Raw genomic sequence first — 72,089 nt, forward strand, 5'->3', positions numbered from 1 at the left:
AACTACAAAGCAGAGGCCCAAAAACAAGGGGCCAACAGCATCATGGCAACAGCAACAATGGGCCAAACACAAGCCCATCTCAACAATCAGCATGTTAATCCTTTTTTTACTCAGCTCCGCAATGTCATGTTGCAGAGTTTATATAATTTACACACAGAGAGTTAATTTACCCAACCAATATTCCTTTTGTTTCGAAGTAAGACATTCTCTATCCTAAAATAATCTAACATGTAGTAATATGTTTGGTGATGGATGGACAAGGTTTTGATTCTTATTAAAAGAAAATTTGACATTGCAAAAGGATGTGAATTAAATAATTGACTACAAGCTATCTAATTCTATTGCTGTGTCCTGTGAACAATTAGCTAGACTGATGAAAGTTATTTGATCATGCTTTACTATTAGGGTATATATAGAGTGGGGATCTGGGGCGGGGCCCCGCCGGTTTAAAACAGTCTCGGAGAAATTGTTTAAGAGATTTGGGTGGGGACGGATTTTATGGGAAAAAACCTCCATGGTTTCGGTGCGGGAGGCGGCGCCCGTTTAGGATTAATGTGTGATATTATTTTTTTTCGGAAATTTAATTAATGTGTAATGTAACCATTATAATTATATTTTTAATTTGAATTTTATGTTAAATTATAATTGATAATGCTTTTTGTGTGTATTGTATACTTGTAGTCTTATGTAATTGTGTTTGGAGAGGAAAAAAAAAGAAAAACATTTGGGAGTAAACGGGGCGGGGCGGGTGCTCGCGAGGTGCAAAAACATAAACGGGGTAAGGGACAGGGATAGGGTGGCAGGGCACCCTGTTTAGGCGGGTATTTTAAACTGGGGTTGGGGCGGGTTGGGGTACACCCGCCTAGAACCGCCCCCGTTGGCATACCTGGACTCCAGTATTTATTTCTTTTATGAGAAGTGTTAAGTACAATCATGACTGCACAATCTCAATCTAAGTTACATAAAGCGGGTGTAAGAGAAAGAGTGCGAAAAAGATAAAAAATAAGTAACATATAGTGAGAACGAGAACAAAAACGTGTGCGGAGTGCGAGAGCGGCACTCATTTAAAAGAATTATTTGACTTAGATCTCAACCGCTGAATATGTGGGTTTGACCATTGGCACCCTACCTTTTTAATTTGGCAACTAAAATGACTATTTTGCCCCTCATTTTGTACATCTTTTGTAATAAATCATATAGGTTTCATTAGGAAGATGAATGGTAATAAATACCAAAAAAATGTTTTTTTTTCTTATTTTGACAACTGTTCATGACTCAAAATCATAACTGTGCTTGTTTATGTTTCTGACATTTTCAAAGCAAAACATTGTTTCCAAATATGCTTCCAATTTTTTTTCAAAATACTCCTATAACAAAAATACTATTTCTATTTTAACTTAAAATAAATCCCAGTGCTATATTACAGGGTACACTAAGTCACCAAGTGCCCAAGAATATATATCTCTTCTTTATAAAAAAAATATTTTCTTTGCAAGAAAATGGATGCCCCCATTGATTACAAAGAAAGTGCTTAAAATTGTGTTAATCATGCCAAGTGCTAGTGGAAGAAACAAGAACTGTACGTGGTCATAAAAATAAAATAAAAAAATTGAGACACCCTTTTCCTGGCGTTAACAGAAATCATGTGGGACACATAAAGCCAATGAATCTTTTATAGCAAACATTAGCCATACAAATTTGAAACTATATAATATGACTTTGGTCCATGAACTTAAGGAACTACCAATCAGATATGGGCAGCAAAATTGACAATCAAGCCCCACTATCAACCCTTTTTTGGTGTTTCAATTTCATACAAATTGCCAAAAACTTTGAACCACAAAATCAAGTAGAACACAAATTTGAAAAATGCAACCAAAATCAAATTCATTATTTCCCCCATCTGTCAAGCCCACACACCCAAGACATGCTACCAAGTCCATTTTGTTCTTATGGCATTAATTTTGAATGGTTGAATTAGAAATTGACTTTTATTCATGAAATTTCATATTTATTAATGTCAATTGCACCAAAACAAGTTGAGAACAATGAATCAGCGCTTTGAAATGTTCATCTTTCTAAACGCAACATAAATAATAATAATAAAAATAAAAAAAATTCACTAACTATAAGCTCACTACCCAACCATGGCCTGCACCAAATCTTATGTTACCTTATGGTTTGATAAGTTGAAATTGAAACAAACCATGTGCACAAAGTAGACACTTGTTTCATTTGTTCCCTATAAAACAAAACTAACTCCTTGACTTCTGCTCCAATTATGCAAATCGTGTATGCAATGACTGTTTTTTAGTATTTGGTGTGCTTGCCGTTCTTCAACTCACTGGTTTTAATAATACTGTATCTTATCTATTATATATGGATGTCATTCTCAATAATAGATGTATATCTGGAACGGTTTTGGTGACGCCATGTGCAGAGAAAAGCTTATCTATATATATAACCCTAAATATGATACATATATATATATATATATGCTATATCTCATGTTGAAAATAGAAAATGGTCTCCGTATGACTGCATATATCGAGCCGTCCGAGACCTGCAATTGATGAGTCCACTATTAATATTTGGGTTGAATACGAAGAGTGGTGAGATTTGGACCACGGAAGCAAAGTTTGAAGTGTACGTCTAATGCCCACCTATCAATTCCAATTTCCTATGGAAAAATTGAGATTCTAAACTAATTTTTCAGGAGTTGAATTTTGATCCATTGTTGTGGGTTTGGATTTGGTCTTCATATGTGGGCTTTAATATCTTGAATGGCACGGTTCAATTTGACACAGACTGACTTCACTCATGACATGGATGTCATGCGTGTAGAAACGTGGATTGCACAACACATCACAAAAAACGTTAATAACAAAACCTCAAAACATAGTACTTTGACAACCCAAGCGCCCACTTGCCCCATGTGGCTGCGGTCACCTCGTGTCTCATGTTCTGGTCTGGTCTGGTCTCTTATTTCTTAGCTTAGAGATTAATCATCTCTGAGCTATTATATCTTATCCGTGTTTTTTTATATCTCCATATGTATGTTTTTTCTTCACGCATGCTATTTTTATTTGTTAACTACAAGCCGGTTTTACATTAAATATGAATATAATGAGATGGCTCTTCTTATTTGGTTTTACAACGAGGGAGAGACAAGGGAAACAATACGAATGGTCTAGTGGATAAAGGGTCGTTTGGCACTCATTTTTGTACATATAATTAGGCACGAGAGGTTCTACTATTGAATTACGTTCCTTTTTGCTTCTTGTCCTTTTCTTTTACTTTTTATTTTATTTTTCAGCTTACTGCGCTTCATATATAGAAGAAATAAAGTTAGATTGATTCAAATATTTTAAGTCGTCAATTTCAATAAAATACATGAACCAAGGTTTAAGTCATCCAGAAGCAAAGTGAGTCTGTTTGGTACTGTTTGTACCAAATTAAGAAGAATGGATACGGATACAAGATACAAATACTATATAATGTTCCTGAATTTTATTATTTTTTAATTTATGAAATTTTCTGATTTTCGAAAGTATTTTCGTCTTTTCTCGTTTTGAGAACCGAACACCTTGGGATGTGCCGGATGTGTCGAAAGCGATTTGGGACATTTCCAAGGATTCATAACTCTTGGAAATATATTGGTTGCTATTTTGACATTTCTCTGTTTTTCGGGCCGGAAGGTTCCGAGTGGGACTAGTTACTGGAATTGTTGTGCACGGGGTCGTGTCACGGGTCCATTACATATCATGCATAGTTATTTGTGCGTAATTTTATTGTTGTAAGCAAAATTATGTGATGGAAAAAAATTTAATAAAGTTATATATGCATATATATTGTTGTGGTGGGATATTTTTTATGGTGGGACCCACCAGCATTTTCCTCCTTTTTAAATGGTCAAGAGACCATTAGTTGGTCTCACTTTCTCTCTCTCCTTCTCCCCTTCCATTTCCTTTTTCTTTTTCTCCTCAAATTCAAGGCTTGATATTGCCTTGTTCGTCGGGAATTTTGCTAGTACCGCTTTGGGCAAAATTTTAGAGCTCGTCGAGGCCGTCGTTTCTATTTGAGCCAATCTTCATTTGGCCACCTTTGGGGATTTCGAAATTCTAGGGCTTGGGATGGAAATTTGGGGCTTCTGGTGGAATTGTCCTCTAATTGGGGTAGAGGTCCCTAATCCATGACTTTTTAGACTTTTTGTGAGTCAAATTTTCCATGATTTGTGATTTAGCATGTTAAATTTGTGTGATTTCCTCTAAAATGACTTAATTGTTGTATATGAACTATATGCCTATATGTATTAGATGATTTGTGTTATAAAGCATACTTATGTGATAATTTTTTTTATGACTATTATGCTCAATTTGTTAGGACTTGAATTATGGAAGCATGTTGATTTGTGAGTTCTAAAATCCTCTAATGCCATGGCTTGGAAAGCATGAGACATCCATGCATATCATTGGGTAGGAAATGGAAAATTTTAATTTAAATAAAAAGAAAATGGTTTTGGGGAAAAGTTTGATAAAAGATTTTGCAAAAACCCGGAAGCGTAAGAAGTGCTTAGTCGTCCGTGGTGTTAATGTATTCTAGAGGGAACTAGGGAGAGACTCCAGTACGGTTGAGTTACCTAGGCCCAAACGACACCATGGATATGCCATGTGATCGGGGAAAGAAAGCCAACCCTTCCATCGCGATGCCATAGAGGCGTTATGGGTTGGATTGCATTAACGGTTTGGAACGATGAAATGGAAATGTTTTGGAAACATGGAGTGACATTGCATTTCATTGCATTCTATAGCACGGCATAGATCATCCATGACTTGGACAATCGATATTGATATTGTGGTTGTTTTTCTCCCGGTATGGCATGATCCCATTTTCCTTACTCCTATTCCTTGTTGGGTTCACGAGGTTTCAAGAGTTGTGTCTTAGGCACCTCCTACTGAGCCATTATACTCATCCCTTTATTATTAACATTCTTCAGGGCTCAGGAAAGAAGTGGCGGATGACGGTCCACCATAATCTTAGTTCGAAGATTTGAAGTTCATTTTGCTATCTTTTTGTGCACTTGAAACCAATCTTTTGTAAAGCTTCATTTTGAAAATGTATCCATTTTGTATAGCATGGCCATGTACCATAAATATAATACTTGATTGTAGTTTGATGTAAATTCAGAACCATGTTGGCATATTGTAATGAATGGGAAATGACATTATATTTTGTAAATGATTATGGATGTCTTTAGCTATTTAATAATATGCATTGTTGCTGTGAATTCGGGATTGAATGATTATTAGGTTTGGCTTAGAAAGAACCTAAAATTTCTAGACTAACAGGCTGCACATAGCATCATCCCAGGGCTCATCAGCTGGCTGACAAGGCATGTCAGCCAACTGACAAGCCATTTCGTAGTATTCCAGTGAGTTGAGCTATGGAAAACCTTGTTTCGGCCGGCCGAACCTTACCATCGATTGACTGAAACTTCACTATCAATCGGTCGACACCCCATCTCAGCCGGCTGACAGTTCATTTTATAGAAGTCCAGAGAAGTTGCATTTTTAGCCATCGTTTCGGCCGGCTGATCATCAACATCAGCCGATCGAACCCCATTCCTCAGCCGACCGATAGGCTACTTTGGAAAAGTCCCGAGAGCATGCATTTTGGGAAATCGTTTCAACCGACTGACCCTGTGGATCAGCCGGCTGATTTTGCACTTTCAGCCAGCTAACGAGGGGGCCATCAGATTGCTGACCTTGCTATTGACCTATACTTTTGACTACTCCTTTTAAGCTATGCTTTAGAAAGACTTTGGACCCTTGAATGATCAGTGTATCCCCAGTGAGCATAGGAAATGACAGGATTACCCTTAGTTGACCTCGAATTCGGGTAAGGACCAGGTTAAACGGTTCGGGCCCACGGGTTCGGGTCGTTACATACTAGATATGTCAAATATCAAATAACATGATACGGGTAAAAATAAGATACGGTAATAAACAATAAAACATTATTTTTTTATAGATCTTAATTATAATTTTAATTTTTTATTAGTTTCCAAATGTAATCACTAAATAACATAGAAATTCGTTTCACATAACATAAAACAAATATCCCTAGTCATATATTTTGAACTTTTCTTAATAATTATACTATAATATTATTGTTGAAAAAGTTACATTTATAAGTTCAAAACTTATTAAAATGTGTTTTAAAAAATCTGAAAAGTATCGAATACGTGGTCAAAATATCTAAGAAGTATCGTATACATGTTAAAATTTAATGGTAAAGTACAATGACACCCCCTGAGGTTTGGTATAATGTAATACCCCTACTTTTAAAAGGATAGTCTAGGTATTTTCTTTTATGGTTTTTGTGCATTTTTAAATTCGTTACTTTAATTATATGTTTATTTGTTTAATTATTTTTTAATTGAATTATGTGATTATGTGGTATTTCATTAATTGTTTAATTTGTTTAAGTAACATTGTAGGTTTAAATCGATTTATTTGTTTATTTTTAATTAATGGTTTTATGGCATTTTTATTTGAATAGTTGCTTATTTGCTTAATTGTTTAATTATTTTTTTAATTGAATTATGTGTTTATGTGACATTTCATTAATTGTTTAAATTGTTTAATTTGTTTAAGTGACATTGTAAGTTTAAATCGATTTATTTGTTTATTTAAAATCTTGTGATTATGTGAACTTAAATTAAGTGTCAAATTAAATGTTAAGTTAAATTGATTTATTTCTTTTCCATTTCCTCACATGATTAGAATTTAGGTAAAGTAATTAGCCTATAAATATACTTGTTAAGTCTGCTTAGGGTTAAGAAAATCCTATTCACGTATACATAAAGTTCATGTATACAGAGAGGGATTTGAGAGAAAAACAGAGAGAACCAGTTAGGGTTTCGGCTGTAGATTCAAAGTCAAGCCAAGAAGGAAGGAAGGTGATTACTTGTGGGTTGAACCAAGAGTACAGAGGTGTTGAACGGCAGTCTAGGGATTTGTCGGAAACTTAGAGACGACGGTGAAAAGGTTTCAAACTGAAACCTAAAGGCAAGTTTTACATCTAACTCTCTCCCTTAGGCTTCGTGTTTTTTGCATGCCTATTCAATTTCAGGTGTAAATAAAACTTTAAATTAATCTGTTATTCATGTTGAATCTTGATTAAAACAGTGTGTTTGTTAAAGAAATTTTAATTGTTAAATCTTGAGTTTTCTTGCAAAACTATTAATTTTAATTAAGGTTACCAAAGCATAATGGATAAGAATATTATTTCTGGAAGACTCTGGGACCTAGTTCAGACGCTTAGGAACCATAGCAATGGAGGACAGAAGAATTGGAAGTCGCCGAAGAAAACGCATAGAAGGAAAACAGGAGGAGAGCCGGCTCCCTTTTGAAGGGAAGTGGCTTCCCACTCAAAGAGGCGACTCCCCACAAGGGGGAACTGTAATACCCCTAATTTCAAAAGGATAGTCCTGGTATTTTAATTTATTATTTTTATTGTTTAAATTGCATTTTTAATTGTTGAAGTGTATATGTGTTAATTTTATTGTTGACATTGTGGTTAGTTATTTAATTTTTCATTAGTGTGATTTAATTGATTAGCTAATTATTTTAATTTAATTGATTTAATTATTGAAGTGGTTTAATTTAGTTGTTTTACTTGAATTAATTTAATTGAATTTAATGGTTTAATTGTTTTAATTTAATTGTTTAATTGCCTTGATTTAATTAAATTTAATTATGTTTATATCGTGATTGTATGGGTGGTTGCGCACAGATAGTTATGCAATAGGTTTACAGTTCAAAGCCGACGTTAATTATAACCTAGGTTGTTCTATGGGCCAAGTAAATCAGATTAGGGTTTAATTGAGCCTAGGATTAGTGTGGCCTATAAATATTCACCTAAGGTTCAACCTAGGGTTTAAAACTTAAATACGTCTTTGGAAGCAGAGAGAGAATAGAGGAAGATTTACAATATTTGGTGTTCGCCGGAAATCTTAGAAGACGGCGTTGAAATTTTGCACAAAGATCTCAAAGGCAAGTTTTATCCTTACTCTCTCCCTTAGGCTTCGTGTTCTTTGCATACTTAATAGTTCCAGGATGAATTACATGTTTTAAAAATAAGAACATTATCTATTTCATGGTTCGAATTTTAATTGTGACAGTATGTGTTTTATACCTGCTAAATCGTATAAATTTGAAACTTTCTTGCATAGTTCTTTGTTTAAACCCATCTTAGCAATTTAATAAGGACTTAAACAAGGGTTGGTAATCTACTGGGACTCAGTTACAAGTTCTGGGAACCTAAGCAGTGAAGGACCGGAGGTGTAGACGATGCCAGAAAAGAGAACACAAGGCAAAGGAAGGAGAGAGCCAGCTCCTTTTGGTTTGGAGCCGGCTCTTCTTGGTTTGGAGGCGGCTCCAAGACCTTTGGAGCTGGCTCCAAGGCCAATGGAGGCGGCTCCATGTTTTTTTGGAGCCTGCTCCATGTTTGCTTCCTTCAGTTTTTACATACTGTGTTGTTTTTCTTTCAGTTTTTAGTGAGGAAGCTACTTGATCATTGAGTTTCTAAGTTCTTTGAGAGGATTAAATACTGTAATGGATGTTTAGAGGTTATCCAGAGTAAGACTAAAATCTCAAGGGATAAATTAATATAGATTTAGAACAAAGTATAAAGTGTTAAAACTGTATGGAAGTTGTATGTGTCTTGCAGTCCTGTATGAATTTTGGATACTTAACTTCCTTAATTATAATGGAAATCTATATTTTGTTAAAGATTAATTGATGATTAAGTTTTAATATTTAGTGTATCAATTTGTTGGACAGAAACTTATAAGTATGATAAAATACTTATATTTATTTTGCATGCCATGAAAATTCATTGAGACAAAATCTATTTAGGCTCTGTTAATTATGGATACTGGGAAGTAAATTTATAACTACAGACACAGCTTCACGGGTCAAGTATTAGTTCCTATGATGTGTTTATATGAGATGGTTTCTATGTAACGGTGTTATATAAGCATGTAAATATTATATTTATTATGTTTTTATGCTTATCATGGAATGGTTGAAATTGATATTTACATTGTCAATGCTCCATCAGTTGCTGGTTTTATTTAAGCATATTTGATAATGTATTCTAAAATACTTAGTATGGAATTGTTGATATTGTTATTTAATTGTCAATGCCTTATCAATTGTTGGTTGGATGGAATTGTATGCACCGGTATGGGACGGTGTCATACTAGGTTTGTAATAGCACAAGTTGCTAAAGTCCTACCTATTTTGGAATAAGGGTACGGGTTATTAAATAAAATCCTCCTTATATATATGAGTCAGTGCGGTTGAATACGCCGAACGACTTACTGGATTTCTTGTGGATGGTTAGGAACGGAATTTAAATATATTTTTATGTTACCGTGACATGAGCTTGAGTCTCATAGTCGACGGTTAGGGGGCATATATGCAGTTGGATATGTAGTTGGTTGTGAGGGTTGAGGTATACCCTATTTAGGTTTAGGTATTCATGCCCACTCAGGTGCGTTTTGTGTGATGCCTTCTATTCAGGTTGAGACCCTCTTCATAGTCTAACGAGAGTCCAGTAGTGTGGATATATTTACGTAGGGATTATTAGTTATTGTTGAACTATTTAGTATGTACATGCGTATTGAGTCTCTGCTTGGATTGTAGTAGGATAGAACTTGTTCGTGGGCCTGACCCACTCCTCTTTTTTAGGTGTACGTCAGTTCCATGCTTGAGCTTGTTCGTGCTAAGTAGAGACGATCTCCCACTCTATCGACGATGTAAGACTTCTTTCCAGATAATAGATTTGGATTTTATCTTCAGCTTTATTTTGATTTCAGTTTGGGATTTTTATTAGGGGTCCACTGGAGATGGATTCCCGAGTTGTTTAACTTATGGAGTTTTGGTTTATCAAATTTTAAGTATTTAAATTATTAAGGATTATCTTTTAGTTTTCTTTCAACTCTTAAATTTTAATTCTTATTTCATTTAGTAATCTGTGTTCGTTATAACATATTAATTGTTTGATATCCCTCGGGTTTGGGTCTGGGCCTGATCAACCCGAGTCTCGGATCCGAGGGGTATCACAGGAACCGGCTCTACCAAACTGGGAGGCGGCTCCCCTTAAGGGAGAGCCGGCTCCACTCAAAGGGGAGGCGGCGGCCCTTCCCCCTTTTTGTTAATTTTTGGCATATTTTTTATACTGGGTTTGGTTTTTGACCTTCCTGGTGTAATCAAGGGCTGTACATAGGAAATTAGATGATATCTAAGGTCTTCTAAAAGCTCCAGAGAGCATGATAATGGATAATAAACCACCTAGGGTTTATAGCTTGAGCAGTATAAAAATTCTTACATAATTTCGTATATTGTTATTAAATGTGGAGAATTTAAATTGCTTGAACTTATTTTAGAAATTTTCTGTGAATGGTTTTGTAGTTTAATCATGTTTCAGTGCTATCAAATAAGCATGTTAATTTATATATTTCAATTATGCTTATTAGGGAGTAATTGATGTTTGCATATATCATCTGTATTATCAATTATTGGATTATGTAGAGTAGTATCAAATAGGCATGTTAATTTACATAATTTTATTATGCTTATTCTGGATCAATTGATGCTTACATTTATTTTCTGTATTATCGATTGTTGGATTTACGGATTATATGCACCGGTATGGGACGGTGGCATACTAAGTATGGATTAGTTAAAAACGTTAAGTCTTCCCAACTCTGGATAAATGAATGGATTAACTATAAGGTTAAATCCTACGGATATGTCGTGTCAAGACAACGAACAGTTTAGCGGCACTACTTTGGTTTGGATGGATTTTAAATATAGAATTATGGTACCTTGATGTGAGCTTGAGTCTCAGAATCGACGGTTAGAGAGCGTATATGCATTGGGATGCATAGCTGGCTATGATGGTTGGAGGCGTACCCTGTTAGGTCTAGGTACTTATGCCCACTTCAGGTGTGTTTTGCATATTGCATACTAGTCAGGTTGAGACTGGCATGTAGTTCAGTGAAAGTCCTTTAGTGTGGATATATATATGTACGGACTATATAGTTATTGTTGAGTTGTTTAGAATGTACATGCGTATCGGGTCTCTATTTGGATTGTAATAGAGTAGAACTTGCTCGTGGGCCTGACCCACTCTTATTTTTTAGATGTTCGTCAGTTCCAAGTTTAAAGCTTGTTCGTACTGAGCAGAGACAGTCAATCATTCTTCCGACTACGTAGGATTTCTTTTCATGGTTTAGCTTTGGATTTTATTTCAGTTATTTACTGTTCAGTTTGGGATTATTAGGGGTCCACTAGATGGATTCCTGAGTTGTTTAATTATTAAGGTTTTGGATTATTGAATTTTAATTATTTAATTTTAAGGATTTATATTTTAGATTTCTTTCAGTTTTTATTATTTATTTCTTGTTATTGTTTTGTACTCCGTATTCATTTATATACTTAATTATCTGGTATCCCTCGGATCTGTGCTCGGACTTGATCACCCGTGACTCTAGAATCGAGGTGTATCACATATAAGAACATACATATATAAGTTACCTATTTTTGGACAATAACACCCCCTCAAGTTTGATAAAGTTGACAAAGACACCCTAACAATGGTGAATTGACTTTATTACGCTTTGAAACATTAAATTTTCAATTTAAACAATACAACCTTTTTTTATTAACTTAAATATTCTTGGATCAAATTGGTGTAAATGGGTTACTGGGTACAACCCACTGAGAAACCCAATTTTTCTCTCTCCTCATTTTCTTCTCTTTCCTCTCTCAAACCCTAGCCTAAACAAGCTGCCATTGTCTCTCCCTCAAAACCACCACCATCGCCACCAATAAAGTCATTTTTGTACACTTCTTATCGAATGAACCATCACCACCATCTCCATTCCCACAACCACCACCATGGTCTCCATCCCCAAAATCACCCACCATGATAGGACTTTTTGACATTTTTGAACGGCAGCCTCATGACGGCGGTGATGTGGGACGCTGGCTTTAAGACGGTGGTAAGAGCTCCGTTCGCCACTTCTCCAACTTCGACCGCAGCCCTTCCACGCTCTTGTCCAATCTCCACCCATCCAACACCAAGCTCCCATTGTCGTCCAGAGGGCACATCTCCCCCACCATCACCGGCGCCATCTCCAACGATGACAAACCCACTTCTGAATCTAACCAAATTGAACTAGGTTTCCCTGGGGCTCCGAATATGAGCTTCCCTTTCGGCTTTGACGTCTTTGAATGGTGGCTTAAAGACGGCGGCGGCTTCTTCACCACAATGAGGGCCCCGATCGGAGCTCCGTCCGCCACCTCTCCAACTTCGACCGCAACCCTTCCACGTTCTAGTCAAAGCTCCACCCATCCAACACCGAGCTCCCATTGTCGTCCAAACGGCACCTCTCCCTCGCCACCTCCGACGACGACGGACCCACTTTCGAATCCAACCAAATCAAATTTTGGATTTACATTATACATATACACATAGAAATATGCATATGTATATAAATAAATAGAGGTGTAATTAGTGCATAAGGGTAAAAAGTCATTTAAGAGTTTTGATATTTTATAATTTAAATTAATAAAATATTAAAGGGCAATCTAGAATTTTTATAATTTTTAAAGGGCTGTTTTGATTCAATTTTTGACGAGGAGGTGTCATTGTCTAAAAATAGGACCACTTGTATATGTCTGGCTTATGCCAAATCTCAGGGTGTCATTGTACTTTAAACAAATTTTAAAATATAATTTAAATTTATAAATATGTTTAAGAAGTATCTATCCGAAGATTACAGTACGAATCACACGATACGAGTACGTCAACTTTGTAGAAGTATTCATTTTCACTGTTCATGCAAATTTTAATGGCAAGATTAATTTCCGAGATTAAAGGAAGATAAAGACAGAATTGATTGAGGATTCAACTCGAATTACAATCAGTGCTGAGAATATAGAGGACTGCAAGAGATTCATGATTGATGCATCTCAAATGAATTGAATCTTAAATTAATTTTGACAGGAAATAATTATGAAAAGAAAATAATTTTTTCTTCACATTCCGACAACGTATTAAGTGGAAGAATTTCATTTTTTACATGGAAGTCCAATATTGACATAAATTGATGCACCAATCAATGTGAGTCAATGTTGATGCTTGAATCACAAGTGTTTTAGTTATATGTCTTTTAACCTTAACTTACATTTTTAAAACTTATAATCAAGAGTACAAGGGCAAGCCTTACCAAATATATGATAAAATTATTTTGATATATATGTCAAGTACGTCTTGACCATGTAGACAATAATCCCCAAACAATCAGCTGTTTAGACTTAAAGATATAGTTAATTAAATCATAGATTATAGATTGTATACGTATCAAGATTATATATACACACACATCATTTTAACTTACCACACACATATTATATGTTTATAGTTTGTGGTGGCGCATAACTTTCATATTCTTGTCAAATAACCAACAGAAAGCTTGTTTACTGGATAAAGAATGGTTTATTTATTGATATTTATTAATTCACGAAATCATGCACTTTCTAAAATAGATTAAATTTGTCAAACTTAGTTGCCTCGATCCATATTTTAGTCCTGAGATTACCTTCTATAGAGAAAGACTTCTAGAAGCATTCTCACGTGCAAACATCTATCGAACTTCCGGCTGCAAGCCCAACAGTTTGAGACTCCATTTCATAACGACTGCTGGTATCTGGCTCGAGGTTCATTGTTTTTGTCTATGTTATAAAAACATGATTCATCATATTTGTCAATTTATAATATTTTTTCAATGATACAACATTGTAACAAACTTTTATAAAGCCGTTAATTTAATCAATTTATATTTATATTTATATTTATCCGAATTCATTATACTACAAACAATACTACAATAGTAAATCTTGCATAAAAGGCGCATCCTTTTTTTCATTAAACACTAATTTATTTATTTTTGATAAAAAGAGACGTCTCAATTCAATAAGTGATATCAAACAAGTGATATCAGATCCTCCGAACATTGGTTCGGTTTGGGAGGCGGGAGGGACTATTGGCTCCACGGCCTGGTGTCCTTCCCTCATTGGTGTGGAATCGATTATGCAATTGTGATCACGGGGACGTCGCTCCAAGTATTTATATTTTGTGATTAAGAAACGCTTCTAGAAGCCCGTGGTTTGTTACATGACACAGGCACACACTTCACTTATGCACTAGGATGGCCCCACCACCCATGGTAAAAGATGAACTGTCATTGTCAGTTTCTTCTTTCTATACATATATATATATATATATATATATGGAGACTAAAATCATAAATTTCTCCCCTTATTTTTAAAAATATCATATAACCTTTTCAATTACCGAATAATTCTTTAACTTATAATAATACCCTAAATAGTATATTAATATTTTATGAAATTAAAATTTTAATGTGAGAATGGTAATTTTGTCATTACAAATTATAAGATTATTTTAATCAGTAAAATGATGCAATTGTTGTACGTAATTGCCACGTGACACAACCCCGTGATCCTGTTAGTTTTAGACGAAAATTTAACAAGAAAAGTGACCTAATAGATTTTTAAAATATATATAATATTTTCTTTCGTAGATACTTTTTGAAAATAAGAAAAAATTTTATGATTTTAGCCCTTATAATATATATGATACGATAATTGATACAACTAAGAAAAAAATATATGAGTGCACGTACTCCTCCGGAAGAGAAGAGGATCATACCTCAACTTTCTAGAAGCCCAATACTTGCAAACAACAATTAACTCTAACATAACAGATTTATTCAGAGTAATGACCCTCTAGTAGATAGAGTTCAATGAATCGAGACACTTTCGTTTTTATATGTTTTTGTTAATTATTAATTGTCAAGTATGTTGCATAATCAGATAGAATAAAAGTTATCAGTTATATTATTTTTTATATTTTTATAAAAAATCATTCTAATCTTTTAACAAATTTAAAATAAATTTCTGTGAGAAAATCAAAGTATAAACAAATATTATAAATTGTATAATTGTAATATAAATATTATTGTTAAATTTTAAAATAATAACGAAAAATGAATGAAACTAAATAATAAATAGAAAAATAGGGAGGAATTCAAAATCCAATTTTTTCTTACCACCGTATCCGATAGCCAAAGAAACAAATCTTCTAGAAGCAAAAAAATAAATAAAAAATTGGTGCCACGTCTGTAGTTAAACAGCTGGCATTGAACGGTATGTCGAAACAGCCAAAAGGCCAAAAAAGGCTGGCGCCCCTTTATTTTCTCCCTCTAAAAATTACTCTCCACAATCAAGATTCCCTCTGACCTCTATAAAACTACGCCCTTTCCTACCCCCCGCAAAACATCTCGCTTCAAATTTTCTCAACTCGTAAACACCTTCTTTTGATATTCACATCTTAAACACTCTCAATGATCGGAACCCTAACTCTCCCAACCGCAACATCCCTCCGATTCTCGGCGGGAAGACGCTTCTCTCTCGCCGGAACGGCTGGATCTCACCGGAAAATACATTTTACCCGCCGGAACACTTGTAAAGCTGCGATTCATGCATTCGCCGAAGCGGTAACGACGGTGGATGTGAGGAAATCGGCAAGCCTGTACGAGGTGCTTCGAGTCCGGCAAAATGCGTCGCCGACGGAGATAAAGACGGCGTACCGGAATCTGGCGAAGCTGTACCATCCGGATGCTTCGCATTCCGAATCGGACGGCCATGATTTCATCGAGATTCACAACGCGTACGAGACTCTGTCTGATCCGACGGCCAGGGCACTGTATGATTTGTCTTTGAGTGCCGCGTCGGGGCGGCGATCCTCTGGTTACTCCGCTATGAATCGGTCCGGGTTTTACCCGACCTGGAGATGGGAAACGGATCAGTGTTGGTAGAAATAATTGTAGATTTATATATATAACCCATGAATTTTCGGTGCTTTTTATTTTTTCCGGAAATGGTTAATGCCACATGTAATGATGTTTGTATACAATGTGGCAAGGTACATAAATGTAAATAACAAAAAAATTTCATGAGATATGCCCAATTTGGGAATTTTTATGTTTCCTATTAAGTTTAAAATCAGAAAAATTTACTATATATGAATGTTTGTCATGAAAGCCCTTTGAAGGGTTTATAGGTTGTGTTTGGAGGAGTTTCCTGATACTAAAAGTCCTTTCACTGTAAAGGACATGCAAAAATGACTTTGTAGGAATGAATTTGAGAGCAAAAAGCTGTGTAAACATCACTATTGAGAAGTCCTATGATTTTGTACGTTTGGTCGCAAAATGACCAAAGTCCTTTGAGCATTAAATAATTGCAAATTTACAATAATATCCTTATATGTAGCAAAAATAACGGAACTTCCACGTATTCAGAAGTCCATTTTCCATGTTTTGCCAAACACTCAATATTTTTCATAATGGACTTCCTAGGTTTGGAAGCCCGTTTCAGCCCCTAGAAAGCCCAGCCAACATAGCCAAAAGCTCCTAATTTTCACCTTTCTAAAAAATAAAAATAGAAGGTCCCTAATTTGTGAGACAATTTGCTTTAAAACTAACAACTTTTCTTCGGTGATAACTATAGTTTTAAATTTCAAATTTTTAATTGTTATATTTTCAATCGACATCAATTCAATGATAACTCTAATTTTTATTATTATTATTATTTTAAAACTTAATTCACTTCTTACTATGTTCCTTCTTTCGTTTTCTTATTTAATTTAATTTATTAGTGAAAGAACACATCACTCCGAAGACATCTAACACTGTATTTTAATAGTTGATAAAATTTTATTGCATATAACCGACACATCTAACCATGTATTTTAATCATTCATACACGACGTGTGCAACAGACGCATTCACGACTTGTGTATCGGACGCATCAAACCGTGTATTTTAACCATTCATACTAATGAGTACTGCATCTTCAGAATTGTAACCCTCCCATAGCATATAAGCTACTAATACGTTTTTTCCAGAGCGAGTTCGCCACCAACTCCCACAATAAACAAACGAAACTAGAGAGTTCGATCAAAATGAATTTTTGTTTTGACTAAACAATTATGGATAACTTGACAATTTCAATTTGAATCGACTACTTCGGTATATTTTCCACATCATAGGAGTGCATCTATGTTTCTACTTTGCGAATATGATATTTTTTGGGCATTTCTAATAATATCAAGTATTATTCTTATCTTGGCATTTTTCATTTCCGGAGTTTTAGCTCCGATTAGCACAAGAGAAACTTTCTAGTTATGAATAGGGTATAGAACCAATGGGCGACGCTTGGTTACAATTGTAGTGGCACCATCCACTAAAATTTGTCCCTTTTTAATGCATTTACGCCGCTTATCCCGAGGTTTTTGATGCATACAAGTATTTTTGTTGGAACATTGATACATAACTAATGGAATGCTTAGAGTATTTCCATTACTTGATAAAACTACCTTATATTTCTCTCGTGTTTGACTATAACCAAAGCCCCTCCTGAATTTAGAGTCGCTTGGCATTTCAACCCAATTCCAACAATGCTCTTCTCAGACTGAGAAAGCGGAACTACCGTTGCATATTAGAATTCATTAAAGCCCGATACACGATGTACGTGTGTAATGCATGGGCATATATATTACAAGAACAATCCAAATATGCCATTGCACGGGCACAACAGAATTAGAGTAACGAAGTTTTTCTCAACGTCGGGAACTCAATTTAACGATTAATTTCTCAACACATTACCAACTTAATTTCATGTTCATCACATTCAAGCAGAAGCAAAAAAGAAAAATTATCAGCCTTATTTAAGTGTTGGAAATATCGAGAAAAATTAATTCACAACCCAGCGATTTTATTTTTATTTTCTCCTTAAAATCAATAAATTTGTCGTTTTTGGCCGAACTTTCGGAGAGAGACAAAAAGAGCGAGGGAGCACATGAGACATTATCAAAGCTCATCAGGGAGGATTTATAAATGTACAAAACCAGTATATGATTTATAATTATCAAAGCTCATTAGGGACCATTACAATTAAACAAAATAAAATAAAATAGAAGTAAACAAATTTTATTCAGATGTACAAAACCAGTATATGATTGGCATCAACTCCAGTTATTACCACAAATGTACAGTGCATACAATGTAACCTCGCTCAACATGGCTCAAGAAAAAAAGACAAAAATAAATGAAATTAAAACCGACAGAAACTTCTATTCAGTCCACGCCGACAATCCCAAGGAAAAAAAAGAAAGACAAGTTACATAGCGAAAAGCTTTAAAGTTTATTTTTACTAAAACTCAAAAACCTATAAGAATTCCTATTATTAATGCAAGACGTGTAAAATCAGGTACATTTTCTCTCTAATTGCTCAATAACATATACTATATTTTATATATAACAACAAATGGTGCACTTTTACTATCAGCAGCCTGAATAACTAAAACCCTCCTCTTTTGGAGCAAAATTTTGTTAGATGTACAATTGTATTTAATCACTACAAGATGGAAGATAGGTATGACATTTGGTGAACCATTCAAAGGGTAAAATTCCCCTTAGACAAATCCATTGGGTCTCTCTCCACTGCTTGCCGCCGATCGCTTCTCATCATAATGTGCAAAAGCAGCATCTAGAGCCTGCACCAAAATGGGCCTTGTCCATGAGTCATAGGTGTCAAAAAGGAGCAACAACACACACCAAATTATTTTATAGTGATAAATGCACAATTGTTTCACGAAGACGTCTGTAACCAGCCCGAAAGATGATAGAATTTGAATCCATGTAACCCGCTCAATAATGATGATAACTTTAAACGAGATCCAGCTAAAAGTGGGTTTGCATTACATGTTTACTACGCATAAGGCCAGATGTAGATTCTATTATAATCTTATTCATAAATGTTGTGCACTAAAACCCTGCACTTGTACTGAATATGGAATACAAGTGTTTACCTGAAGCATTGGTTGAACAAGGAGTGAAACTTGATGCCTGAAATCTGATGGTACTGATTCCTTGATGTCCTGAAATTCAATAAAGACACAAGAAAACTAATAAGATAATGCAGGAAACAAAATTTTAGAACATGCACCTCATAGAAGGCAGACAAAATGTGGCAGAAATTCCCCATCTTTCGCATGAAAACTTACAGGATTTTATATTTCATATTCCATTCATTGATTTCAGCATACATGCATCAACAATAAAAATATTTATGGGTTTGCTAAATATGTAAAAAAAAACTCCATAATCTGTAAACTTCAACCCTTGGTGATGCAAACCTTCATATGCTTTAAAGGGTTCATATATATGGTGAATGGTAATTTGGCCCTACAAATGATCTTAACTTGCAAAATCTTTGTAAACTTATAGCTTTAAAAACAAATATATCTGATGCAGCATCTTTGAAAGTTAGGCATGCATCAAAACAATAATACCGAAGACCTCATGAAAGTATGCTAGTAATGCAACTATTAATTTTCCTGATTCCTTGCCTGACGTGATGACTCTTATACTGTAGCAAGTGGAGCTATAGTTTGTGAAGTACAAGAGTATAGATGGAAGGGAAAAAATCCAATTTAAACCTTTGACTTGGCATATGAACTGTGTAAGTAATGCAACATTTTATAAGTATCATAACCATGTAGTGGAAAGCAACTGCCCTATTTTTGAAACATGATCACCAAGTGACGAAGAAAATGAATTTAAAAAATTCAAACTTAATACCCAAGATAGGTTCAGGCAAAGAATCAGAGGTAGCACAAAATCATTACCAGAGAATAAAGGCAAAACAACACAAAACATGTGATAATAGGCAGTGAAGAAATCAAAACTAAAAAATGATCATTTTGCAAGAAGGGTACCTGTAGCTTCTGATAGATTTGTGACAATGCATCCTTCAGCCTGCTTACCTGCAGATAAAACGACAAAAAAGCATAAAGTAATGCCAAATTCATAGAATCAGAAGGATACTTGATCTACAAAATTGGAAAAAGATAAGAGAATTCCGGAACAAAGCCATGTTATTATTTTTTACATCCACACTCTTTAATCATTATGTATACTACACATCAGGACAACCTCTGGTGCCAAACTTTTTATCCCGGAGGGGACCTGTAGCTTCGGATAGATTAGTGACACAACCAAGCTGCTTCCAATGAAAATTGGTTCAAGGCAATCTAAACCCCTTTTTTACCAATTTTATTTAGATTTTCTTTCTTCTTTTCTTTTTCGGGAGGGGGAGTTTACCTTTTATACTAATTTTATTTAGATTTTCATTCTTTTTTAATTTTTCGGGAGAGGGAGTTTACCTTCTCATAAAGATATGTAGTTGTGATTGGATACGATGACCAGAAATGCTTCAATAATTCCTGAATGGATGTCCAATGCTGAAAACAAGGAAAGCAATTCTATCATGAAAAAGGAATAATGAAAAAGTATGAAAAATTATTTGTTTTAAAAAAAATTGATACATTATTTATGTACTTTCTTGTACAAGCAAGTATCCAACCAGAAGTGTGTTGCTTAAAATATGTACAAAGTAACAAAACTGGGGTCAACTCACATCTAACAGTTCCTCTTTGGTGATGTTTGGCAACCTATCTAGAACACTCTCCTGCGGGTTCTTCCCAAGACGATACTTGGTGCTTGAAATGTTCTGGGTCAATCCATTGAGAACCTATACCATAATATTGAGCAGTCATGCTCTCCTGCATTGAACAGTGATGTGTCTGCAAGCACTCTTTATAGCAGATCACATCATTATTACCACTTGCAAAAATATAATTACCTTGAATGCAACTTCAGGTTTAACTATTGGATCAGTCAATCCAGTGGTTTTAATCTCAGAAATACATGCCCTTAAAGAACCATACGCCTCACTGGCGCTCAATCTGCATTTCATTTGCTTCATTCCCGCTAGTGTATCTCCCAAAGTTCTAAGTGCATTAGCTTGTTGAGAATCAAAGTAGTCGCGTGGATCCTGATTCGAGAATAAAAATTTTTAAAAACCTATGCGATAGCTACTTTAATTCATTTCATTATAAGAAACTCAAACCTTTATACAGAGTGGTGCAAAAGGAAGATCACGAGAAGCCTGGAGATCCTCAATCTCAGCCATCTGTGACATTCTAACCAAACGCTCCTGGTTTGTATTCCCATCAGATGCTTCATTGGCTGACTCAACTGCAAGAAACTTGAATCTGTCATTACGTAGCAATAATTAAAAATTGAGAAAGGAAAAAGACAAAACATGAAATGAATCAAAGAAGGAGAAGTGAGTTATACTAACCCTGCTTGGACCTGGCAAGTGCTTCAGCTACAGCTCTTGTGTCTCCCGACTCCATATCTATACTCAGAATGGTAAAATAAAATTATTACACAAACAAGAAGAAAAAAAGATCTGTGTCCTGTATCCAAGAAAGTTCAACAAATTGCATCCTTTAATATTTGATAAAAGTAACTTTCTTGTACAGATTGAGTTCTAAAAGAATTAACTGGACTTGTCTATTGATATACTTTGATTATTTCTATTGCATACAATAAGAGAGAATACAAAAAAAAAAAACACAATAAAAGACAGTACTCAGAAAAGAAACCACAAACATTTTTTTATCCAATAAATCTGATACTGAAATCTTACATCAGTTAAAGAACTCCTCAACAAAATTTAACTTGCTTTCAAAGTTGGATGCCTAGAAAAGGGAGGAGGGAAGAAGTAGAGTAGGAAGAAAGGGGAAGGACACAACCACCTCCCGCCCCCCGTGTGCTACCCTTTCAGCAAGTCAGCTCTGGTGAATGTTCAGATGCTATTGAAGACCATGTGGCCAGCGGAGAACAGAACTAATGCTATTATTGATGCCCATTTGCAGATTTCATCAGCAGACTGGTTAACATGCTGGTAAAGGATTATTAAAAGACCTGACGTTATGTACTCACATGCAGCATAAGTAAAAAATCATGAAAACCAAATATTGTCCAGAAAACAAATTTCTGAAATATGCTGACTAATGCACCCATGAGCTTTTCACATTTTTTGGCTCCCGAAAAAGGCCAAAATTCTTCTATGCTCAATTTTTTAGCGACTTTTGACAATTTTGGCAGAAGCAAATTTAATGAAAAAAAGCCTTACCGATAGCTCTTCCTTCAAGTACAACTGCCGCATGGCGGTTAAGATATTGCGAAAGAGACCTTCTGTATTGCTCGTACTGTGAGTCCATATCATCCATGCTACCATCACGAGGGAACCCGTGATCCTACGGTTTACAAATGAAAAATTAGAAGTGAAAGAGTACTTTTTATTTTTAAAAAGCATGTCAAGTTAAAATTCAAAACCTTTTAATTAAAATTCTTAATGAAATCAAACATAAGGCCCATATAGAAGTATTCTATCAGAAGTGCACATCCAGGTTCAGCAAGCAAGCATGTGAAGGGTAAAAACATTTTTTGCTTCCAAGGTGAAGTCAGAAACTAATGGGAACCACTTGAAAGAAGAAAGAAAAAGGAAAATCACATCAACATAACATTTTTAAGCCCATGCAACGGCCCACTCATTTGCTAGGTATCAGCAGACAAGGACATGTCACCTGAAAAGAAACAAACCTTTCAGATAACTTTTTGTTCTTTTGAGAGGCAATTATGTATCAAGGGAAGAGTGAAACCCAGCAGCCTCATGCACAGATTGTTTATCAAGGTTGCTGAAATCAGGAAGTAATGTGGGATTGATTTAAAACTGAGTAGCTTGTCAATCTCCCTGTTGCGAGCTACCAAGTCTTTAGAGGTTTTCATCCTCTCATAAAAGTTGATAAAACACTTCAGCTTTCCCTTGCTGTGTCAAGGAGATTCCTTTCTGTCCTTTCTCCACTTCACAGCTCTGAACCATATCATGGCCAGACTGGAACTCCGTTAGCACAAACATGGATGGGAAGGTGGACATAGGATATGAATATGGCATGGACACGAGATAAATAATTTTTTTTAATAAGCACATCTATTATATATGAAGATTATGTAACTTTCATTAAATTTCTAAATTTTGAACAAATTCTTAGTAATATTTAGATTCACCACAAGGAAACATCGACACGTCAAATCCTAGAAAAATAGGATCCCTTGTTATATTCTTGTCATTACAATCATATTTTTGTACTATATTAAGAACTGTCCATCACATGCTTGACTAGTGGTGATGACCATATATAATGCTGATTTTTCTGAGAGAGAGACAAGTTGGGCAATTGAGGTGTGTTCATATTACTTCCAGGATTTTCATGCAAGGTTTCTTTTAAGATGTGTTTGTATTACATAAGACTTGTGTTGGGTAGTCAGTAGTGTATAGAATGTGCCCGCGGCCAAATATCCAAAATAATGAAATTCATTTTTAAACAATGATAGTAAAATTGCTCCATTGTGACCAACGGATCAATGGCCTAACAATATCAGGCCCTTACCTCCCAAAGGGAGGTCAGGGGTTCAAGCCTCCATGGAGGCATGTGTGTGTGAATACCAACTAGGAAAGAAAAAAGTTGCTCCATTGTGACCTAGAGGTGACGGGTTCAAAACCGGAAACAGCATCCCAATGCAGAGGTAAGGCTGCATATATTTGACCCTCCCCAAACCCGCAATGCTCGGAGCCTCGTGCACTGGGCTAGTCCTTTTTATTTTTGAACCGTGAGGTGAAATGCACATATCTAAAAGTATCGATGTGCAACACAAACACGATACATTCATATAAGTGTCTGTGATTCCCATGCGGATTGTAGAATCAACATTTTGTATTGAGAATCATAAGAGTCTACAAATGTTAAAGATATTTTAATAATAAATAGAATTAATAATAATTGTGCATCTTTAGAATCCTTTAATTATACCAACAAACCTAAAACTCATAAAAATATACATAGGGGGAAGAGAGGGGAATGGGGGGAACATTTGGACTAGATATACTTCAACAGCTATCCCTAGAAAATTATGTAGCACATTAACACTTGCACAAATAAAAAATATATATATATTAGATATTAAAACATATAATTTACGTAGATTACACAACAAAATTTTCAGAAATAATTTATAAATGATCAATTGTTTTATAATACCCAAAGGAAATACAAGAATAACATTATATTCTTGTACACTTGGATCAGTAAAATCAAAAGTTGACTCAGGATCTGTGATTTTTGGAATTGTATAATGATTTGACAACAATTCTACCCTCTTGAGATTTTGTAGGAATCCAAAATTGATTCAATAATTTTAAATCGTAAGATTGCAGGATCTAGATCGAGATTTTAACAATCATGATGTTAATACACCAAGACCTAATTCAGTAATAAGATTGCATAATAATGTGTACGATTCAATGTACCGGAAGATGCATGTAATCATCCTGTTCATTAGCTTCAATATCTAAAGTTGGATGAACCCATCTGATCTGCAAACAACACATACCATATAAAAGGGTTAAAGCTTTAAATGCAACCAAAAATTGAGTTATCAGGGAAGAAAGATAGAGCACCTTCTTCCGTGCTTCACTTGACAATATGTCATCACGTTTCAAGAAAACAGCAAGCTCCTCATCTTCCGCGGCCTCAGCTGCAGCAGCAACAGCATTTTTTGTACTGTGAAGGTATTCTGCTCTCCAATATTTAGTCCAGAACTCCTTTTCTGTCATCTGGAAACCCCAACACAACACACAGACAAAAAAGAACGAGAAAGAAAATTCATGACATGTCAATTGAGCAGAAGAGAAATTATATATGTAAAAACAAACTCTTTGACAGTAACAACTGCCTGAAGAAGAGAAAAATGCATTAAAAAAAATCACTTTACCTTGCTGGGAACAAGATTCAGGAAAGCCTGGTGAACAGCTGGTTTCTCAGCAAATATCTATAAGACAATTTAACACAAGGGAGAAATTATAACAAAAAATATATCGATCATCTTAATCATTCTAAACATCATTACCCAAAAAATAAACAAATAAATAACACGTATGAAGTGCACAAAAAAGGAAGCAAAGGACCTTATGAGATCATTTGGAAAGCATATCAATGATTATATAATTAAATTGCCAAAAAATCTTATTGCACGTAATGACAGGAGATTGACTTGTTAGAGGATTTATTTTATTTTAATATTAAGGGTAGTCTTATATTTTCCTTCTTTTTAGCTAGGGCATATTCTTTGTTTGTGTGTGTGTGTGTGTGTGTGTGTGTATTTTTTTAATTCTAAACAGGATTTTTACAACTGAATAACAGAGTAATTTCTCCAAAGTTTACATGGTATCAGAGCGAGTGAGGATTCTGGTCTGAGATTGCATCACAAGATGGCATCCCAAGTTGGTTTTCTCTGCTAGCATCGATCGAGCTCTATTCATCTCTCTGTATTGCAACATCAAAACCCTAGACAAATTCTATCCCAGCACAGTTGCAGCATCAAAAGTTTCTTTTCTGTTCAAATCGCAACTTGACTTTGGTTTTTGATTCTCTGTTCAACCTTGGTTTGTAGATCGCAGCTGTTACACCTTGGTAGCAATAGTTCTTCTCTCTTGCTTCTCTGCTCAAACTAATTGCAGACCTCCTCCTGGGTCGGTTCTTCTCTATTCAAATAAGTTTTGTTCTTCATCGCAAGCCAGTGTTTTCGGCACACTTTTGTGTGTTTGACTACTGTTAATTCATTAGGTATCAATTCTGTTCGGTTGACTACTGTTTGTGGTAATCAACTCTGGTCGTTTTGTTTTGGAAACCTGTGACCAAATCATACTAATCTTCTTCTACTCAAGTGACCATTGCAACTACAGTGACTATTCCACTTGTTTGGGTTCTGTGTTTTCTGTTGCAATTGAAAATTGGGCAGTATCGCATTTGTTTGGCAGATTAATTGATTGAATTATTTTAAAATGACTAGTGGTAACAGTGATTCTCTCCAAGCTATTACTGTGAAATTAATGGGTGACAATTATGCTTATAGGGCATATGTGATGCACAACTTTTTTTTGGGGCAAAAATATGTGGGGTTATATTGATGGAACTGTGACCATGCCCGTGGATACGAAGGCTGAAAAATATGGGTATTCGTTGTCAACTTGGCGCATGAATAACGCAAAGATAATCACTTGGATACACAATTCTGTGGATCAATCTATAGGTATGCATCTGGCCAAATTCTCTACAGCACTATAATTTGGGATTATTTACCCAAGTTTTATGTTCAATCTAATTTTGCGAGGCATTATCAGCTGGAATATGAGATTCGGGCTGCTAGACAGGATGACATGAGTATTCAAGAATTTTATTCGGTTATGACTAGGCATTGGAATCAGTTAGCACTCACAGAGCCTGCAGCACTGATCTCTTATGAGCCGAATCGTACTTATAGAGAGGAGCAGAGATTAGTTCAGTTCTTAATGGCTCTTAGAGATGACTTTGAGGATCTCCGTGGCTCTATTCTTCATCGCAGCCTATGAATTATTAGCAGAAGAAGTTCGTCTCAAGGCTGCTCCAGGCAAAGGACTGCTTCCCTTACCTGCTCAGACTGTTTTGGCAGTTCCACCTAAGCCTCTTTCTAGCACATAGAGCAAGCAACGAAATAGAGTTGATTTTGATGAGTGCAGTTTTTGTCGACAGAAGGGTCCCTGGAAGGCTCAGTGTCCTAAATTGGTGAATAAGGGTATCCGGGAACAGCAACAACAGTTTTCAAAGAATAAGGACCACCACACTACCGTGGTTGCACCGTCTGGGAATGAGTCATCTTCGCTAGATCCTACATTGTCATTGATTGCAGAGAAACTACAGAAACTTTTTTCCACTCATCAACCAAATGCTCTTTCAGTCTCTCCCTCCGTAGGTTTGTCAACTTCAGTTTCCACAAGTATGTCTTGGATCACTTGGGTTTTTTATTTAGGTGCTACGCACCATATTACTAGTGATTGTTCTTTATTCACATCTCTTTTCTCTCTCCCATCAGCTATTGGCTGGTATTGGACCAATTATCTCTTCTAATTTGTTTCTTGCCGATGTCTATTGCATTCTGCAACTTACTTTGAATCTAATTTCTGTTAGCCAATTATTTGATTCTGGATATTCTTTTCATTTCTCTTCGACTCGATGTGTTGTGCAGGATCAACATTCCAAAAAGCTGTTTGGGACAGGCCGTAGAGAGAGGATTATACGTGTTAGAGAAGCTCCATGTTCCAGCTATAGCTGCTTCCTCAGTAAATTTGTCTTCTTTTTGTTCGAGTCCTCATTCGTCTGGTTTTTATTTATGGCATCCCCGTCTTGGACATGTTTCTCGTTTACAGTATTTAGTTTCTACTGGTGTTTTGGGTAATTTACATAGTCGTGGCATTTCAGATTGTAGTGGATGCAAACTAGCTAAATTTTACGTTTTGCCTTTTAATAAGAGTTCTACTATTTTTATGCCACCTTTTTACTTGATTCATTCTGATGTGTGGGGACCTGCTTCCATTTATCCAGATATTGTCTCTTTTATTGATGATTATTCTCGATATTGTTGAATTTATCTTATGAAACGTCGTTCTGAATTCTTTTCTATTTTTAATAATTTCGTGCTATGGTTCACACACAATACTCATCTATTATAAAATTCTTTAGATGTGATTTAGGTGGTGAATATCAATATAGTGTTTTTCTTGATTTGCTAAAAGGTGATGGAACTGTTCTGCAATCTTCTTGTGTTGATACACCTGAGCAAAATGGTGTTGCTGAGTGAAAGCATAGGCATATTATGGAGACAGCTCGTTCTCTTTTGTTATCTGCTAGTGTTCCAAGTGTCTTTTAAAGAAAGGCTGCTTTTAGTGTTGTTCATATTATTAATCGAATTCCAACTGTTGTCACTTCTGATATTTCTTCCTTTGAACGACTTTTTGGTAAACCTCCCGACTATTTTTCATTGAAAGTTTTTGGGCACACTTGTTTTGTTCTTCTTCCTAAAGTTGCTCGTACTAAGTTGTCTGCTCATTGTGTTATGTGTTTTTTCCTTGGTTATGGTGAGGGTCAAAAAGGCTATCATTGTTATGATCCTATTGATCAAAAGTTGTATGTGTTTCGTCATATAGTGTTTCCCGAGCGAATTCCTTTCTTCTCCATTCCTGCCAGTCCTAGTACCTTGAGTAAGCAAGATCTCCTTTACATTGATCCATTTCCTGATGATAGTTCTAGTACTCTTTCCAATGTTCCATCTTCTTCTATCCCAGTGCCTACTCCTGTTGTCTGTCCTCCAATCATTCACATTTACACTCACCCAAATAAAACTCTCTCTTCTACATCTCCATCTCTCTCGGCTGACTCTCCATTAGGTACTGACAATGTGGATCCCACACCACCTCATTATCCTTAGCGAGTGCTTAAATGTCCTGATTGTTTCGGTTTTTCTAATTCTTGTTATTCTTTCCAATTTTTGCTCCTTGTTGGCATCTATTTATTCTCTTTCTGAACCTAATTCGCATAAGGAGGTTGTACTTGATTCTCATTGGCAACAGGCTATGAATGAAGAGCTTCCTGCTTTGCATAAGAATTGCATATGGGACTAAGTGTGGTTGCAAAGGGATTCACACAGGAGTATGGCATTGACTATGAGGAGACTTTTGCTCTTGTTGCTAAAAACGACGACAGTTCATACACTGATTGTTGTAGCAGCACAAATGGGTGTCAAAAATGCCTTCTTAAATGAAGATTTGGCCAAGGAAGTTTACATGGTTCCTCCTGGTCTTTCTCACATAATCATGGAGAAGTGTGTAAACTCAAGGCATTTTATGGTCTCAAACAAGCTCCAAGAGCGTGGTTTGAGAAATTTGTCTACAATGATATGTGGCTTAGGCTTTTGTCCCAGTGCTCATGATTCAGCTCTATTTATTCATTCTACTTCTGCTGGTCGTATTATTTTCCTCTTACATGTTAACGACATGATTGTGACAGAAGATGACACAGAGGGCATTACTATTTTGAAGACACAGTTGCAACATCAGTTTGAGATGAAGGATCTTTGTCCACCCCGCTATTTCCTTGGCATTGAAGTAGCCTATTCCCCCAAGGGCCATCTTCTTTCTCAGTCCAAGTATGCCGCTGAAGTTATTCACAAAGCTCGTCTCACAGATTCTCGGACAGTTTTTTTTTTTTTTACTAAGTAAAAATAACATTAAAAAAGGAATTCAAAAGGGGAACGTGTCCCAATTACAAAAGTAGAACCGGGACTAAAGCCCCAAAGAATCCAAGAAAGTAATTAAATCATCAGAAGAAGAACAAAAGCTCCTCTTCACATAATTGAAAAGAGAACGAAGAATGTAAAGTTTGACCATTGCCGTGGGCGACTCTTTCTCTTCGAACATTCTGCTATTTCTCTCCTTCCAAATGCACTACCATACACAATGTGGTAAAATTCTCCAGAAATCGCGAACGTCACTTCTTTCTCGACAACCTCTCCAAACATGAATTAATTCCTTAGTAGATCGTGGCATAACCCAACACATGCCAAACAACCCAACAATAAGATTCCAACAGTCGTTCACCACAGGGCAATGCAAAAGGAGGTGATCAACGGACTCCTCATCATCCTTGCATAGACAACATCGATTAACGATACAATTGCCCCTTTCCTCAAGTTATTAATTGTCAGAATCTTTCCCCACAAAACGGTCCAAACAAAGAAAGCCACCCTAGTTGGAACTAGAGACCACCAAATAGTTTTCCACGAGAAGTCTCGATTAACAAAAGTAGACAAACATAAGAACAAGGATCTAACTTCGAAGCGCCCGTGGGAAGAAGGAGCCCAAATTAAAACATCATTACCTCTACCAACGCCCCCTTATCGATACAGAAGATCCAGAAAAACACATACCTCGTCCATCTCCCAATCCTGAAAAGAGCGCTGAAAATGCACATCCCACGTAATCCCACTACTATCAAGCCGATAACAGTCAACTACGTAAGCGTGTTTATCAACAGCAATACTGAATAATCTAGGAAACGTACAAGAAAGTGGTTGATCCCCACACCAGAGATCTTCCCAAAACTGAATGCAACGACCATCACAGAGTTTGAATCTGATATGAGCCAAAAAAACATCCCATCCCTTCCAAATAGCCTTCCACGTCCCTACTCCTCCCACCATGATAACCGGACGTGTAGACCAACCTCCAGCCTCTTCCCCAAACCGACAAGAGACTAACCTGCACCATGGACGATGTCTTTCCCTCCCATATCTCCATAACCATATACCCAAGAGAGCTTGATTGAAAGGAACTAAACATCTTATTCCAAGTCCACCCAATTTCACAGGCTTACAAACTTCCTCCCATCTGACAAGGTGGTACTTGAACTCATCGCCCTTTCCTCCCCAAAGGAAATCCCTTTGAATTTTTTCAATCCTATCTGCAACGGACAGTTGAGACTCCTTTAGAGCTCAATGTTCATTACTACTCCACAGATGGAGTCCCTTTGGCTGATCCTACTTTATATCACGTTTTAGTTCGCAGTTTGGTATATCTCCCAATTACGAGGCCTGATATTACCTATGCATTACACATTGTTAGTCAATTTGTGTCTTCTCCTACTACTATGCATTGGGCTGCCGTTCTTCGTATTTTGCATTATCTTCAAGGTAATTTACATCGAAGTTTATTGTTTGCTTCCACTTCTGCTTTGGAACTTTGAGCCTTTTCTGATGCTACCTGGGCTGGGGACATAACTAATCGTAAGTCAACTACTGGCTTCTGTGTTTTTCTTGGTGACACTCTCGTCTCCTGGAAAAGCAAGAAGCAAAAAGGCTCTTGCTCGCTCCTATGCTGAAGTTGAGTATCGTGCCATGGCAGGGCACCTACTACAGCGGAAATCGTGTGGCTCAGATGGTTGTTTAGTGATATGGGTGTTCCTCTTATTGTGCCTACTCCCATGTATTGTGCTAACAAAAGTGCCATAACTCGGTCTTTCATGAGCGCACAAAGCATATTAAGATTGATCGTCATTTCGTGTGCAATCACTTTCAGCGTGGCACTATCTCTCTCCCATTTGTTTATTCTACTCTACTGACTCCTTCACGAAGTCCCATACTATTTTGCATTTTCGTTTTCTTTTAGGCAAACTCTCGGTGCTTACTGTAACATTGTGAGTTTGAGAGAAAAAGAGAGAAGGGGAGGGGGGGGGGGGGGGGGGGGGGGGGGGGTTATTTTATTTTAATATTAATGGTAGTCTTGTATTTTCCTTCTTTTTAGTTGGGGAAGATTCTTTGTCTATATATATTCATTGTAAATAGGATTTTTACGATTGAATAACAGAGTAATTTCTCCAAAGTTTACATGAATAAGTTGTAGCTAGAAACTCAAGTTTTCCAGCATGAATGAATGTACAAGTTTATAACTACATTATATTTTTTTTGATAAGTAAATGTATATATATATGGATATATAAGGAACTAGTGTGATTTATTAAATAAAACAATAGCACTGGGCACTGCCTTGAACTTACAGAAAATTACATTCACATTTGAAAATCAACTTACATCCACAGTTTAAATTTCTGAGTCTTCTGACCAAAAGAAAAAATTTAAAAATGTGTTTACTAATATGAGGCACTGCCTTGAACCTACAGAAAATTACATTCACATTTGAAAATCAACTTACATCCACAGTTTAAATTTCTGAGTCTTCTGACCAAAAGAAAAAATTTAAAAATGTGTTTACTAATATGAATCGGTAATCAAACGGTCCATTACTGAATTAAGCTGCAATGCTTGACCAATATACAAAAAAGGAAATGCTAGTTGTGACGAATCGGCCCAAGCCGGCAAGGCACAGCAGCATTGTGGGACCCAACAAGTTTGCTGAGTCTTGTCAGCTTGGGCCAAATATTTTGTAGCATGGCCCTGAACAAAAATATTTTGTAGAAACAAACTGAAAGAGAAGGACCATACCTGATGAATAATCTCGGGCGTCAAGTTAAATGTAACTCTATTTGACTGAAAACACAACAAAGTAACAATTAAAAATTCTACTCGAGAATGTGGCAAGAAACTACATAAAGATCGTGCTAGCTACTTGTCAAAAAAAAAAAAAAAATCGGGCTAGCATATATGAATCCCATGTAATCTAGCCAGGAAAGAGAAATTAAAAATTCATTGTACAGGTTCATAATAACCAAAAAATCTGTTGAGAGATAAAACTATAGGATTTCAATTAAAGCTTATGTTGTAATCCAAGCATTGAACTGACATACAGAGGCAAACAAAAAAATGCAAATGTGCATGAGCACAAGCAAAGGGCAAGTGGACATGGTGCAGACACACAGTATATGAGAGCAAAGAAAAAATGCAAATGTGCATGAGCACAAGCAGACACATGACACGCACACAGGAAATGAGAGAGAAAAGGAAGAGGGGGGGATTAGGGGAGAGAGAGAGAAACTATACCTTACCATCAGAAGATGGTTTAACAAGCCAAAGAATGTCGTTTGTTAACCCCACCCACTGTTTTGGCAATTTGCAGGCATCCCCGCCTAGCAACTTCTGCAGTTATTTTGCAAATGGAAATTTTTTTTGTTATCTATTTCCCAATAATAATTCTAATCATCAACGAAACAGAAGCTATATATGAGTTTCAACTGGAGTAAATACGAAGAAATTAACTGTTACACAGTTCGAATGACAAGCCATGCGTACAAATGATGACTTATCGAGATAGAATTTTAATCAATAACTAACCTTCCTCGTTGCCCAAAATTCAGCTTCTGTCAGGACACCTCTCATCACAAAATGTTTATGAAGTCTCTGCAACTCGCTGTGAATAGTATCTTTCAGTAATATCAACATTAATGGAAATTTAGAAGTCCGAAACTACGTACCACACTTAGCAGAAAACAATCCAAACACAAACATTTCAATTAAGAGTTGATGCCATTATTCTCTCAGTTAAGAGTTGACATATTATGAGAGATGCTATTATTCTCATAATATGTCAACCATTATATAAAAATTATCACCTGTGGAATCTCAAGTAAGGTGCTTAATAATTCCCCCTGCAATGAACATTTTAAAATAACTCCGGCATGACAGTTTTTAAAATTCAGAGTTTATGCTATTATTCTGCTTTTGAAATGGATGGAATCCCAGTCCTCCAATTCTTTACTTTCAAGATTTGTCCCTTCTATATAGTACCCTCTGTCCCACAAAAAGTGTCCACCTTTCCATTTTTAGATGTCCCAAAATAGTTGTCCCCATTGACAAGTCAATGTACTATTTGTTGTAATATTACCAATTTAACCTTCTTGCATTAAATTTATAGAAAGTAAACCATCACATCACTCTGGACCCACTATGGGTAAATTTGATAATTCACTCACTACCAATACAATAAAAAAACATTAAAAGTCATCAACTTAAAAAGTTACATTCCCAAAAAAGGACACTTATTGTGGGACGGAGGGAGTAAAATTTTGCCATACCAATGAATCAGTCCGCATCAATGATAAAACGCGAACAAGAAAAAAAATCAATCAGTCCCGATTAGGATATTATCATTTTTTGTACCAAAACCACTTGACTTGACCATTTCATCCATTTAATTCCTCTCAGATGGGTTAAACAATGAAACGACTTCTCAGAATGTTCACAAAAATATTAATATTTAAGTTGCATGGTTGAATTGCATCTGAACAAACTGTTTTTGTCTGGGTGAGGAAGTAAATTTACCTATCCTCATTCAGTAGCTTCATTCGACGATCCATTTCTGCTTTGCTAAGTTGTTCATCCTGAAGTGTAACAGCAGATCTCTCAGAATTAGCTTTCCCTACTTCTCCAGACTTTGCAAGAGCTCTGGCTGTTCAAGAGGCACCAAATGCAACATTTAAAGGTCAACAATATCAAGCAATATGTTATGGGATTATATATAAATATTACCCAATTAAATATAAGAATAACGCAATCAAATGTTGCAATGATATGCAGCAAATAGTTATAAAGATGAATCCAAATCTTTCCAAGTTTATTTATGAAAGAGAGTGGTGCAAGGTAGGCAGAAGTATAGAACTGTAGAAGCATTGTCTAGAAAGTCCTAGTCATGTGGTCTCAAGTACGAATCAGCAAATTCAGCACAAAGCAGTGATTTTCTAAATCACGTAGACGAAGCACAGCAGCTTATTAATGCCAACAAAAATGATTGCTTTATACAAGGACACAAGATTTCGAACAGACTTGTTCTAAAGAAGGCAGATAAGCTAAACCAAACAAGAAAAAGAGTTAGTTGCTCTAAATTTCTATAATATATGAGTCTTCCAGACATTAATCTTCTCGAATAACCTCAAAAATAGGTGAAGATATAAAATACTCCATCTATTTATCTACATAATGGCTTGAGTTCCATGATTCATTCCCAAAATTTAGACGAAAGCATGGGCCATTATCATAAGAACAGATGATATCTAAGGAAGAAAAAAAATAAGAACAGATGATAGAAGTGAAAACCTGAAAAGAAGCATCTAAATGAAATGCCGCAAAAAATAGAGGGGGGAAAGGATTGCACATGCACACAAACATGACAGATAAAGAATCATGATAACAAGACAGCAAATTTAGGTGGCCTAATAGCACAATCTTAAAATTCTGAAGCAAATTGAAAGCAAGTTTAATATAAGGCTGAAAATCTTATACATCTAGATGGAAGCCATGATTGAAACTTACCTGTAAATTCTCGGCAAACATCTCGATCAGAAAAACTTTCGAACTCAAAAATGTAATTTCCACCCTGAAATAGCAAATAGTTGAAAGTTTCACGTTTCAATCATAATAAATGGGGAACATTAAAATTTTAACTCCATCTCAACTCAATTCAACAAAGCCTTTGGGTTCAAGAACATGAATCCTCTTCCGCCATTTTTCTCTATTTGAGACCATAGGCTCAGTTAAAACATATTCTATCATATATATCCTAACTATCTCAACCCATGTTAATTTTGGTCTTCCTCTTCCTTTAACTTTATCATTACTGTTAATAAGGATCAAATCACTTTTCGTAACGGATGCATTTATTGTCTGTTGAAAAGCATGATCAAATCACCTTGACCGAATTTTCTCATTTTATCTCCAACATATGCTATTTTAACCATCTTACGAAGGTGCTTCTTTCTAAATCTATCATTTTTTGTCTTGTCACACATCTATCTCAACATTCACATTTCTACCTCATTCATTTTATGAATACGTTGTTTACTAGTCATCCAGCATTCTATCTCATACAATATGGATGGCCAAACAAAGGTACTATAAAATTAACCTTTCGGTTGAGAATATACACCGGTTAAACAATATGTCAGAAACATTCCTCCATTTAACCCATCTTCCTCTAAATTTATAATTAGCGCCGTCTAGAATTTCTCCCTATTGTTGTTCATAATCGAGCCTAGTAAGGAAAAATGTTCACCTCTCGGTGTCTCTTGATCCTTGATTTTCGTTACAGCCCTAAGACCATTTCTAGGTTTACTAATATTACATTCCATCTATTCAATTTCAGACCTATGCAATAGGAAAAGAAAAAAAATATTATTGAGACCTATTCATATTAAATTCTCTTGATTCTAGAGCTTCTCTCCAAATCTCTGATTAAACACTTATCACTGCTATAGTTTTATCAATTAAAACAACATCATTAACAAATAGCATACACAATGGAATCTCGTCCTTAATGTGTTTTGTTAGCTCAATTATAACAAAGGCAAAAAGATATGGACTTAATTGTGATCCTCAATGTAAGCCTATAATAATTGGAAATTCATTTCACTCGTCTCTCACTTTCTCCCACAGTTGTTCATTCTTATGATGAATGCAATGTCGGCATACATATTCTTTAGCGCATCAATATATCAATTTGTAACCCCTTTAAGAACACTATCATAAACTTTCTTCAAATCAGTAAAAACCACATGGAGATCTTTATTTACCGCCATAGAATTCCATTAATCTCCTTAGGAAATAAATAAATTTCATTTTTCACCTCGGCGATAGAAATCCAAATTGACTGTCTGAAACTCTAATTTCATGCCTTACTCATTGTACAATATGACTCGTTATTTTAAAACTCACATAGTTTGTACAACTTTTACTATATCCTTTATTTTTATATAAAAAAAGGTTATTGCCCAATATGGCCCCCGTTAATCCAGGATGTTGGGACCGAGGGATGGATTGATTATAGTGTTAACCATTGACATTATCTGCACAAAGTGGCTAAACTTTTAAGTGCTAGTCATAAATTAAAATTTCCTTTAATAAAGTTCTGAATTTTAAGTGTTCAATGTTCAGTAATAAGTTATGTCTCTCTCAATTGAAATTTTACCCAATTTTAAGTGGCACATATTCTTTTAAATGCTATCCATATTGCATAATCAAACGTATTTAATTGAACAGACAATTAATTTATTCAGAACGAAGTATTGAATATGTAATCAAAAATACCTTAAGCAAACTATTTTATTTTTATTTTTTATAAGTAAAAATTCATTGAAAAGCACCCAAAAGGGGGACGCGGCCCGGAACAACTGCACAAAAACTTAAGCCTTAAGCTATTCACAAAAGACAAAAGAACCTCCGTAGATTTACAATTAGCCCCTTGAACCCAAAAGAATAAAGAGCTAAGAACAGAATATCTAACCACCCCACAAGCAGACTCCGCCCCATCAAAAGATCTCCTATTCCTCTCCCTCCAAAGAGTCCACCATAAAGCAAACTATACTTACCCTTCTGTTATAGTGCCTACCAACTCCATCCATTTAACTGTCAATGTTCCTTTGGGATTGTTTGGTAATCATTTTTTTTTCTTGTTTATTGTTCAATGTTAAACGCTAAAAAGTATATATGTTTTTTCATTTATTAATTAACAGAAATTTTGTTTGATAACCCAAAAATGCTGAGCTTGTTTTGAAAATAAAAAAATAGAGAATATTGTTTGTTAACCTTAAACAGTTTGAAAAAAAATATATTGAACATGGTATACAAAAAACATTGCATTTGCAAGACATGTTTTACCTCCCTTCATTGGAAAGAGGTTCAAACCTATAACTTTTAACATGAGAGCATATTTTCCGCAACTTTTCAAATTTGTATTTTGTAGTGTAACTGAATGTGAGAGCAAAGGAGAGGGGGCCATTGAGTAGCTAAAGATTGTATTGATTTTATGACCAAAATTGTGCTATGTTATACATGAAAGCTCAAATTGCTCAAATTGTACTATATACACGTACAAGATATCATGTTTGATTTACAGATCTTCCCATAATCATCTACACAGCAGCAAAAATTGACAAAAAATCATGACTACCAAAAATTGAGCTTGCTCTATTATTGACTGGAAGAAATACTCAAATACTTGCATATATCAAGCTTTCCCTATTTTAGGCGCTGCTCAAAAGGAAGAAAAAAGAGCAAAAAGATTGTAAAACTCAAATATGAAACTGAGAAAAGGTAATTATATACAAGTATCGAACATGTACAAGGTTTTAAGGAAGGAAGCATATCTCCCCTGAACAAGAAGGAATAAATTTCTGAACATTTACTGGTAAGGACTTAAGAAATAATAATAACCATTGAATTTTTAAACATGTACAAGGTTGATCATATACAAGATTAGAAAATAATAACAAGTACTGAACATAATGCCATCAAATAAGATGCCTTGCATCCAAATATGCCATCAAATTTTGCAACCATGTAAGTCTGCAAGGAGAAGATGCATCGCATCCTACTATGCCACGAAAGAAGAAAATGCCATGCATGAACTGATACTATGAAGGATGACATATGCAAACATAATATACCACAGGCATTATGAACTAATTCCCCTTTATTATAATGTTCAATGTTATACAGAATGATTCTTTTAAACGAAAGAAATAAGATGCGAAATGTTTAGTGCTGCAGTGTTTTTACTTGGTGCTGCCACAGTGACTTCTTAAACAAAACAACCATAAACAGCTTTGTGCTGTTTATTCTTTCACCCTTTTTTTCCCTAAGCAAGATTTAATTCTGCAACAAAAAGCTACAAGAACAAAAGAGGGCAACCCCTCTTATAGACAAGGACAACCCAAAAAATAAATAAATAACCATTTCCATAAACCTGTTGATAAGAACAAAACTAGAAGAAATAAAATAGGTTTTTCACCACCTACAACACCAACTAAACCAAAAAAACAAAGTTATCACACCAACAAGAAACCCACCCCCGCACCAGCAGCCACTTAGACTCCAAGCTGATCCAAAACATCCAGCAAGGACAGATCCATAGCAGCAGCAACATTCCCGGTAACACATTTAGCAACTAGCTTGACATTCTGAGGAGCACTATCATGAAGGTGTTGGTTTCTATTTAACCAAATTCTCCATATAAGAACGAAAAAACTTGAATACAGACCCTATCTTTCCGGTTTTTATATTTAAAGTTTGAGCTGAATCATTTAATCAGCTGATCCATGGAAGAGATATTACTTCACCTCCACTTGAGTGTATCAGCAAGCCAAGACCAAACATGTTGAGGAAAGCTACAGTTCCAATATAGATGGTCTATAGAATCTTCTCCCTTCAAACAATTATAACAAACAGGTACCTACACATATACCTCTGTTTTGTAAATTCACTAAGGTTGAGATTTTATTTTGAATAGCCAAACAAGTTGTTGGTCTAACCCCACTCCAGCATGTGTTATCCCAGTGATGTTTAGGATAATGAGTTCCTCAGAGCTTCCAGAAAGCTTTAAAGAATTTAAACCATGTTTCCATAGGATTTTATCAGTCCCACAATGGATAGTAGTATTAGTAATGGAATGCCAGATCATCTCAGCCTCGGGAGACAAATAGCTGGGTTTCTTCCAAATCCCATTTTTAATGATTTCACTGATATTGGCAGCTTTTCTTAGATCAAATACTTTCACGATTTCACCATTTGGCAACAGTAAATTGTCTAACAATGTTTAACCCATTTTAATAAGATAAACAGATTATCACACAATGTTTAACCCAATTTTTCGTTTACAAAACAATAAACATTAAACATTAACACTTGCCAAATGCCACCTATACTCCAATTCCCTAACCCAAACTACAATCTTAGGCTAGCTTCTTTATCCAGGCTCGTCTGGAACCCTTGCACGCTTTACACCACACCCAAGTATCATGCAATGCCCTTTGCCCCTTTTCCAAAACATTCAGAAGCTAATGCAGTGTATCATTTAAGGAGAATGTGTTAGTGTTTACTTATACATTCTTAGGATTCATGTTAAAAGTTTAACACTTGTTATGCTGCCTAAACAACCCTCCTCTTTTTCCGGAATTGGGACCAGCAGTCCAATAATGATGTAATAAACACGACACATGCTTGGGAAACAGCAATATCTGTTTGCTAAAAAATACACAAAGTAAAGGTATGAAAAAACCATAAATAGTTCTCAATAGGCAATGAGCCCTCTCAGATGGAAAGAAAGAATAATAACTTCATGAAGGCTCAAAAAGATAAAAGAAGATATTGTGAAGTAGTAATATTCTAGTAACAAAACCTGATCTTGGGTGAGATTAAGTAATGGCGGTTTACCGGAATCCTCCTTTGTGTATTTGTGGCCTGAACATTCACAAAAAATAGATGCAGACGTTAACAACTTTATTACACAACAAAATGGTATGAAAACTACAAAATGTGGACAATCTGTTTTTCTTTTTCCTTTTTTCTTTCTTTCTTTTTTTTTTTTTTTTTTTGCATGGATTTTGGGATGGGGGTTCGAGGTACTAGAGTTAAACTCCTTAAGATCGTGGGTAACTTGGATTTTATTTTTTTTATTTTTATTTTTATAAGTGACTTGGAAATTATTCAAAGGAAAAAAAAGAGAATGGAAGGATAATCACTTCCCCATAGTAGTTCAAAAATTTTAGCCAGTGACCACCATAGATACTTTTGGATATTATTAAACTCTCCATAACTATTTGCAAAAACATGACTTTCAATATTACAAAGAAAGGAACGACTATAAGTGACACTGAGAAAACCCAAAGAGCTGATTAGTATTCCATCCAAAGGTTTGGGGTAACAACATAAACAGCTTTGCTTGATTCTGTTCTGCTTTTAAGTTTAAGATGAGGTTTTTCTTAATTTACGATAAAGTTCGACTTGTTAAAGAAAGCAAACTTTGCTTGATTCTGCTTTACAGTTTAAGACAAGGTTTTGCTCACAAGAGCAGTAAGTTCCCAAACAATTGATCCATCCTCTACAATCTCTTTGGCAATAAACTATTGTTATCTTGTATTCCTCTCTCTTCTTCTTCTCTGTGTCCAATAATATGTCTTGATTTATACATATGGGGAACATATATATTAATGAATAAATCCCATTTCTAAATGCCTCTAAATCAATAAATTGAAAGTAATCATCTTCCAGCGTCAATTAAATTTAAACTCCAGACAATATTAACAAACAAGTACCTTTAATTAATCTAAACTCCACATTAATCGTTGCTGAAGAATTTGGATCATTAGGCATAAATACAAACTTGTCCTTTGTCTGCACAAGGTAACAACAATTAAAATTGGTAAAAAAAAAAAAAAAAAAAAAAAAAAAAAATCATACTTCGTCAATAAAAATGTCAATCCCCACCCACCCTCCAAAAATAGTAATGATACCAATCCTGAACCCATAAAAAAAAATAATAAAAAATAAAAAAACCAACCACCACCCAATTCTCGTAACCCCTTATGATACATTATGCCTCTAGCATTGCAATGTCATTATTGTGCCTAGATTCTGGAACTGTTCGCATGTGAAGACACGAATATACACATATTTATATGTCCACACGCATATCCATATAGTCCAGTAATTTTTTCATAAACGTATACAAGAAGGGTTCAAAAGATTTACCATCTTCAGCACACCTGAGACACCAGGGCCCTTGACAGAAGTCTTATACTTGGCACGCTTTATAACCTGCCCATCAGCCATTCGACTTGATCGATACACAAACAGGAATGATAGTTAATCAATTTGATAATTGTTACGGTGATCGGAGTTCCAAATGAATATGAGTGAACTGGAGAGGTCTAGGGCAATAAAATATCAGGATCAATAACAGATTCAAACGCTCGATCTAGGGTTTATATTTATATATATAGATTAATATATTATGTAAGTATGAATAATAGCCTGCTTGCACACGGTTGGATGAGAGTTGGGCAAAGAAGTGTCTCCGTCGTAATCTTGGAAACTCACATTCATTATTCAGGGGCGTTTGCTTATATAGGCAAACATATACGGAGTAACATAATTCAGTGGTCGAATGTTGTGAGTTGAATGACGAAAATATCCTCGGGACTGGTGATGCGTCGCACATAATTAATTTAAGAAAGAAAAGAAAAAGAAATAAAAAGAAAACATAATATTAGCTATGATATGAAAGAAAATATATTATTAGTTATGATAGGAAAATATATATATAAATATGCTAATAATTTCTAATTATGTTTGAATAGATACGAGAGAAAATAAAAGAAATGATAGTATTCTTGTTGATAGAGGGGAGAAAAGAAGAGAAATGATAACAACCAAATTATTATCATATCCTTTTAAATTGAAGGAGTACGAGTGGAATAATAATTTTTTCTTTTTAATTGTTGAGATCAATTTCAGGATTATGAAAATACTAATAAACAGTATTACTTCTTTTTCTATCTTCTTATTTTTTGAAAGATAGGAAATGAGTATCCCTCGTAGCCCTGTGTATCTTTTCATTTCTCACACACTTAAGGCATATTTTTTATTTTCTTTTCTTTCCCTATCCCTCCAAATCATCCCATCCAAAAGCACTCTAAGTTTTTTTTGGGGATGAGAATAAAAAAAAGGGGTAAAATTATTGGACTATGTGTCTTGATGAAAACCCATAATAAAAACCCAAAACAACACAAATAAGCCAAGCAAGGCCAAGAACTATAAAAGATATCTCTAATAATAGTTTTCTAAATTATTGAGAATTGTTTTAAGAATTACAAACCAACCAGATCCAACTTTGATAACAATTTTTTGTTTTCATAAAACAGTAAATTGTGTAAAAAATTCTACTTGGTTCAGTTTTTTTAAAACTATTTTATAAAAACTCAATTATAAAAAAATATTTTTTAGATAACTGTCTTTTATAATTATCTGAAAACAGTTTTTCTATTCTCTGAATTTTTTATAACTGTTTCTGACACCAAAAGAAAAACACACACACAGGGAGAAACCTAAATCAGTACTGGTAATTTTGTTCAATTTATGTTAATAAATTTCACTATAAAGGCGATTCGGTTTGCAAGAATAATCGAAGGAGAGAAAGAAGAATTGGGACAAGGGTTTGATTGAAGAACGCTTGAGAATGTGACAATGGGTGCATCGTTGAGATCTTGATGTGGGTATGAAAAATGGTGGCATAAGCAAGGGATGCTTGTACTTGATTTCCTTCAAAACATTAACTGGTTTGAAAGTTACTCCATATAATGGGGTTGAATAGGGACACAGTTCTCCAAAAGGAACAATTTTTTTTTTTTTTTTTCGGTAGAGGGAGTATAGGACAACAACAAAAATATTCCTGAGTCACCAGATAAATTAAAAACCCATAATTTAAGAGTATAAAATTATATTATATGTCTAGCTTGTTGCGATCAGACCACCCTGCGTATCCGGATGGCACACCCAGACGCCTCCGAACCCGGCACTTAGCATGACACCGAATCAAGGATCGGGTCTGACTACGATACCAATTGTAACAGGTGGGTGCTTCGCGTTCCGACCCAAAAGGCTAAGCTATTAGATTGGACTAATACATAACCCATATATACCGAATCCACTCTCCCATCTGGATCCGATGTGGAACAAACTCCCCCTTGTTACAATAGGACTACCAAAATAATTTTATTTATTACAAATTTTCAACACGGTAGCCAGTTGTCGTTGATGCCGGTGGCAATAACTTGTGGCAGATTCAGGCGGCGACAGCGGTGAAGGACCTATTTGTCGAGGAGCTATTGTGATACCCCTCGGATCCGAGACACGGGTTGATCAGGCCCAGGCCCAAACCCGAGGGAATATCAAACAATTAAAGTATTTTAAAACGAACACAGATGACAAAATGAAATAATAAAGATGGAGATAAAACTGAAAGAACATTTAATTATAAAACCCTCCATGCATAACTGAAATAATAAAACTCCAATCCTCAAAAAACTTCAAGGTTACAACTTGGGAATCCACTGGTGGACCCCTAACCAAAAGTTCAACTGAAACTGAAAATTTAAAATAGAAAATGCTAGAAACATTGAGAAAATCCTACGTAATCAGATGAATGTGAGACTGTCCTTGACAAGCACGACCAAGCTCTAAGGCTGAAACCGTCTTGTACCTGAAAAGAATAATAAATGAGTGGGTCAGACCCACGAGCAAATTCTAATCTAACTGCAATCCATACAATGACCCGATATGCAGATACACCGCAGACACCTCACAATATCTATCTAGTCCATACGTATAAATATATCCACACTAAGGGACATTCACTAATCTATAATAGGGGTCTCAACCTGAATAGAAGGCAACATGCGAATACGCACCCAAAGGTGGGCATGAGTACCTAGACCTAATAGGGTACACCTCAATTTATTATAACCAGCTACGCATCCGCCGCATATACGCACCCTAACCAACGAGTCTGAGACTCAAGCTCAGCTCGTGGTACCATAAACATATATATAACATCCATCCAAATCCAGGGTATGTAGTTCAAATATTTAATAAACTGACATACAACAAACCAACTGGTTAGTCACTCAACTTATTCAGTTGATGTGACTTAACCTCCGTCCATTAATCCAGGAAGCCACTCAACTTAGTTGCAGTTGACATGTCTTAACCAAAATTAGGATTCAATATTTATAAATCCATTCCTTAAATCCGTTAGGTTAGGTTTAGGTGTTTGGAGCTAAACCGTCACCAGTATGTCACCGTCCCATACCGGTGCATACCATCCTCCATACCCAGGTAAGTTACAATGTATACATAATGAACAAGTAATTTACAGTCCAAAACCACCATCCAAATAATTGTAGAAAAGTATTTAAGATTTCAGCAATTTAAATCCCAGAATTAAACTATATAATTGCAGGAAACAGTTTAATAGTTTACACAACTAGCATCCAAAGCATGCATAGACCCAATCCAATATATCAATGACTCTATCATGCATTTAGAACAAATTCTATAATCCTATTATAGTCCAACAAATTGCTAAATTAACCTAAACAATTTATTTCGTCCCATCCGATAACAGTGTACTAAGTCATACGCTTTTATACTGTTTTATTCTTTATCTTAGAGACTTAAACCATGCATCAACTAGTTTAATCACACTTAGAATCAAGTAATTAAATCCTCTGAAAAGTCCCCACAATCCATTAGAAGCATCCCAAGGCTCAAACAGTGTCCAGAATACCAAACAGTGCCTTAAAAACTAAAAAATAAATAAAAATTAATCGTATATTGCAAAGGGAGCCTGCTCCAAATTTTGGGAGCAGGCTCTTTCAGCCTAGAGCTGGCTCTAGGAGTCCTTAGAGCTAGCTCTACTTGTTGTGGGAGCCGGCTCCCACATCCATGGAGCCGGCTCTCACCTCCTTTGAGAGCCTCTGTCCCCGTTGCTTCGTTTCAGTCCGTCTGCTCCATCTCTGATCAATTCCTACCACTCTGTTGGTTTCTAAAACTAATATTAGGAGTCTTAATTTAGTCTAGAAGCATCCCCCAAGGTTATTTACAATAATTTTGAAAACAATTACAGAGTTTAATCAAGCCACTTAAACTAGCATGCTTGGAAAACAATACTGGAACAGGTTTCAGAAACTTTCAGTTCTCTACTGAACCCTCTGTTCCTCTTCACCACTGAACCTACGGATCTTATATCAATCCCAATAACATCCCCATGGTTCATTTACAGAGTCTAAAAAAAATAATCCAAAGACTAGAGTTACAACAGAACAACATGCTTAAAGAATAGAAAACTGAAACGAGCCATGCATGAATTGTAACAAAACGGTTTTCAACATAAACAGATCGTTCATATGACATATATTAAACATATATCTTCCAATTATTGATTGATTAAACCCTAGAGATTATCTAGGTGCACAGAACACGAGCCAAAGAGAATGAGAAATAAAAGAACTTGCCTTTGAGTTTCAGACTTGAAACTCTAAATTCCCAGTTTCTATATTGCCCGTTCAATTCCCCACTGCTGTTCCACAAACCCACGTTCCTTCTACCTTGCTCCCACATATTCTTCCTCTCCTATCTCTCTCTATTCTCCCTCTGTATCCCACGGTCTCTGTTTTTTGTTACAGAAATTACGTTTAATTATTCTAAAACCCTAAACCACCGTGACACACATACTTATAGGCTTAGTGATTAAACCCTAATCCATGTATAACTCGGCCCATAAAAACCTAGGTTATACTCACTGTCGGCTCATAAAGCTATCTAGGTTATAAGATACTCGGCTGCATACGCATAACCTCTTAGGGAACCCTACTGTTTAAAATTAGACCAATTATTAATTTATTTTACTACAGTAACTTACACTAATTTAGTCTATAATTTAATCTAATTAAAACATTTAAATAAACCAATTAAACATTAGAAAGACCAAACCAATCCAATTACAGAAAATAAGAAATAATTAAACAATAAATACCAATTAAACAATTAAAACACTTAAACAATAAATGCCAATTAAATACATGTCACATAGGTAAACAATTAAATAAAATTAATAAATAAAAATAATCAAACCAAATAATCACGCAAAAATACAATAAAAATAAATAAATAAATGCCGAGACTATCCTTTTAAAATTAGGGGTATTACTGCTATGTTATCTATTATTGTTAAATCTATGCATGTGGTGTGTATATTGTTTTTTTTTTTTATTTAACTGGCTTTGTGTTGTGGTTGTTTGTTAATATAATGTGGTGGAAGGCTATAGATGATATAGAGACTATGGTGAGGACAGGGAAGATGGTGAGCTTCAAAATATTCTTGAATTAAATTAATCGTGTTAATATTATAAATTAAAAATACTAATTAGATTCTAAGTAAAAGTATTTTTGCTCAATCACAGTTTAGGTATTTTTGAAATTTAAAACTTATTTAATTGAAGGACTTTTCTCTGGAAATTTTAAAGGAGGTTAATTACATTTTTTACAAATTATAAATTAAAAATATTAATTAGATTATAAGTAAAAGTATTTTTGCTCAATTAAAATTTAGTTAAATGGTCATTTGGTATCATGTTAGGGTATTTTTGGAATTTAAAAACTTATTTAACTGATGGACTTGAATTAGAAATTTTAAAGGAGGTTAATTACATTTTTTTCAAAAAGTTTTATTCATAAGTAATTTATCAAAACGTATTGAAAGGTATCGATAAATTATCCAGTATAAAATGAATGGAGATAATTTGTTAAAATTATATACTACGTACTATTTTCTCCTTTTTCTTTTTTACTTGTTATTTGGTACACATTTGTTCAATTGAAGACTTGAATACTCACGTCTAATAGAGAAAATATCACTAGGTGTATTTTGAGTTAGGAAAACATTTTTTAGACCAATTTTGCCCTACCCAAATAGAGAGATGGTTAGGGTTGAACCAGCCCAAATAATAATTTTTTTCTCGTAAACATGATAAATGATTATTGAGTGGGGATAATAAAACACCCGCTCAATCAGGTACTCGGCCAGTGTAATACCCCTATTTTTCAAAAGTATATAAAAGGGATTTAATTGTTTATTTTTTTATTGTATTTTAGGTGCTTATGTGACTATGTGTTTATGTGACTTCATGTTAGTTGTTTAATTGTAAGTGTGTGCTTACGTGGTTTATTTGAATTAATTGTTATATGAAATTATTTATGATGTGTTTGTTTAATTGTTTTGATTACTTAAATGTGGTGTTGTTTAAGGGTAATTATTTTGTTAGATTAAATGTTTTATTTCATTTTAGCATTTTAATTTTAAAGAAGTTGGGCTTGGACAGTAGTAACGGACCAACCGTTTGGGGTCTGATGGACTATTTGGATAGGAGGTTTAAATGGGTATAGATATTACCCATGGATAGTGGTACATATATACATGGGTATATATGTATTTAAGTTTATGTTAATTATTAATTATAATTAATAGTGATATTCAGTATATGATATATATTATATAATTATAATGGTATACATACATACATACATACATATATATATATATATATATATATATATATATATATATGATATCGCGGTGGATTAGGGTGCCGACATATATTAGATGTATTTATTTATTTATTTTTATTTTTTTTTTTAGAATTAGGTTTTATAATCCTATATATATGTGTGTGTATATATATATATTATATGTCTGCCTTAATGTTTAGAAAACATTATTCGCGTATCTGTTAGAGAGGTAAGGAGAGAGAGATAAACAGAGAGAAAACGGGGATAGGGTTTTGGCCAAAGTCCAAGACCAGACCAAGGAAGAAGAAGGGGAGGTTGTGTGTAGGCTAGAACAGTACAGCATAGAGCTTCGACTGCAACTAGAGTCGCCGGAAAATTTAGGAAGACGACGTTGAGATTTTAATCCGAAATCTCAAAGGCAAGTTCTATTTCTTGTTCTTTCCCTTAGATATGTGTTATGTGCATGCCTAAATAATCTCCAGGATTAATCAGACATTAAAATTGATCTATTAATTATGTTTGAATTGAATCGAATTAAAACTGTTTTATGGTTAATATATGCTCTTGATTTAATTCTTGATTTTCCTTGAATGTAAACTTGTTTTGATTCATGTAAGTGATGCATAATTACTTCTTATTATTATTTGGGACTGTCGGGGACTTAGAACAGAGGGTTACGAACCTTAACAAGGCCAATCAAAAAGTCGGAAAGTAACCGGAGTTGGAGAAAACGGAGACTAGGAGGAGTGGAGGTGGCTCCACCCTTCAATGGAAGCGGCTCCATTGGAGTGGAGCTGGCTCCACACTGAAAGGAGGCGGCTTCTTTGTAATGGAGCCGGCTCCCTTGCTGGAAAACACCTACGGGTGTATTTTGGGTAATTTTTGGAACTTCAGGGGCTGAAACGTGGTGCTGGATTTTAATGGGGGGTTTTAAATGATTTAAATAAACATGTTAAAATCCCATAATGGTTAATATATGCTATTAAGCTCATTATTGGACATCACGAAGTTTATTACGGATTTGCATGCTGTCAAGGATTAACGAAAGTTTAATTACTTGTAGATATTATAGCAAATTAAATGGATTGTTATGAAATTACTTTTGAGTATTTCATTATAATGTGCTCAGTTTATATTTCTGATTATCATTACATTATGCTCTGGATTTTAAGTGATGTTTAAATTTATTATTTATTGCATCACTTATTAGATTTGTGGATGATATACACCGATATGGGATGGTGGCATATTAGGGATGGATTAGATCAAAACGTTAATTCATACCTATTCATGCATAACGGAATTGATTAACTAAAAGTTAACTCCTACATATACTCATGTCAAGTCGACTAAAATAGTTGAATGACATATTGGATGTTTGTTTTATATTCTGGATTAGGATGAATTTATGAGCTATGATATGAGCTTGAATCTCAGGATCACGGTTAGGGTGCGTATATCGCCTAGGATGGATAACTGGACATGGTTAACATTGTGTACCCTAGTAGGTCTAGGTATACATGTCCACTTTATGTGCGATTTGCATGTTACCTTCTATTTAGGTTGAGACAGACCTATGGACTAGTGAGTATCCTATAGTGTGTATTTATACATATATAGACTATTTAGTTATTGTTGTATTGTCTAGGATATATCTGCGTATCGAGTCTCTGATTGGAATATAATAGAGTAGAACTTGTTTGTAAGCCTGACCCACCATTATTTTTCAGGTGTTCGTCATAAGTAGGGATTGTTCGCGCTGAGCAGGGATCGTCTACTTCATTCTTCCGAATTATCTACATAGGAATTTCTTTATATTTCATTATTCAGTTGTAGATAGTTGTTGCTGTCACTTTTGCAGTTTAGATTTTCTAGTGGTCCACACAGTATGGATTCCCGAGTTGTATTATTTGGAGGATTAGTTTGTACCAAAAGAGTTTATTATTTTAATCGAATTTATTAAGAGGTTTTATTATTTGGATTATTTTTTTAGTTTTTTTTCAGCATATTGTTTATTCCTAGTTATTCTTTTGTACTCTGTGTTCGATTACCGCCATTTGTTTTGATATCCCCTGGTATTCAGGCGTGGACCTGGCCAACCCGCATTCGAAAACCCGGGGATATCACAGCTGGTCTTATTTAGAATGGTTAACTGGTTTTAGGGCGAGGATGGGGGGTATGATTGAAAACATGCACGGTTGCAAAGCGAGGAGGGGGAAAGGTCGTGCCATTTATAATGATAAATTATAAATCTACCCTTATAATTTAGTTTTATATTAAAAAATATTAGGTATACATATTAAGTAGCTCCAAAGTTATCAAAATTTTAATCACTAGATAAACTGTTGCAGAGTAGTGATACTCTGCCCAACCCAAAGGGCCGAAAAATAGTCATACTCCAACGTGGCATAGCCACGTAATCCTCATTTCCTTTACACATTACACGCAGAAAGAGTTAGGAACTAAAACGTTTCTCTTTCTTCGATTCTCTTCCCTCCCTCCCACCCTCCCTATTCGTGTTAGTTTATGCAACCTCTCTATCTTCATTCGGGTAATTGATTTCGGTTAATTGATTATTCTCTCTGTCCTCTCTGTCCAATTCTAAGCTCTATCTTCATCTGATTTCTCTTCTATTCACAAAATCGAAGGGGAAAAACAAAGCAATTATATTTTTATACACTTTTTTTGTGGTATTCAAAGTGGTGGTGATATTGTGGTGAAGACATAATTGAATCAAAACCCAAAGAATCATGAAAAACTACTAACATGTTTCAATTACTCTAATGTAATATTGAACTTAATTCACAATTTAATTTTTAATCATAAACCCTAGAAAGTTCTAAATCCAGGATTGAATCAAATCTAAAGGAGTAGTTATACCTTATTTCTTTGTGGTTTTTGTAATACCCCTATATTTTAAATGATTTATTTAATTAATTTAATTACTTTTAATTTGATTGAGTTGATTTGTTTGATTTAATTTGGTGTTTTATTTAATTATTTTTTTTTACTCAAATTATATTTTTAATTAAATTATATTTTGTGATTATACTTGATGATTTGGGATGATGGTTTGCTTTATGAGTATGTCATGATTGAGTTGTTATTTGACTATGTGTGTATTTATGTTTGTGTGATTTTATTGTGAATTATTTGTAATTAATAGATTTAATTTAATTATTTTATTTATTTAAGTTAATTGGATTGGACTTAAGGAAAGTTGAACAAATGAATGTGGTTTTGGGCTTGGATGGAGCCTTGTTGGGTTAATTAATAAAGGTCCATGGTTATAAAGATATAAAAATGATTATTTTTGCATAATTATATATAATTATATATATATATAATTAATTAATAATTGTTATGGAAGAAAATATACATATATATTTATTGATATATATATGTGTGTATATATGATTTAAGTAATTAATGATTATTATGGAAGGAAATATACATATATTATATATATAATATATATGTATATATATATTATTTAATAATATTATTATATATTTAAATTGGCTAATCATACTAGAAATAGGATTAGGGTATACATGTGTCTATATATACACATAAGGTTATTTTGTTAAAAAGATTTTCACACTAGAAAAATAAGAGAGACAGAGAGAGAGAAGAAGAAAAATAAGGGACGGCTGACAAAGAGAAGCCCGGATCAGAGAAAGAAGACAACACCGACGATAAAGAGGCTGCCGGAATTAGAAGAGATAACTAACTCTAGAGGCGTTGGTTTTGTTTCGAAACATTCAGGCGAGTTCTTTTATATTTCTCCTCTTAGGACCCATAAATATTTCACCTTGGTATCAAAGCTTTAGCTTAAATTTTTTTGATTAAATCATGGTTAAATCAGAATTTTTAAAAAGCATGCATTATTATATTTTTTTTGGAATTTTGGATTTTAATTGTTAGTTATATATATATATACGTGTGTGTGTGTGTGTGTGTTGCATATATTTTTAAATCAACTTATAGGCTTGATCTATTACCCAAAAATGATTAATTAGAATTACTAGAATTTTTTGGATTTTTTTGGAATTTTCTGACATTTTTTAGAGCTTTTTGCAATTTTCGGTGAGAATCTAGTGACCTGCAATGGTTGATGCATGGATCTTGATTTGGTGCGGCGCAGTTCCATGGAGTTTTAGTGCGCAACAGATCTAAACCATTGATGTGGCCTGGTCAAAAGGAAAGTGATCAAGTGCGACGCGGTACATTGTATTACGTTGTGCATACAAATCTGGCTGTTAATGCGGCTAGATCAATGGGCGGTTAATTAGGTGAGGTAAAGTGCACATAATCTCAATACACAACAAATCTGATTTGTTGGGGCAAGGAGATGGATCCGACGTGGCGCGGCTCACTAGACCACAGATAAGCAACCAATTAGTGCATGCCAACTCACGCCGAGAGTGCAGCAGGCGTGTGAGAGCACGTGGACGTGCCTACCAGTGTTTATGAGTGCGTGGAAGCGCATGAGGAATGTTTTGGTGCATAGGGAGGTATTTGGATTCCCAGAAAGGTCCTGTGAAGTCCGGTGATGTTCCAAAATTAATTTCAAGTTTGTTAGTGTTGAAATCAACCATTAGATAATGCGTTCTTCGTATTCTGAAAGCCATAGAGTGTTACTATGATATTTTAGTAGCATTTAATTTGCGTAAAGGGGAGTATATTACCTTGGAAATTAGTAAGGGTAATTGAAAATTTTATTATATGTTATATAAGTAATTTTTTGGTATATGAAATTAGTTAATAAGTTTTAAATTAACTATTAAGTTATGTTACGTGGTATATCATGTTTTATAGGTGGTATTGTTGATGAAATCATAATAGGCTGGTCATTTAAATTAATTATATGCTTATGATATGCATGGAATGCCTATGTATGATTTATTTTATTAATAATTTTAAAAATTCGGTACATGATTGAATTTGAGGCATGAATGTGTTGCCAATGACTTAAATATATTACCTAATTATTAGTACGAATAACATATATACATGGGAAGCATAGATGAGTTGTTAATTAAAAGTATAAATATATATACTTAAGGAAACATGGGTGATTTTTCAATATATAAATGAATATACTTATAGTGACATGGTTAATTTGCCAAAGCATAAATAAATTGTTATGTGTATTAAATGATTAAAATTTCATCTATGGTTATTGTATGTATAAGTTGGAGGTAATAGATATTCTTATATTATAATAATCTAGTATTTAAAGGTTAGTTATTTATTTTATAATATTAATAGAATAATATTGTTGAAGGCATGGATAAATTGCCAAAGTATAGATATTTGCTATGTGATTTAAATAAATAAAATCATTAATTGGTGGTTATTCGGTTTTAGATTAAATAAAATATTACTTGAATTATGATTTATTATTTATATGGTTAAATAATTGTTTTGGATGAAATTAAGGTTAAAAGAGCTCCTTTTTAAAATAAAAAGAAATTGTGCATTGGTTTAAGTATGATTATGATTTAATCATTGTTTAATGATTTTGGAAATGAATGAACCTATTAATGGATATGAATGTTATATTATATATAAGGGTAAATTACACCGACCCCCCCTGAGGTTAGGTCATATTTCAGTTAGATGAAAATTTTGGTTTTAATTTTCACTTACACCCCAATCATGCGAATTGACTCTTTTACCCTCAATTTTTTAATACAAAAAATATATAATCTTAAATAACAAAACACACCTTATCCCTACCCCACACCACCACCGCCACCATCCTCCTAACCGTAACGACTACCATTCCCAACTCCACATCCACCACTACATACCCTCTTCGGTACGCCAAGCAGTTATGTCTTCTTACTGGCTCTTTCTTTTTCTTCAAGTTCCAAGAATCCAAGTAGCTCTGAAGCTGTAAATGTGGACAAGCTTTCCCAATCATTCTAATCGATCGACACCTCATCCCTTCACTTCTTCAGTTCAGCCCGTTCCAGCCCTTGCCCAAGAAGATCAATGTCAAAGGGTTTAATAAGAGCATTAGTCAATTGCTGTTGCAACTGAAACTTCAACATTCGCTGGAGCATCACAGATTGAAGCCATTATTTTCAAATGTAAGCAGTAATCTTTATCATTTATATTATGCGGAGGCAGCTATGAACAGGTTTGTCAAGTAAAAACTCGAGTTTTGGAAGACTATCATACCATTACACTAGTAAAGAGCAAGTCAGCATCTTGACTGGATTGGGGAGCAGAGGTGGGAGCATAGATTACAGGCTTATAGCCACGGCGGCGTCGTAATCGGCGGCAAAAATTCGCGTCTCATGCTTCGATGGGAGGGTCGGACCCAGCCATTGTAAGCTCTCTAACATTGCGTTGTTGATCACCACCGAGTCGGCGCCGAAACCCTCGACCGTGACTTTCTGGCGTACGCTAGCCTCGACGGTTTCGTAATCTGCAACGAAAATCCGCGTCTCGTGATCCTAGTGAAGCCCCAAGTAGCGAAACCCAGTTCATCTCTGGCGACGAATGACGGAACTGAACTGACCCAGTTCCGGCGAGCTCTTAGTGTCGGTGAAACCAAATTCAATTCCGGCGAGCTCCAAGTAACAAAACCCAATTCATATCGGCGTGTTCCCAAGCGACGACAAAGCAATGTCGAGCTCCAAGTGTCGGCTTCTAGTCAGAGTAATCAGTGATGACGGCGTTGGAGCTCCGTTTTGGGTATTGGGTTCTCTGTGGTGGAAGCTATGTTGTGACGGGGACAAAGGTGAAGGCTTGGTGGTGGTGGTGAGTGGTGTCAATTTGTTTTTCGGAAGGTAATTATTTAGTTTGATTTGGTGGTGGTTGTGGGGGGTGATGATGGATGTGGGTGTGGGTGGTAGAGCTATGATGCGGCTGGCCGGCGGCGGCGGTATATGGTGGGGGTGATCGGTGGTGGTGATATATGTGTGTGTGTGTGTGTGTGTGTGTGTGTGTGTGTGATTTGGTGGGAAAAACAGAGCGTCCGTGGTGGAAAAAAAAACTTAAATTAAAGAAGGAAGAGAAGGATTGAGGAAAGAGAAAAATAAGACAAATTTAGCAATTTTAGATACCAAAGATCTTTGCCGCCCTTCTCAGTAATTGCCACCAAAACTCTTTTCTTGTTTGGGAAAAATTCAACAATCATGACAGAGAGGTAGAGATAGAAAGTGGAAGAAGGTTCACGACAGAGAGGCGGCAAAGGTGGTGATTGTGATAAGGGTAGTTTGATTATAAAAAAAAAAAAAAGTCAATATGAGGTCAAAGGGTATTATAGTCATTTAATACTCCAAAAGTAGTCTGACTCAGTCAAAATTGACCTTTGGGGTGTAAGTGAAGTGTTAAACCACTCATTCAAATATAAGTAAAATCTAAAACCAAAATGTTAATCTAGGTGAAATATGACCTGACCAGAGGGGGTCTGAGTGTAATTTACCATATATATAATTATTTATATATATGTGCATCATCGTATATTAAAAGTTAAAACTTTATTATAATTTGTTTTGGTTAGAGATGTTTTATTTATCAATTGTTAAAAACTTAGTAGAGGGAACTTGTTCGTGGGTTTGACCCACTTTATTTTTATCTCCCAGATTATTAAAGGTTCAAGTTTCAAAGTTGAATATCCGTAGCTTGGGGGCTTATCTACTTTTTCTGTTTATTTCAAAGTAGGATATTATTATTCCATTTGACTTTAGTATTTATTTATGAATTTCTGGATAGTGAATTTTGGTTAAGGGGTCTTTGAGTTACGGGATTTTCGAGTTGTAACTTTTGAAGAGTTATTAATGGAAAATTATTTTGATATCTCTTGGTTTTTCAGTGTGGACTTGATCAACCCATATCTTTGAAATTAGGGGGTATCACAGTTTTTATAATAAACATTTTAAACCCTAGAAAGTTTATGGGTTTCGTAGCCCTTATCTCCTTTATCTCCTTATAGAACAAGAAAAAGACTTGAAACCCTCACAAACACACATTGATCTTTAAAAAGTATTAGATCGAGGGTCATAGCTTTTTTTGTTCAATTTTGGAAAAAAAAATAAAAAATGAGATCACAACTTTGATTCTATTAGGATTCCAAATATTTTAGAGGATGAAAACTAGTCGAAGAATAGGGCATGCTGAAACAAACAATTGACAAGTCATAAGAATAAAAAAGTAGGTGGCTGTGCCGCGTGGGGTTCAAATTAAAAGTCGGCTATAATTGTCAGACTGATTATCATTATTTACTGTTGTATTATTATTATTTGATAAAGTTTATGTATTATTTTGATGATTTATAATAATATTAAATTTCAAGTTTCAATTGAGAATTAGAATCTTGTTTTTATACGCGTAAGAGAAAAATAAATTGTTACCGTGGTTAAAATTTGGTTTCATTACTTGACTTATTACATTGGTTGGGGTCCTGCCCAAACTCCCGCCAGGTAATAATATTGAGCCAATATTGCATAAATAAGCTGTGGATTATTCGATAGTCTATTTTGGTGTAAAAATAGTTCACTTGTGACGTAATTAATATTCAACAAAACCATTGTTGGCATTGATCAACAAATGGGCAAGGGTGTAAAACATATGGCACTCTTTATTTATTTGTGTGTCAGCTCAGCTATTGTCGAGACTCCTAGACACAAAATTGGAAAATGACTTATGACCTTCTATTCGTAAAATTGAACATTTTTCAAACAACTGAGATAAAATTGCTCTCATTGGAACTTACAACAATACTAATGGGAACTCTTCACTTTTAGATAGTGTGTCACCACTATGGTAGTGACTTTGCCTGTCTTTTTTCTTTATTGTTTTTGCTGTTTGTTTCGGCAATTCTTCTCTCTCACCCTACTCTCTCTCTCTATCTAAATTTGCAGATCCAATTCATTCGTCTTCCCCTTCTTCCTAACTTTCGTCATACAAACCACAACCAACCAAACAAAACCCAAAACCATCACCACCCATCACCACAATCAACCCAAAATTTGATCCGAAGAACTGCAAAACCATCACCACCGATTTTTGTTTTCAGTTTTTTTATTTTTACCCATCACTGTTTGCAAATCCATCACCATCATTTTCTCCAGTTTTGAATTTTCTAAATATATATATATATAAGTACAGTATTGATGCAGGAGTTCTGAAAAAAAAAAAAAAAAAAAACACAAAACGCAAAACACAAAACACAAAACCATCAAACTACAGTGAACAGCCACCATAATCCTTTTTGGTCGCCATCATCCGAAGCCCCAGTTCACAGCCATCGCCGGAATTGCGATTTCACTCATCATTGTCCCTGTTATCGCTGGAATCCTCACTGGTCCGAGGATTAGACCTTACTCGCCGGCCGCCGTACCGAGCTCTCCACCAGTGAGTAAAGAGAGAAGAAGTTTTTTTGGGTCAGGAAGAAGGGGAAGATGAAGGAAGAGAGAAAGAGGCCGAGAGTAGAGAGAGAAGTGTTTTTTTGGGTTAGGAAGAAGGGGAAGATGAAGGAATTTTGGATCTGCAGAAACAGAAAGAAATAGCAGGGTGAGAGAGAGAAGAATTGCTGACACAAACAACAAAAACAATAAAGAAAAAAAGATAGGCCCAAAAAAATAAATAAATAAATAACAAAAATCAGTAGCCAATAGGCTACTTACATGTCACGCGACTGATAGCATCCCTTTTTTAATTTTAACTAAAAATGTTTTTCTTAAAAAAAAAAAATAAATAAATAGTTGTAGAGATGGAAGTACAGACCTATTTAGTGAACTAAGCTGGAAATACCATCTCGTGCAGCACTCCTAATAAATATAACCATTGTCAACTTCATTGATTTGATTTTGATAGATAAAAATTTTGGGTGGCAATTTGTGTTCGTGAGTCGTAATCGTGTGACGTCAATTTAATGATATTATACTAAATAATTCAATCCAAATACGATCCATTTAGTAATCATGTTAGGAACGTTCAATACTAACTCGACCTATTTATTAAATAGATTACACGTGTAACTCATTTAATGAACGGTTTAATAAAATTAAATATTTTATTATTTAAATTATTAATAATACTCGATGAAACATTAAATACTAGAAAAATATTAGTTTTAATCTAACCAAATTACTAAATACTCTCTAATCTACAAAAGAATAAATTATAAGATACAAGTTTAGATAGTTATTTTGGAACTTAAATAGAAATTTGTTTATGACATATATAGTTAAACGGATATAAACGGGTTCCACGGGTTGAACCCTTCAACACAAACACGACACGATTAACTAAACGGGTTAATCATGTCGACCCATTTATAACCCAAATCAGTTTAAGGTCAACCCAAACCTGTTTAACTCGTGTCGTATTCGAGTTGTGTTAGCGGGTCGTGTTAAACTTTGCTACCCCTAATGAAAACTAGTAAAAACTTAGGAAATAAAAAAGGACTTCTTAAAATATTTTGAAAATTATTAGAATGGAACACATGATCAAGCCAAACTATAAATCACTTATCTTATATTGTCAATTTTAAGGTGATGTTTGATAAAACTGAAAATTAAGTATTGAAAATTTTAAGAACTGAATTTTTAAGTGATCAAAGTTTTAAAGTGGTAATTAAAAAATAAATATTTTTTAAAATCTTTTTGAAATTTCAGCGTTTAGCATTAGTGATAAGTGATGTCACTATCACTTTAAATTTTATCCCATTTTAGGTGGTGTTTACCATTTTCAATGATATTCCAAATGTGTTATCAAATACACTTATTTGCTTAAATGCTTAATTCGTTCAAAATTAAGCGCCAAATTGAGCTATCAAACAACAACTAAGCCGGTTGTAATATTTCAGTAACTAATTTTCTTCCAAACATTTCACCCAAAAATGCAAAATAATTAATGTATTTTCATTTAAATTTTCCTTTTTCAAATTATTATATACCATGCCCTAGTTATGCAAAATAAAAAATACCCAAATTCCAAGGCATAGCTCAAACCTAGTTCATAAAATCAATTCGTATAGGAAATTAGGAATTTATTTTCCTTGCCCCTTAGTGTCACAACTCACAACTATATCTTTGTTTGGAGTGAGGTAATGAGGGATAAAATAAAAAGGATATGGAAGATGTTTAATTTTTATCACTGTGTTTGTTTTTACTAATGAAAAAAAAAAGAAAAAGGATTAGGATGGATAAGGAGTAACAATATAACCTTTTGAACAATTGTTTTATTGTAATAGCTGGTACATTTGATATGATGGAAGAAAAGAAGAAGGTGGAAGGAAGATATGAATGAATGAATAATTTTATTTTATTTTTGCTAAAGAAGAGGCTATGAGGGTAGAGGAAAAAAAAAGAGTCATTCTTCATTCTTCATAAATTTTCATCTTTTTTAATATGGACAAAAGAGAGAAAGTAAAGCAAGGTTGTTATAATAAATTTAAATTACAATACTACTTTTCATAATTATTACATAAATCAAATATTAACAATGTCTCTTTTCCCTTATCTCCTAACAAACAAAGTAATGAGTTATATTTTTTCTTATCTTCCATCTAATAAATTGAAAAAAGGAAAAGACACCATCTATTTCCTAGAGATATATCATCCATCATCTATTCTCTTTTCCATTCAGTTTTCTTTTTTATGACCAAATGAACCATAAGTGGGGACTTTTTGGGTAAACTATTCGCAAGTCCTAAGGTGAGGATTTTGAATGAAAGGATTGGAGGCTTGGTGATCATCCATTTTTATCTCCGTTTTTTATGAAATTAATTATACATTATATATTTACTACTCAATATATATATATATATATATATAATATTTTTTGTTTTTCAAACATGATGAAACACGCACATTTTGCCAACACTTCGGCTCAAACTCCTTCCCACCTCTTTGAAGATAAAAAGATTATATGATTAGGCTACATGCCCTAAGCACTTTAAGGAATACCAACTATCTTTCTTTTTCCCTCTAAATCATCTAAAACACACAGTCAAAAGGAGGGGTGGGGAGGTATAAAGAGGAGGGTAGACAAGGAAGTGGTGATGACAAATAGGTACAAAGAGAATAAAAGAGGGTTTAATATGGGATGAGGTGTTTTGCGATGAATGGATGAGAAACGATCAATCACAATGTTAGTTTACGACCCCTTTACCCATAATTAACTATGGAATAAATAAATGCCATCAATTCAATTACTTAAACAGAACCTATACTTTGACTCTTTGATTACTGAATGTGAATGACTTTATGATGATGCAAGATACATGAATGTGAATAACTTTATGATAATGCCATACTCGTAATTTATATCTCATGTGCATAACACCCATTGCGCACCTTAATCGCATTGCATATTCAGTGGACAATCCTTGGCCTAAATCACATTGCATATTCAACGGACAATCCTTGATTCATCTAATATTAGACATTCATTATGTATATATTACACGGCATTCAATCAAAACCCCGATTCGATTAATAATAAATATCAATTACTTCCCTTATTGGCTGGAAGGGTGTAATACCCCTAATTTTGTAAAGGATATAATTGAAACTTATATTTTATTTTTGTGCATTTTAGGTGCTTGCGTGACTATATGTGTTATGTGGTTTCTGTTTTATGTTTAATTGGTTAATTGTTTTTTTACTTGGATTGGTTGTGTAATTGATTATTTTGTTTTTGTCAAATTATTTGCATTAATTGGTTAATTAGTTTTTTATTTCCTTTTATTTAATTAAATTAGTTTTAAATTTTTTAAATGTTTTGTTAGGTTAAATTATTAATGTATTTCATTTTAATGTTAAATTAGGGTTTTAGTTTGATGGACCACGTTATTGGGCTAATTAGGGTTTAGTTGAGTGTCCATCTCTAATGCAAATAGACGTAGGGTATATATGCCTATATATACTGTTATAAGTCTGCTTAGGGTTAAAAGCACCAACCCTATTCACGAACAGTGAGCATATAGAGGGACGTGAAAACACAGAGAGAAAACTGTAAGGAAAACAGAGGGATTTGTTGTTAGGGTTTCGGCTGCGGATTAAAAGACGCGCCTAGGAGGAGGGAAGGTTGCACAATAGGAGATTGACAGTGAGTTGGACGTCGTCGGAAAACCTAGGAAGACGGCGACAAGGTTTTTATTTAAAAACCACAGAGGCAAGTTCTATTCTGTCTATCTCCCTTTGCCCCGTGTTCTGTGCACCTAGATAGTCTCTAGGGTTTAATTAATCATTAATTGAAACCATATATGTTCATTGTATGCTATAGTCATGATCTGTATGTGGTGAAATTAACTTTGTAATAATTCGCACATGTCTGCGTTTAAATTTTGTTCTTTAAATATGCTAAATCAGTATGGTTGCAAATACAGGAATTGTTTGCAACCATTGAATACAAAATATGGGAATGCTACTGGGATTATATCTAAAACTCATGGGGTCAGTATTATCCTGTTTAAATATGTGTTGCAATTTATTCTGTTTCAGTTCGTGCTTATTAAATTTCAGTGTTAGTCTTTAAGCATGTTTAATCGGTAGGTGTTCTAAGATTTTTCAATGATGCTAACTAGTGTAACTAATGGATTCAATGATACTGGATACTCTTAGGACCCTTAAGATTAGTTTTAAAACCAAACAGAAAAGTTACAATTGGCCGGAGTTGAAGCAAGGGTCAAAAACGAAGTGTAGTTGAGTAGGGGACTCTCAGAGGAGGTGAGAGCCGGCTCCATGGAAGTGGGAGCCGGCTCCCTGGAAGTGGGAGCCAGCTCCCACACTCTTAGAGCTGGCTCCCATGCACAAAGAGCCTGCTCCAAAATTTTGGAGCAGGCTTTCTCTCAAATTTTGTTTTCCAGTTACGTTTTGATGCATTGTTGAGACTGTTTGAAGGTGGAACTGTTCTAGGTAATTAATGGGACTTCACAGAGGGATTTAATGGGTGATTTGGGGTGTTATTAAGACCTTAAATTGATTTAAGTGATCTTTAAGTCAAGGGGACAAACAGTATATAATTAATGAACTTCTTATGCTGTTAACGGAGGAAAGACCGATATATTGCTTAACTAAATTTTAGCAATTTAATGGGGTTGAGTATGTTTATAAAACTTAATTTTAAATGCATAATAAAGTCATTTACTTATTAGTTTTGATCTATGCATACTCTGGCTGCTAATTGTTGAAGTATTAAATCTTTTTCTGCAATTAGATGGATTATTGGTTGGATTTAAATTGCTGGAATGTTAAACACTGTTCTGCAATTATTTGGAATGGTTTGGACTGTAAATTGCTAAACTTTTATTTATATGTTGTAATTTACATAGTTTTGGATTTAAATTGCTGAAATACTAAATACTCTTCTGCAATTATTTGGAATGGTTTTGGACTGTAAATTACTAAACTATTACGTGTTTGTTGTAATTTACACGGATATGGAGGATTGTATGCACCGGTATGGGACGGTGACATACTAGGATGGCTTAGCTAAGAAATGCTAAGACTTATCCTATTGGAATAAGGGAATGGATTATAAATAAATCATACTTATATTTATACTAAGTCAAAGAAACTGCACAAGCTGAATGACTAGCTGGATTACTTGTTATCTATGTTGAGTCAAAGAAGCTGCACAAGCTGAATGGCCAACTGGATTTCTTATGGATGGATAGGAATAGATTTTAAATATATTTTTATGGTGCCACAATATGAGCTTGAGTCTCAGAGTCAGTGGTTAGGGCGCGTATATGCAGTGGATGCGTAGTTGGCTATGATGGGTTGAGGTGTACCCTATTAGGTCTAAGTACTTATGCCCACCTTTGGGTGCGTTTTTACATGTTGCCTTCTATCCAGGTTGAGACCCCCTATATAGTCCAGTGAATGTCCCTTAGTGTGGATATTTATATATATATGGACTAGATAGCTATTATTGAGGGTGTATCTGCGTATCGGGTCACTGTATCGATTGCAGTTAGAATATAATTTACATGTAGGCCTGACCCACTTTTATTTTTACAGGGGTTCATCGGTTCCAGGCTTGGAGCTTGATCGTGCTGAGTAAATACAGTTATTCACTCCACCGACGATGTAGGATTTATTTCCATGTTTTAGACTTGGGTTTCTTCCCAGCTATGTAAATTTCAATTGGGATTTTTAGGGGTCCACTAGATGGATTCCCGAGTTTTACTTTTGGAGAACGACTTGTATCGGAAGATTTTGAAATTATCAATGGAAGTTATAAGTTTTACGTTTTAGTTCTTTCAGCGTTTTTATTTATTTTTGTTTATCATATTTATATTCTGTGTATGATTATTGCTAATTGATTTGATATCCTCGGGTAATCAGGCGTGGGCCTGGCCAACCTGCATCTGGAAATCCGGGAGGTATTACAAAGGGCACACAATTCACAACAAACAATATATTACATGCTTATCTGGCCCGAGTGAAGCTTGAGTAACTACATTATTGAGTCATCTCGTTGTTAAGAATGATAAGCTTATTATTGAGTTATCTCGTCGTTAAGAAGGATAAGCAGTCGGAGTGATCCGATCATAATGAGATACCTCGCTCTAAATTCTAGTAATGGAGAACATAAGAGATGGATGGAAAAATAATTGGACATATATAGGGCACGCAACCCAGATTAGTTTTACCGATTTTATAAACATTCGGATGTGAAGAAGAAAAGGCATAAGTTGAATTATTTACAAAATATTACTCCCTCTGTCCCAATTTAGATGTCACGTTTGGGGGGTAGGAATTTTTAAGGGGGCATGTGGGACATGTCTTATCTTCCTGAAAAGTTACTAATTTGCCTTTTTAAATTTTGAATAATTAAATTTAAAATTTTAAACTCCAAGGACATATATGGAAAGATGTAAAATATTTGAAAAAGGAAAGTGATAATTATTTTGGTACAGACTAAAAAGGAAAGCATGACATTTTTTTTTGGGACAGGACTATTAAAAGCAAATGACTTATGCCCATAAAAATAGTTGGGAAAATTATATTTTGGTAACCAAAATTAAACAAAATTGCTTTATAGTGATTTTAAAGTCAAGAAAAGGTGAATAGTGACCAATGCTGAAACTTAATTGATATTAAGTGACCATTTGATGGTTTATTACCTAAATAACCTTCTTATAATATATTATTATGTAAGTGGACAAATTTACCCTCTACATTAACCTAAATAAACACTTACTTAAATTGACTAATAAAAAAACGACAGATTATTAGGGTAAGTCTCTGAAGAGAAAACCAAGATGGGAGAGAACTGAGGACTGTTGTTGTAATACCCCTAATTTCAAATGGGATAGTCCTGGTATTTATTAAATTGTTTAAATTGCATTTATTTTTATTTTTTTTTTTTTTTTTTTGATTAACTTGTTTTCTTTAATTGTCTTTTTATTTGAATAATTGTTAATTGTTTTATTTTGTTTACTAAATGGGAATTATTTGTTTAAGTGATTAATTGTATTTTCTTGCATTAATTGAAATTAATTAGACTTACTTGTTTAAGTGTTTTTTTTATTAATGAGTTGTCTTTTACTATTTTACATACTATACTTATTTAATTGATGCGTAAATTAGGGTTTTAGGTTTCATGGTAGCCGACTTAGTACATGTAGGTTTCCTTCTTGTATTATAACTAGAATTATGGTTATGTATTACAAACACCTATAAGTATACATGTACGAGTTCTACCTAGGGTTTTAAAAACAAAACCCATACACGTAGTGAAAATACAGAGAACAACAGTTGTGGTTTTGAGAAAACAGAGAGTGGAAACTTGAGAGCTTACAGAGAGGGATAAAGGAGGGAAGCTAGGGTTGTGGGCTTCAACTAAGACTAAACCAAGAGTGACGGAGGTGGAACAATAGTCGGAAACTTCATCGAAAAATTCAGGAGATGATAGTGGAGAGTTTCAAATCTGAAACTCAAAGGCAAGTCATTATTCTTCTATTTCCCTTTAATTCGTGATCTGTGCATGTTTAGGATGACTCCGGGGATTAAACCAACGTTAAAATGGATTAAATAAATGCAATACCCCTAATTTTAAAAGGATAGTATCGGCATTTATTTATTATTTTTATTGTATTTTTGCTTGATTATTTGGTTTAATTATTTTTATTTATTAATTTTATTTAATTATTTACCTATGTGACGTGTATTTAATTGGCATTTATTGTTTAAGTGTTTTAATTGTTTAGTTATGAATTTTATTTTCGTTAATTGTTTCTTGTTTTCTTTAATTGGGTTGTGTATTTAGTTATATGTGTATTTTCTGTAATTGAATTAGTTGGTCATTCTAATGTGTAAATTGGTTTATTTAAATGTTTTAATTAGATTAAATTAGTATCAGTTACTGTATTAAAATAAATTTCTAACTGGTCTAATTTTAAACAGTAGGGTTCCCTAAGAGGTTACGTGTATGTAGCCGAGTATCTTATAACCTAGATTGCTATATGGGCCGACTGACTAGAGTTTTACATTAGGGCTCTGGCTTTAATTAAATAAAGCTTAGGGTTTAGGATTTTTACGCCTATTTATACATAGTTGTATCTTTATTAAGGGTTGGAAAACCCCTACTCACGTAACATAGAGACAGAGAGTTACAGAGTGAGGCTTTGAGAGAGCAGAGTAAGTTTGTGAGGTTTCCAACCGAGGCTTCAAGATTTGGCTTAGGAAAAGGGAAGAACAGAAGTAATAGGAGGCTAGATAGTGTTGCAGTGGTTGCCGGAAGTTAGGACGACGGCGACAAGTCTTGAGTCTAAAACTACAGGCAAGTTCTTCTCTTCCTCCTTCCATCTGGCTTGTGTTCTGTGCACCTAGATAATCTCTAGGGTTTAATTAATTATTAAATCAGAACTAAAATGCTTACCATATAAAATATTGATGATCTTTGCGTGTTAAAATAAATTCTGTTAAATGCTTGCAAGTCTTGTTTCAGTTCTCTGTTTAAGCATGTTTTGTTGTTAGCAATTTTAGTTTCTGTAATTGTTTTTAACCTCTATAAATAAATAATAGGGATGATTATGGGGTGTTATAGGACTCTTAAGATCAGTAGTGAAGAGGAACAGAGGGGTTGGACTAGAACTGTTATTGCAAAATAGTTGCAGATTTGTTCCTAACGCGTGTTAGTTAGCCAATTTAACCTCTGTAATTGATTCTAATGGTTGTTATCAAACCTTTGGGATGCTCATGGGTGTTAATGAGATGCTTAAAATCTATTTTAGAAACCAACAGAGTGGTGGGAATTGATCAGAGAAGGAGCAGATGGATTGAAACGAAGCAACTGGGACAGAGGCTCTCAAAGGAGGTGAGAGCCGGCTCCATGGATGTGGGAGCCGGCTCCCACAACAAGTAGAGTGGCTCTAAGGACTCCTAGAGCCGGCTCTAGGCTGAAAGAGCCTGCTCCCAAAATTTGGAGCAGGCTCCCTTTGCAATATACGATTAATTTTTATTTATTTTTTAGTTTTTAAGGCACTGCTTGGTATTCTGGACACTGTTTGAGCCTTGGGATGCTTCCAATGGATTGTGGGGACTTTTCAGAGGATTTAATTACTTGATTCTAAGTGTGATTAAACTAGTTGATGCATGGTTTAAGTCTCTAAGATAAAGAATAAAATAGTATAAAAGCGTATGACTTAGTACACTGTTATCGGATGGGACGAAATAAATTGTTTAGGTTAATTTAGCAATTTGTTGGACTATAATAGGATTATAGAATTTGTTCTAAATGTATGATAGAGTCATTGATATATTGGATTGGGTCTATGCATGCTTTGGATGCTAGTTGTGTAAACTATTAAACTGTTTCCTGCAATTATATGGCTTAATTCTGGGATTTAAATTGCTGAAATCTTAAATACTTTTCTGCAATTATTTGGATGGTGGTTTTGGACTGTAAATTACTTGTTCATTATGTATACATTGTAATTTACCTGGGTATGGAGGATGGTATGCACCGGTATGGGACGGTGACATACTGGTGACGGTTTAGCTCCAAACACCTAAACCTAACCTAACGGATTTAAGGAATGGATTTATAAATATTGAATCCTAATTTTGGTTAAGACATGTCAACTGCAACTAAGTTGAGTGGCTTCCTGGATTAATGGACGGAGGTTAAGTCACATCAACTGAATAAATTGAGTGACTAACCAGTTGGTTTGTTGTATGTCAGTTTATTAAATATTTGAACTATATACCCTAGATTTGGATGGATGTTATATATATGTTTATGGTACCACGAGATAAGCTTGAGTCTCAGACTCGTTGGTTAGGGTGCGTATATGCGGCGGATGCGTAGCTGATTATAATAAATTGAGGTGTACCCTGTTAGGTCTAGGTACTCATGCCCACCTTTGGGTGCGTATTCGTATGTTGCCTTCTATTCAGGTTGAGACCCCTATTAAAGATTAATGAATGTCCCTTAGTGTGGATATATTTATACGTATGGACTAGATAGATATTGTGAGGTGTCTGTGGTGTATCTGCATATCGGGTCATTGTATGGATTGCAGTTAGATTAGAACTTGCTCGTGGGTCTGACCCACTCCTTTATTATTCTTTTCAGGTACAGGACGGTTTCAGCCTTAGAGCTTGATCATGCTTGTCAAGGACAGTCTCACATTCATCTGATTACGTAGGATTTTCTCAATGTTTCTAGCATTTTCTATTTTAAATTTTCAGTTTCAGTTGAACTTTTGGTTAGGGGTCCACCAGTGGATTCCCAAGTTGTAACCTTGAAGTTTTTTGAGGATTGGAGTTTTATTATTTCAGTTATGCATGGAGGGTTTTATAATTAATGTTTCTTTCAGTTTTATTCTATCTTTATTATTTTATTTTGTCATCTGTGTTCGCTTTAAAATACTTTAATTGTTTGATATTCCCTTGGGTTTGGGCTTGAGCCTGATCAACTCGTGTCTCGGATCCGAGAGGTATCACAATAAATATCATAATTCATCTTGTAATTATGTTTGTATCAATTTTTAAATCGTTGCATAATTCTGTCGTTGGTTGGAAGTAGTTCTCACTTGAAAGTCTGTTTGCGTTAATGTTTAAACCTGAAAATATTTCATGTATGTGGGATGTGAGCATGCTTATAATTAACTCTGGAACATCAATTGAACTCTAGAATAAGTTATAAAAATTGTACAGAGCCTCTAAACTTCACCGGAGGCGAAGAAAATGATCAGATTACGTGTAACGGCTCACAGTGGAGTAGAGCCGGCTCACCCCAAGGGTGGAGCCACCTCCATAAGAGGTAGAGCCAGCTCCACATGCATTAGAGGCGGCTCCACATGCAGTGGAGGCTGCTCCAATGTGGAGGGAGGCGGCTCCAACCTTTGTTCTGGGTTTCTACGTGGTTTTGGGTCCAGTTTGGACTGTAGGAAGGTTTCTAGGTTGGTTCAGGGGATATGGATGGTCTGTATAAGTGTTTCAGAGATATAAAAGGGATTAGGAAGCATGTTAGTATTAATATTGAAGCATAGGATAACCTACAATAATACACTGTATGTGGAAGGTTGAATTACACTTTGACCATTGCTTATTGCTTCCATAAAGCAATTTGGTTTCTAGCATGATTCTAAACTATTATTCATGTTTCAACTGTTTTATAGGCATGTATTATTTATTCTGGAAAAAAAATAAGTACGCTTGAATGGAAATTAATTGATGTTTAATTATACAGTATATTTCATCAGTTACTGTACTGTTTTGGAGGAGTTATATGCGTAGTCTTTCTTTCTAAATTCGAAGGATTGGAATAGGATTTCTATATCTTATATTGAATGTATAATTGAATCATACACAGATTAGATTGGTTGTATGTTGATTCTGGAGAATAGTTAATAGATGTATATGGTGCTATTTTTGTTAACTGTGTTGAATGGAGGATTGTATGCACCGGTATGGAACGGTGGCGTACTGGGTATGGACTGTTTCAAACACTGTGTTCTACCTAATCTGGATTTAATGATGGATTAACCAAAAAGGTTAAGTTCATCTCATATTTGTGTCATATCAATAAAACGCTTGAATGACCTGTGGTGGTTTCAGGATGGATTGGTGATACATATATCAAACCACAATACAGATGGTTGATATTTTGTATTAGGAGTACAAGGATTATATATATATATTATATGATGTCATGGTATGAGTTTGAATCTCAGAACTATGGTTAGGGCGCGTATATCGCCTAGGATGGATAACTGGACATAGGTGTTATTCCCTGGTAAGTCTAGGTACACATGACCACATTATTGTGTGATTTGCATGGTATCTCTACTCAGGCTGAGACAGACCAACTGGACTAGTGAGCGTCCCATAGTGTGTATTATATATATATATATATATATATGGACTACTCTAGATTTTGTTGAGTCTTCCTAGGATGTATCTGCATATCGGATTACTGTTTGGATCGTAGTAGAATAGGACTTGCATGTGGGCCTGACCCACTCTTTTATTTTTCAGGTGTTCGTCAGTTCCAGGGTTAGGGCTTGGACGTGCAGAGCAGATACAGATATTCATTCCTCCGGTTACGTAGGAATCTTTGCTATATTTACCTTTAGTTTCTATTTCAGATGTTTAGTTTCTTTTGGTTTTAATAAGGGGTCCACTGGATGGATTCCCGAGTTGTAACTTATGGAGTTTGGAGTTTGGATTTATCGGATTTCAATAGTTATATTTTGAGGATTTCAATTAGCATTCTTCCAGATTATTATTATTATTATTATTTATTTCATTTTGTATTCTGTGTTCATTTTAAAATATTGATTGTTTGATATTCCCTCGGGTTTGGGCCTGGGCCTGATCAACCTGTGTCTCGGATTCGAGGGGTATCACAGTTGTTCTACATCATTTTCTTCAAGATTCTAAGAGGCAGGACGAGAAAATTGTAAATTTTCTTCTTATTCATTATGTTTAAGGTATAGTTATTATATTTTACGAGTTGATTTATCTGAGAGATCTTCCTTAAGATATAAGATTGTAATTTTTAGGAATTTTTTAATACTACTTAGTTATAGTTTAAGAAAAATGACCATTGTTGATTAATTTCATAATTTTGCCAACTATTAATAGGTGTTTCAAAAGTATGATTTGTTACTGTAAATGTTATGAGCGTTCATAGTGGTGTGATACCCCTCGATTCTAGAGCCACGGGTGATCAAGTCCGAGCACAGATCGGAGGGATACCAAACAATCAATATGTAAACAAGCAGGAATAAAACTGAATTAAGATTAAAATAATAATAAACAGAAAGAAATCTAAAATGAAAATCCTCAAACCTTAAATAATAAATTAATATAATTTAAATCCGTACAACTCAGGAATCCACCTAGTGGACCCCTAATTCCAAATCTTTAAACAAATTTACAGAATTAAAATCCAAAACCAAAATTGTAATACCCCTAATTTTCAAAAGGATAGGATTGAAAATTTAATTTTTTATTTTTCATTGATTAATTGATTTAGTTATGTGACTTAGTTGTTTTGTTTTTCTTAAGTGATTAATTGTGGTTGCTTAATTGATTTAATTAATATTTGTGTGTATTTAATTTATATGTTAATTGAGATTGTTTTAATGATATATTACTTGATTAATTTTTAATACTGATTTAATTGTTTTATTTAATTCATGTACTGTATTTTCTTTATGGTAACTTAGGATTTTATTTTACACGGATGTCGCCGACATATTAAATGAATGTTAGGGTTTTGTTTTCCTGTTTGTAAATGAATTAAAGTTAGGTTAAGATTTTGGTTCTATAAATATATAGTTATGTGGGTTTAGGGTTTTAGAGAATACACAGGGTTCTTCTCACGTACCTAAGAAACAGAGAGAAAATACAGAGTGCAATAATGAGGAATTACAGAAAAACAGAGGGTAGACCTTTGAGGATTTATAGTGAGGTTCAAGGGGAAGAACGGGGCTGTTTCTGGATTGAACCAAGAGCGCCGGAGGTGTAGAACAGTAGTTGACAACGTTGATGGAGAACTTAGAGATGGTGGTTTACAGTTTCAAACTCTGACATTGCAGGCAAGTCTCTGTTATATTCTTTCCCCTTAATTCGTGTTCTGTGCATGCCTGGTTAGACTTTAGGGTTTTAATAAAAGATAAAACGGATTGACACAAACATAATAACATGCTTTCCATGCAGATATGAATTTATTTGATCTCGGTGAGTTAACTGTTTTGCATACTGGTTGATTTTCTGCTATCTGTGTCTTTTACGTTTAAGCCTGTTTTATTGAGATTAGTAATATAATTGGATGCCTTACAATTATTCTGAGAATGAGTTTAATCCCTAGAACAAGATTTTAAAACAGTTTTGAGTTTTACTAAATAAATCTGTTGTAAGTTGTCTAAAGTTGCTATCAGAAATTATGTAATCGTTGCTGTAAGACTTGTGTCTAGTTCAGATCGTGGTTGCATATCAGTGGGTTAAGATTACCCTAGAACTAAGATTGAACCCTAGAACAACCATTAAGAACCTTATAGAGGTCTGGAAAACACCGCAGTCGAAGAAGAAGCAGCAGAACGGACGACGGCAACTGAGGGAGAAGAGCAGGCTCCAAAAAGAGGAGGAGCCGGCTCTTTCTACCTTAGAGCCGGCTCCAAAGGAAGGTGGAGCCGGCTCTAGCATCTAGGAGCTGGCTCCTAGATTAGTTGAGCAGGCTCTTTTGAAAAAATAGAGCAGGCTCTTTGTTTTGAATGAGCCTGCTCTCAATTAAACGCACCAAATTTTGTTTCTGTGCACTGTTTGGTATGTATAGGTTCTTGGAACTTTGTTTAGGCTGTTCTAAATTGTTGTTGGATCTGGAATAAACCCGTTATACTATGAAAATTATTAATCCATGATTGGGTTAAGGATTGGAGCAAATTAAATTTAAGGAAAAAATCGGGTGTTGCTAACTGTTTTGAACATTCAAACCATTTACTGGAACTTGGAAATTTTCTGGCATATATAATTTATGGTTTCATTATATCTAAACAGAAGTATAAGAATAGTAAGTGCTTGAAACCATCTATTCTTGATTTGGAATTAATTGATATACTTCTTTTATAAATTCTGTTCAATATAAAGAGTTTATGGAGGATTGGATTACTACGCCTTGTATTAGCATTTTAAATGGTTAAAATGTGATGGTTGGGTTCTATAGTAATTCCTATTGACTTGTTATAGGTATTAAGTGATAATTATGCATATAATGGATTATGGTTGATTAGTATCTAATACTGTTTTCGTTAACTAGGTTAGCTGGAGGGGTTAATTGTATAGTCTTTTCATATATATGAAGAACTGTAATGAGATATCTAAATGTTATATTGGATGCATAAATTGGTTGTATACGTGCTAAACTATATTTATGCTTATTCTGGGATGTGGTTGATAAATAATTATAGTGTGTTAATAACTACGTGAACTGGAGGATTGTATGTACCGGTATGGGACAGTGACATACTAGGTATGAATTAGTTGAAACACTAAATCCTACCTAATTTGGAATGAGTTGGATTAACCATAAAAAGGTTAAGTCCAACTTATATGGATGTATATGAACCGGTATGGGACGGTGTCATATTAGGGATGGCTTAGTTCAAAACACTAAGACCTACCTATATTGGGAATGGATTAGTTCAAAACACTAAGTCCGACCCAATTTGGATTCAGGTATGGATTACCTATAAAGGTTAAGTCCATCACCTACATGTGTCATATCAATTGTGAATTGAATGATCTACTAT

General features: G+C 34.7%; 2 protein-coding genes across 2 annotated transcripts; one reads left to right on the forward strand and one right to left on the reverse strand.

The window, feature by feature from the left end:
* Positions 1-15,355: 15,355 nt before the first annotated feature.
* LOC132308306 (chaperone protein dnaJ 11, chloroplastic) lies at positions 15,356-16,152 on the forward strand. The gene has a single exon (XM_059806350.1). The coding sequence runs from the start codon at positions 15,506-15,508 to the stop codon at positions 15,977-15,979; it is 474 nt and encodes a 157-aa protein (XP_059662333.1). The 5' UTR covers positions 15,356-15,505; the 3' UTR covers positions 15,980-16,152.
* Positions 16,153-18,270: 2,118 nt separating this feature from the next.
* LOC132308307 (general transcription and DNA repair factor IIH subunit TFB1-1) lies at positions 18,271-41,327 on the reverse strand. The gene is made up of 20 exons (XM_059806351.1): positions 40,973-41,327; positions 40,537-40,615; positions 39,621-39,682; positions 34,763-34,826; positions 33,776-33,902; positions 32,789-32,864; positions 32,498-32,593; positions 32,003-32,047; positions 24,908-24,964; positions 24,594-24,749; positions 24,444-24,509; positions 22,209-22,332; positions 21,369-21,425; positions 21,135-21,262; positions 20,868-21,059; positions 20,643-20,756; positions 20,389-20,466; positions 19,942-19,989; positions 19,033-19,101; positions 18,271-18,717 (listed from the first exon to the last, which is right to left on the reverse strand). The coding sequence occupies exons 1-20, from the start codon at positions 41,051-41,053 to the stop codon at positions 18,637-18,639; spliced, it is 1,800 nt and encodes a 599-aa protein (XP_059662334.1). The 5' UTR covers positions 41,054-41,327; the 3' UTR covers positions 18,271-18,636.
* Positions 41,328-72,089: the final 30,762 nt, after the last annotated feature.

Source organism: Cornus florida, unplaced genomic scaffold (genome assembly GCF_030987335.1).
Source record: "Cornus florida cultivar Cherokee Brave unplaced genomic scaffold, ASM3098733v1 CherokeeBrave_3.0.0_Hap2_Chr05, whole genome shotgun sequence".
NCBI lineage: Eukaryota > Viridiplantae > Streptophyta > Magnoliopsida > Cornales > Cornaceae > Cornus > Cornus florida.

What these genes read in the sequence shown, in the direction of transcription:
- LOC132308306 (XM_059806350.1), top strand. Translation starts at nt 15,506, where the DNA reads ATGATCGGAACCCTAACTCTCCCAACCGCAACATCCCTCCGATTCTCG.
- LOC132308307 (XM_059806351.1), bottom strand. Translation starts at nt 41,053, where the DNA reads ATGGCTGATGGGCAGGTTATAAAGCGTGCCAAGTATAAGACTTCTGTC. An exon ending in TTAATCTCACCCAAGATCAG is followed by an intron (nt 34,827 to 39,620) that starts GTTTTGTTACTA and finishes TTGCTATTTCAG; the next exon opens with GGTGGAAATTACATTTTTGA. An exon ending in CGCCCGAGATTATTCATCAG is followed by an intron (nt 24,965 to 32,002) that starts GTATGGTCCTTC and finishes ATTGTCTTATAG; the next exon opens with ATATTTGCTGAGAAACCAGC.